This window comes from Arachis ipaensis, chromosome B10 (genome assembly GCF_059453495.1).
Source record: "Arachis ipaensis isolate K30076 ecotype BB chromosome B10, ASM5945349v1, whole genome shotgun sequence".
In the NCBI taxonomy this organism is placed as follows: domain Eukaryota; kingdom Viridiplantae; phylum Streptophyta; class Magnoliopsida; order Fabales; family Fabaceae; genus Arachis; species Arachis ipaensis.
In genome coordinates this window covers 53,688,649-53,760,737 of record NC_142435.1, presented here as the reverse complement: position 1 = coordinate 53,760,737, position 72,089 = coordinate 53,688,649, and the positions used below count along the sequence as shown (strand labels likewise).

Sequence of the window (72,089 nt, the reverse complement as noted above, 5' to 3'; positions counted from 1 at the left end):
ACTACTAGGATCACCAAAGCCAAACACCCCATCAGCTTACTAGGGGTCACGCAAAAACAAGAAGAATCCACAAGAAAATACCTCGACCGCTTCAACGACGAATGCCTAACGATCGACGGACTCACGGATTCCGTCGCAAGCCTTTGCCTGACCAATGGGCTAATGAACGAAGATTTTCGCAAACACCTCACCACCAGACCAGTATGGACCATGCATGAGATCCAGAACGTCGCCAAAGACTACATCAACGACGAAGAGGTCAGCCAAGTCGTCGTGGCCAACAAGCGGCAGCACGGCAACAACCAACGCGGCAATTCGGCTTCTCACCATAACGCAACACCCAAAGAGAATCAACGAGACCACCCAAGACCGACCAACCGGACACCGAGAATAAGTAAATTCTCCAATTACACACCCCTAACCGCACCAATTACCGAGATATACCACCAAATAGCGGACCGAGGCATCATTCCAAAAGCCCGCCAACTCAAGGAAAGGACAGGAGGCAACAAAACCCTTTACTGCGAATACCACCGAGGCTACGGTCACAAAACGCAGGATTGTTTCGACCTTAAAGACGCCCTTGAACAAGCCATACGAGATGGCAAACTCCCAGAATTTACCAAAATCATCAGAGAACCGAGGCGCGCGGAGAGAGACAGGTCACCGGAGAGAGAAGGACGTAACCCGAGAACCCAAAAGCGACCCCCAAGAGAAAGTCCAGAAGAAGACCCGACCATCATAGTAAACGTCATCACGGGAAAAGATGCACCATGCAAATCAAAATCCAAAATAAAAAAGGACCTCCAGGTAATGGCCGTCACAAACCAAGCCCCAACTCCCGTGTCCAACAAAGCAATAACCTTCCTACCCGAGGACTGCCAGCACGGCACCGCAGCCGAAGACGCACCCTTCGTGATCTCGGCGAAGATCGGAACCGGGCTAGTCCGAAGAATACTAGTAGACACCGGCGCAGATTCCAACATCCTTTTCCGAGGGGCCTTCGACAAGCTTGGGCTCCGCGACGAAAATCTCCAAACGCACCGCAACGGCGTCACGGGACTCGGAGACAACTTCCTCAAACCGGAAGGCTCCATCACACTCCCCCTCACCATAGGAACCGGTAACAAGAGGAGGACACTCATAGCCGAATTCGTGGTCCTAAAAGACTCCACTGCCTACAACGTCATCCTCGGAAGAAAGACGATCAACGACTTTTCGGCCATCATCTTTACCAAATACCTCCTTATGAAGTTCGTAGCGGAGGACGACTCCATCGGGACCATCCACGGAGATCGGGAGATCGCGGCAGAATGCGACAACACCAGCCTGGCTTTACGGAAAAAATCCCGCGACGCAGCCGGGATATTCCTGGCCGACCTAGACGCCCGACAAGACGGCCAACCTAGACCCGAACCAGAAGGCGACATGGAGAAACTACAAATAGGACAAACCAAGGACGAATACACCTTCATCAACAGGAACCTCCCTTACGACCTGAAAGAAGACCTCTCCCAATTTTTAAAACAAAACAGAGACCTGTTCGCTTTCACTCCAGCCGACATGCCGGGGATAGATCCTGACTTCATGACCCACCGACTAGCGGTGAACCCCAAAGCCAAACCCGTAGCACAAAGAAGAAGAAAAATGTCAGCAGACCGAGCGGCCGAAGTCAAAAGACAAGTACAAGCCTTGCTCAAAGCAAACTTCATCCGAGAACTTCCCTACACAACCTGGTTAGCAAACGTCGTACTTGTAAAGAAATCCAACGGAAAATGGCGAATGTGCGTCGACTATACGGACCTCAACAAAGCCTGCCCCAAAGACGCCTTCCCCCTACCAAACATCGACGGACTAGTGGACTCCGCATCCGGACATCGATACCTCAGCTTTATGGACGCGTACTCCGGCTACAATCAGATACCCATGCACCGACCCGACGAAGAAAAAACGGCGTTCATTACCCCCGACGGCACGTACTGCTACACAGTCATGCCCTTCGGTTTGAAAAATGCCGGAGCAACATATCAACGGCTCGTCAACAAAATATTCCAGAACCTATCCGGAACCAAACTAGAAGTCTACATAGACGACATGCTCGCCAAAACTGACTCCGACGAACAACTCATCAGCGACCTCAAGGCCGTAACGGACACCCTAAGGAAACACCAAATGCGACTTAACCCAACAAAGTGCGCCTTCGGAATGGAAGCAGGAAAGTTCCTCGGCTTCATGATCACACAACGCGGAGTTGAAGCCAACCCGGAGAAATGTCGCGCTGTTCTCGAGATGACGAGCCCAAAAAACCTACACGACGTTCAGAAACTCACCGGCCGACTGACAGCCCTATCTCGCTTTCTCGGAGCATCAGCCCAAAAAGCAATCCCCTTCTTCAAACTAATGAAGAAAGGAGCCCCCTTCGTATGGAAAGAAGAGTGCGAAGTGGCATTCCAACACTTCAAGAAAACCCTGGCAGAACCACCAATCCTCGCCAAACCCCAAACAGGGGAAACCCTATACTTATACCTCTCCATAACGGAAGAAACGCTCGCGGCAGCACTCATCCGAGAAAACAAGAAAAAGGAGCAAAAACCTATATACTTCACAAGCAAAGTCCTACAAAACGCAGAAACCCGCTACTCGCGCCTAGAAAAACTAGCCTTTGCCCTCCTCACGGCGTCCCGACGCCTGCGGCAATATTTTCAAGCCCACCCCGTAACGGTTCGAACCGACCAAGCAGTCAAACAGGTACTATAGAAGCCCGACCTAGCGGGTAGAATGCTAGCATGGTCCGTCGAACTATCCCAATTCGACATCAAGTTTGAACCCCGATACGCAATCAAAGCGCAGGCCATGGCCGACTTCATCGCAGAAATGACCCCAGGAGACACCCCTCCCGAGGCATGGAAACTACACGTCGACGGCTCCTCGAATGTCACTTCCGGAGGCGCCGGAGTCATTCTGGAAAGCCAAAACGGCGTCGTGATCGAACAATCAGTCAGATACGACTTCCCGGTCTCAAACAACCAAGCAGAATACGAGGCCCTCCTGGCAGGCCTAACCCTAGCCAGCGAAGTCGGGGCAAAAATTCTGGAGATCAACACGGATTCGCAAGTAGTCAGTTCCCAAATCAACGGAGACTACCAAACACGAGATCCCCTACTACAACAATACCTCGCCAAGGTCAACAAACTAAAAGGAGAATTCGACCAGATAATCATACAGCACGTCCCAAGGGAAAGAAACGCCAGAGCCGACCTCCTCTCCAAACTTGCCAGCACCAAACCAGGACACGGCAACAAATCGCTAATTCAGGAAGTCGTCAAAACGCCGTCCGTATCCTTAACAGCCGACACCCACCTAACACACTCCCACTACAAGTCATGGACCCACCCCATCCTACAATACCTCCTCAACAGGGAACTGCCCGAAGACCCTAAAGAGGGAAAACGAATAAAAAGGGAGGCCGCCGGTTATACGGTCGTCGCAGGACAACTATACAAACGCGGATTCTCGCAACCCCTGCTCAAATGCGTCGAGACCGGGAGCACGGAATACATACTACGCGAAATCCACGAAGGCTGTTGCGGCCACCATGTCGGAGGTAAAACCCTTGCCCAAAAAGTCATCCGCGCCGGCTACTTCTGGCCCACGATCATCCGGGACTCCATGCAACTAGTGAAAAACTGCGATAAATGTCAACGACACGCTAACATCCACCAAGCCGCCCCACATCAGCTCAGCATCATATCGGCAGAACGGCCATTCGGCACCTGGGGGATCGACCTTGTCGGACCTTTTCCCACGGCACCAGGCCAACTCCGATATCTCATCGTCGCCATAGACTATTTCACCAAATGGATCGAGGCCGAGCCGCTAGCCTCTATCACGGCGACCCAATGTCGAAAATTCCTTTGGCGACAAATCATCACCCGATTCGGGATCCCCGAGATCATCATCTCGGACAACGGAACCCAGTTCGCCGACACCAAATTCAAGGAATTCCTAAACGGGCTACGCATATCCCACCGCTTTAGCTCGGTAGAACACCCCCAAACAAACGGACAAGTGGAATCAGCAAACAAAATAATAGTCAAAGGCCTCAAGAAACGACTCGACGAAGCCAAAGGACTATGGGCAGACGAACTCGGATCGGTCTTATGGTCGTACCGCACGACCCCACAGACAGCTACCGGGGAAACCCCCTTCCGATTAACCTACGGCACAGAAGCTATCATCCCAGTCGAAATCGGTGACCCAAGCCCGCGAAGAACAATCGGAGGCAACGACGAAGAAGCAGAACGAGACCTCACTGGCGAAATAAGAAGCATAGCCCACCTCAGAGAGCTAGCCCTAAAACAAAGAATCAGCCTAAGATACAACCACGGAGTCATTCGGCGAGAGTTCACAACTGACGACCTCGTCCTACGACGAAACGACATCGGTCCCCCAACCCCGGGAGAAGGAAAACTCGCCCCCAACTGGGAGGGGCCATATAGAATCAAAGCTGCAATCGGGAAAGGAGCCTACAAACTCGAACGGCTTAACGGTAACGAAGTCCCGAGAACGTGGAACGCCGCCAACTTACGGCGATACTACTCCTAAAACCAACCCAAGTCTCCATCCCCCCCCCATTTCCTTGTACGCTTTCGTTTCACTTATTTGCAAACTACATTTACATTTTACAAACTACGCCTATGTATCAAACTCGGGTACTCTTTCCCGCCAACAACGGAGGGTTTTAACGAGGCCCACCCATCAATAAAATCGCATTACAAAGCTATCCCTAAATTCTTTATTTTTACTCACACAATGTCCCAAACACGGAACAAAAACACGGCCACGACTGGAGGACCGATCACCCTCCAGGCCCAACCCGCGGATATCCATATAAACCCGACCACACGACGGTCCACTCATCCCAAACACGGGAAAAAGATTAATTAAACGGAATAGCTTTTTACGAAAAGAGCCCGAACGGCTCGAAAAATTGTTAAAAACGAAAAACCGAAGTTACGGAGTCACGGTTACACGGCCCACGGCCAAACCAAATGTATCCAAAAAACAAAGTCTAAAAAAGCGGGAGAACAAAAGATTACAAAGATAAAGCTACTCGAGGTCGACTATCTGACCATCACGAACGGTCTTGAATGCGCCCATCACGGACACGTCCACTCCCGGAGCAAGCACCAAGGCCTGCGCCTTCATCGTCTCCTCAGTAGCAGCAATTGCATCCTTAGCATCGGCCAACAGTTCAGTTTTCTCCCTCTTCAATGTAGCAACCTCGGCAGTCAGAGCCTCCATCTCACCAAGAAGTACGGCAGCCCGGGAACCCGCATCAGAAGCCTTACGCCGCTCCTCGCCCAGCTGAGAAAGAAGTGAAGTCTCAACCTCGGAAAGCCGGAGAATCTCCGCCCCAGCTTCCTCAGAAGACTTCACCGCCTTCCCCCTCGCAATCTCGGCAGCATCGAGCTCCTCTGTCAACTTAGCCACCTCAGCCTGAGATTGGCGAAGCTTCTTATCCAACAAACCAACCTGAGCCATCACAGGCTCAGCCTTCCGAACAACAACAGCAGAGCGAAGGAGAGCACGGTACACCGACTTGGCCTGGAACGAGACATCACAGCCATCAAAATAAGGCTCCGTACCAGGCATCAAATGCTGATCAATAAACCCCGGAGCATCAAAACGACGATCCATCACACTTGGCACCAAACCTTCCTCAAAAGTCTCGCTGCTCGGGTCCTCGGGCCTCTTTCTCTTCCGAGAAGCCTCAGCAGCCGACACTACCACAACCTCAGGAGAGTTCACATGACCAGGGGAAACTGGAACCTCTGCCCGAGCAGCCGAAGAAATCACCTCCTGGGAAACCGGTTGAGATTCCACGGCAGGATTGGAGACAGGGGTCGAAGGAGACGAGGATCCCTCCTCCCGACCCATCGCCGCCTTCAACCTAGCCAGAGAAGTCAGCCCACCAGCCATCTCAACTGAAAGAAATAAAAAATAAAAAGATTACAAAAAGCAAGAATATAACATACGAAATCGGAAAAAGAAGGCAAAGCACACACCGATATACGCCCGACAAGCCTCGGGATCCCCCATAACGTCCCGAGGATTCAACGGACGCTCACCAAATAAATGCCACAAAATATTGGCAACGTCCTTATCCTCCTGGGACAAGCCATTATAGGTGAACTTAGTTAAAATCGACGGACCAGCCTGGAAATTCCAATATGTCGGAAACCGACGAACACCCTCCGGTGACAGCCAGAATGGATGGTGCCCCTGGACGGGACGCACCTTAAAATACTCCCATTTAAAGCCATGAAAAGAATCCTCAAATAAGCCAAAAATACGGCGATGAGGCTGAGCCCGGAAGGACATATACCCCTTCTTATGCTTCCCCTCCTTAGTCGGAAGAGTGCATAAGAAAAGAAAAAGAAAAACAGGAACGGAAGCCGGAAGGTCGAGATACCGGCATACCAACTCAAACGACCGCACAGCAGCCCAGCTGTTCGGGTGAAGTTGAGACGGCGCCACGGAACACCGACTCAACAGATCCTGAACAAACGGCGAGAAGGGAAGTCGCACGCCAAGCCGAGTAAACATCGACTCGTAAACCCACATCCAATCCGGAACGGTGGGAGAATGCAGATTCAAGTAGCAAACGCGCTCGTCGGCATCCGGGAGGACGAGCTCATACCGCCCCTCCTCATCGCCGCCACCACAGATGGCCCCCTGATCACGGAGCCGTTGAAGGTCGCCCTCCGTCATCCGCGACGGTACACCCCATACATCACTAGTCACCCAACCATAACGATTGGGAACGCCCCTGGAAGGGGCTACTGGAGCCCTCACACCCTCATTTCTCCGCCGTTGCATACCTAAAACAGGGAGGAGCACCACCATCAGCCTGCTAACCCTAGACAGAAGCAAGACAGAAACCTACACACCACTACCAAACCAACGCGGCGGTACACCGCCATCACCGAACGGATACGGCGGTGCTCGACCCCTCCAAAAACTCAAACAAACCCCCCCCCAACCAAGAGAGACTAGCTCAACGCAAAACTAAAAACAGGCAGAACAATGCATGGCAAAAAACAGAGCAGCATTCACAAAATAACAGGAAAAGAATAGACGAAACGCGCTAACCTGGAAATGCAGGAAGAACACTTGAAGAAGCTTGAAAAGCAGGAGCAGCAAGCAAAAACCAAAAACTAAAAAAGGAAGGGACCTTCTGTTTAGAGAGAGATTCTTCAGAAGAGAATGGAAAAAGGAAAAGAAAAGGGAAGTGAGCGAGGGAACTGAAATAAAAATCCAAAACGGTTTCAAAGAAAGAGGTAAAACTGACACAATTACCCTTAGGCATAGTTAAAACTAGTAGGGGCAGAAAAGGGAAAACGTCCCTTCACATTTAATGACCCTCCCTCGAAAAAAGAAACTGATAAAGCATCGAAGAACGCAACAGACACGGCAGAAGCGGAGGAGTCTCGTCAAACCAAAAAACGGTCAGACGAGCCCCCCAGCAAAACCGGAACCAAGGCACCGACCTCCCCCCAGAAAACAGACGAACTCCCGAAACGAACCGAAGCTCACGGACAGACATCGCGCCTCTCAAGCGACGGACCGACCTTGTTCGCTCCCCCGCTGCGGGGGCAACTGTTACGGATCCAGCCCAACATCCCGGATCCAAGACCGAACCCAACACCGGTTCCCCGGGTCCGACCCGTTCCTCACTTCTAGAAGGCCCGAAAACGGCATTCTCAGACTCCTAACCGACTTTCGAATTCAAATGCCCCCCTTATCTTAACCAAATAAGATAAGATAAGATATCCTCCATCACCTATAAATAGAGGGCTCAGGCCCCTCCAGGTATTCATTCATTCCACACACTTTCTACCTCTTAGATCCATTCTGACTTGAGCATCGGAGTGTCTTTGCAGGTACCACCCCCCATTGCTCTGGTCAAGCGACCCGGCTCCAGCACTGTCCGCGGGTTCCCGATCCACCCTTCAAACCGTACCAGAGACATCTCGTACATAAATTAATAATGATAATATAACCTCGAGGAATTTAATAATAATAATAATAATAATAATAATAATAATAATAATAATAATAATAATAATAATAATAATAATAATAATAATAATAATAATAATAATAATAATAATAATAATAACTGTAAGAGCTTATGGGGAGTTTCCGCCAATAAAAAAAAGTTTGTTATTAAGTTACAGATAACAATGATCAACTTTGCAGCTGATTTAAGTCGTTAAAATTTTGACAATTTCGAAAATTCACACACACAATCAAATACATATTGAATATACATATCATATAAATAGCAACAAATTATATCGATTTTATTCTATTTTTAAATTAATTCAAATTAAACTATACTACAAATATGTTTTTATCTCATTAATCGTATAAACGAGATATTAATACAAATTTTATTATCACTCCCAATAAGATATAATTAAGATACAAAGCTATTTTATTTTTGCCAAGAAATATAATTTTTTAATTGCTCTGTTAAAGCTTTTGCTGTGCCCAAGAGTTTTTCTTTTTTTTTCTTTCTTTTCAACTTTAATTCTTTAATTCTTCTTTCTATTCTTTCAAATCCATTTTTTTATTTGAACCTATTCCTTACAACTTTCTCTCATTCTTCTATTCTTTTTATTCTTCTTATCTTTTTCTCATTCTATCATCATCACACCCTCATTCGTATCATAAACTCAAAAGAGGAGAAAAATCACATCTGAATCCAAGGAGTATGGAAGAAGAGGAGAAATTGGTGTTTGTGACAGAGGAAGACTTTTCTAAGGGACTGGAGGCATGTACTAAGAGTCTATTTGGTCGTGTGTTTGCTGATAAGATCTTTTCAATAGAAACTGTTCATACCCTGGCCCAACAGATAAAAGCCAGGCCCAATAACAAAAAAAGGTCCACTAGTAAAGGTGGACTTCACTATAAACCCGACCTCCTTATGGAGGTCGGACACCAACATAGAGGTCCAGCTCTACTTGACTTAACAAGTAACTGCCTCCTTAAATCTCTCCTACTATCTCTACCTCATCTAGAAGGTAGATTCCAACAAACTCCCAAGATAAAGGGAACGTTTATCCATAAAAAAAGATGGAACTGCTCCAACAAAGGTGGTCATCAACTCTTATAAATACATTGGAACCCCCAGGTATAACACAGGTTTCAATCTACTAAAAACCTGGCTAAAACCCTTGCTAACTTAAGTATCGGAGTCTCTTGCAGGTACCACCCCCCACCTCCTCACGAGGAACTCGGATAGGCAGCACCTTGGAATAAACAAGTCGGTCGCTACCCTTCAAAGGGATCTGGACCTCACGTTCAGGTCCAAATCACCGTTTCAAGTAACCCTTGGAACATTGGCGCCTACCGGGGACCTGGAATTCTCCCTCTGACAAATAGCGGACCACGAGCACGAAAATGGCCACACGACATCTGAATCTGAGCAAGAAGCTCAGCCAGAAAACCAAGCCCTCTTGCTTCCTCCTCTACCACTACACCAAGGCCCTCATGGGGAAGGAACCTCTGGAAATCCTCAACCAAGGAGGATCCATTCCGAGGTCTACCATCCCGAGGATGAAGACCGCCCTCATACAACCGAGATCCTGAACCTGGTTCATGGTTAGGGGGATCGACTGCAACAGCTCAAACACAAGGCTGAATGACAACGGGAAGCAGAACGAAAATTACGAAGAGAACTAAGACGATAAAAGGAGCTAGAAGATAAGCTCCGAAAACTGGAAGCTAATCAACAAAGAAGGAATAATCGGGCAGAGCGTGACGCATGAGCATCTTATACCCATTTTTTGCTTATTTTCTAGTTGAATTTAATTAGAATTTAGTAAACAAGGAACATGATTGGAGAATAATTAGTTCACTTTTTCAAGAAAGAAACCTTAGACAAAACTTTAAGACAAATCATGGTGAAACAAGATACATAGCTGAGCAACCCCGAGACGTAACTTCTAACATTTCCATAACCCACGATTTGCGTTAGCTATTACTTCTATTTCGTCCATAACAACCCATTAGTGTTCCTATATACATAACTCATTAGTATTAAGTTGGCCAGACTTAATACCATGAGGAATGCAATGGTAAGATAACAGTATTAATCAACAGTCAGTCACACATATAAAATCTAAACTTTTGTCATTAAGACAAGTCCTATCACATGAGAGACACTCAGAGTGCAGTGAAGTATAGTCAGTCCATTCCCAAGGCTCTAACAGCAAAGACTGCTCTGATACCATAATGTAATACCCTAACTTTTAGCACCTCATGATCATACTAAAAGTCTGAGCGCTACTTACCTCTATTCCTTTAATTTCATACTATATTTATTTAATATTGAGCCTTCACGAATACCAACCGAAGTTTTATTTCAGAAAACAATGAGTTTGTACTTTAAACTATTTAATCAAAAAAATATATATATTCACATAGCAATAAATACATAGACTTATTTCAAGATTCTCAAAAACAAATCCTACCCCTCTAAAAACTAAAAACAATAAATGATGAGGAAAAAGTAAATTCTAACAACTCAACTCGTGAACATAATCTTCTATGCTCCTGTAGCTCCGCACTAAACCTTCACACCTGTAGCTGAAAGGGGTGAAAATAGGGGGTAAGAACTGGAGAGTTCTTAATAGGGTCAGGGTGTATAGTTATACTCATTTATTACCATAGCCAACAACAACGGACAATCAAATACATTGAGACTTCACAATCAAAGGTCACAGAAATCAAGCAATCATATAGAACAGCCACAATCACAAGAAAAACACTCACAAACAAATATGCACAAACAGGTGTGATGCATGTCTATCCCTAGTGCAGGTAATGTCATTTGTCAGTTTCGACCCGCACCCGACACAATCCAACTTGCAAGGCATTCCAGTGACATAACCTCTGCAAGTTTCTACTTCTTGCAGGCGCTGATTCTCCAGCTGAAGTATGTCGAGCATGACTTCTGCAAGTACTTGCAGGTGCTGATTCTCTAGCTGAAGCATGTGACCCATGTTCCTGGAAGCCATTCCATATTTACAGGCATCCCTGTACAGTCATTCACATACAAAGCCCACGACATAACATTTTCATATTGGAACCATGACTATACTTTCCATCACCCTCTCGTGACCTTTTAATCATTCTCATATCCTGTGGTAGACAGTCTTTTTAAGATTTTTCTTTATCTTTGCCCTCTGCTCTCTTATGGCAGAGATCCCTTTAGTTAATACATTCTTTTCTTTTGTGTTCTGCTCTCCTGTGGTAGGGATTCTTTTAGTTTTTTCATTCTTTTAATTCTTTTATCCTCTGTTATTTATTGAATTTCACGCTGAAACATACAAGGAAAAAGAAGAAAGGTTCTTAAACCCTTGTTTTCCATTCAAATCCCCATATCTTCCAACTCCGAGCTTTGATCACTGCACCGTTTATGGCCACGTGACTACAACGTCGAGCTCTACAAAGCCCGGTGCATAATTTGGTAAGGAACCTTCATTTTTATTCTCAGCCTCACCTTCTCCTAATTTTCAAAAACTGAATGAATTGAGTGTTGAGATTTTGGTTCTTTGATGTTATAGGATCCGATTAGCTTAGGAAAAATGTTTAATCTTGTTCCATTGGTGCTTAGATAAGGTGAGAATCCTTGAACCTAGTGGATTTCTTTGTTTATTGTGTTTGGGTATTAAATTAGTATACTAGAATGTGGCAATGTGAATTAGGTAGTGGTTTGGTGATTGATGTTTGTGATGAAAATGGAATGCTAAATGATGATTTTAATGATAATATATAAGGTGATGTGAATGAATATGTATGAGGTGGTATGTTGATGCACATGTTTGGATAGTTGAGGAATTCTTATATGAGATTGTTTAAAATTGAGGTATGAATGGTTGTGGTAGGATGTGGGGCTGTGTTGCTGTAATATGGCATGTTATGGTGCTGATTATAAGCATAGAAAGTTGGTTTTGAGTTATATTTTGTGAAAATAGGGGTTTGGAAGATTTTGTAAAAATCTTATTTTTGGCCGAACTTCGGTGAGTCATAACTTGGCTTCCAAACTCCCAATCTTTTTCAAACTTGTCTCATATCAAATTGGGTCCATGAAATTTACGCCGTTCAAAAAACGAATGAAATTCTGCAACACTTAGCATTTTTCCACTCTACAGAATTCACGTACACGACCACCTGCACGCGACGCGACCAACCCTTTCGGGTTTGGTATCTCGCGTACGCGAGCAAGGTGCATGCATAACGAGCAGTGAATTTGAGAGGTTGCGTACGCGAGCACTTGCACACGACGCGGCCATTCCTTTCGGGTTTAGTTCCTCGCATATGTGAGCAAGGGGTTTGCGTATGCGAGTAAGTAAAAACACGCCCCGTGTCGCGAGATTGTCCACACGTATGCGATGCCCCTGTTTCCAGCAAAGCAAATTTTATGTTTTAAAACCTAGTTTTAAACCTTTAAACCTATATTTTTACTCTTTTAGCCCATAGACCTTAGTGGTATGCCTAGTGATGAGATGAAGCTATGAAGGGATGGTACCTTGGGGGTGGAGTAATCTTGAAAAATGATGAATCATGAATGAAAAGTGTGAAGGTATGATGTATATGTGATGCCATAGCTATAATGAATGATTATGCAATGATTATGAATGAATATGAATGCTTATGTGGCTTATGCTCTATAGTTGTGAACTGCAGTGGGTGCAAATGCGAGGGTGTTGTACTATTGGTGGCAAATGTGTCGGGTGAGGAACGAAGCTTAGAGCAAATTTCGGTTATATGTAAATTTTCTGAAGTATTTCCGGATGACATTCCTAAATTCCCTCCTGCTCAAGAAAGCAAGTTTGCAATTGAGTTGGTGTCGGGAGCCGGGCCAATCTCGATTGCTCCTTATCGAATGTTACCACTGGAATTGACTGAACTCAAATCTCAGCTGGAAGAACTAATGAGTAAAAGTTTCATCCGGCTGAGTGTTTCTCCATGGGAAGCTCCAGTACTACTGGTAAGGAAGAATGATGGGAGTATGTGTCTGTGTGTATATTACCGTCAGCTGAACAAAGTCATCATAAAGAATAAATATCCGTTAAGGATCGACGATCTAATGGACCAGCTACAGGGAGCCGGAGTATTTTCCAAGATTGACATGTGATCCGGTTATCACCAGATAAGGGTAAGGGACGAAGACATCCCTATGGCTACCTTCAAAACTTGTTATGGTCATTACGAGTACACTGTAATGTCTTTTGGGCTAACGAACGCTCCTGCAGTGTTCATGGACTACATGAACAAAATTTTTCGTCCATTTCTGGATACGTTTGTTGTCATCTTCATTGATGACATTCTCATTTACTACAAGACTGATGAAGAACAACCGGATCAGTGATACGCACAAAACTTGTCTCTCAACAAATTTTCTTCGGCAAGTGTACCGAATTTGTCGTCAAGTAAAAACTCACAATAGAGTGAGGTCGAATCCCACAGAGATTGATTGATCAAGCAACTTTAATTAGAGGGATGTTCTAGTTGAGCGAACCAGAATTTTATTTGAGATTTGCAGAAAATTAAATGGCGGGAAAGTAAATAGCAGAAACAGTAAATGCTAGAAATAAAGAGTTGAATGTAAATGGCGGAAAGTAAATTGCAGAATCTTAAACGGGAATGGGGTAATTGCTCATAAAAGTAAATGGTAGAAATTAAAGAGAATGGGTAAGATCAGAAATGGGAGTTCATTGGGCTCAAGAGATGTTGCATTCTCCGGATCAAGTTCATTTTCATCTCTTCCTCAATCAATGCATTCATTAATCTCCTTGGCAATCTTAAGTGATCGAATTCCAATTTCTTGGTAATTCAATCTCTCAAATCTTGATCAATAGTCAATTCCTTGGTCAATTGCTCATGAGAAGAGATGAAGTATGGTCACTGATTATACCACATGCATTTTCTAAATCAGGTGTTGGTGGGATTACAGTCACATATCCATCCATATCCAATTTGGTCCAGCATGAGAAAGCATTTCTAGCATGATCTCTTCATTCCTCTTTCAAGGTTCAGAAGAGATCCAAGTATGAATAGCTTCTTTTCCAAGATAACTATCCAATTGGATGAAGATCAAAAGATTTCAAGTAAAATCAAGAGAAAAGATAGAAGAAGGAGAATGAAAACTAATATTGATCCATCAAATTACAACAGAGCTTCCTAACCCAATGAAAGGGGTTTAGTTGTTCATAGCTCTGGAAGATGAAACTAAAGATGGAGAATACATGATGAAAGTAAACCTAGAAGTGCAGAGAAAGTAAAATACAGAGAGTAGTTCTATGTCAAAGGCCCCCTAAAGTTTCCAAATCCCCAAACTAATTCAAAGCAACTCCTATATATACTACTCTTCTGATCTTCTAGTTGGCTCTTCAAGTCCTGGGTATGGGCCTCTGGATCTTGAGTTTGAAGTAGTTATCCTTTTCCTTGGTCTTAGCTTTGCTTGCAGAGAGAAAAGGTGAAGTGGGCAGAGACTTTGGCTTAGGACGTTAGTGGTATCAACGTTAAGTGAAAGTGTGGGTTCAAGAACGTTAGTGACAATCACCTTTTTCACTAACGTTCCTAACCAAAATATGATCCCGTTGACTTCAACGTTAGTGGTACTAACGTGACCACTAACGTTACCTCTTGGTCCTTCGCACACGTTATTGGGACTTACCTTTCCCAATAACGTGGACAGTCCTCCCTTGTCCCTACGTTAGCATCCACATTAACTCGGTTAATGTGGCTTCTAATGTAGTAATGCCAATCCTTCGAGAACGTTAGTGACACTTACCTTTGTCACTAACGTTCCAATGTGCCCCTATTTCCCACGTTAGAGTCCACGTTAACTAAGTTAACGTGGCTTCTAACGTAGTTATGCTAGCCATCTCCAACGTTAGTGACAAAGGTGAGTGTCACTAACGTTGGCTCATCATCTCTTTATCCACGTTAGCTTCCACGTTAACTAAGTTAACGTGGGAGTTAACGTTGCTCATGGTGGCTCTTGGTGGTTCACCCCAATGTTAGTGACAAAGGTTAGTGTCACTAATGTTGGCTATCAATTGCTCTCTCCACGTTAGCTTCCACGTTAACTAAGTTAACGTGGGAGTTAACGTGGCTTATGGAGGCTTGGCCAACGTTAGTGACAAAGGTGAATGTCACTAACGTTGGCTTCTCTTTTGCTTCTTAACGTTAGAGTCCACGTTAACTAAGTTAGCGTGGCTCTTAACGTGGCCACTTATGAGCTTGGTCCAACGTTAGTGACAAAGGTAAGTGTCACTAACGTTGGCTCCATTTTCTTTCTTCCACGTTAGAGTTCACGTTAACTTAGTTAACGTGACTCTTAACGTGGGTTATGATGGCTTCGAGGGCATTATTGGCGATTACTTTTCTCATTAACGTTGCAAGATAGCTCCCATTCCACGTTAGTGGTCACGTTAGTTAGACTAACGTGGCTGCTAACGTGGTTCTTCCTTGCTTCCTTTGTCCTGAAATCAAACAATAAAGTGCATCAAAGTTCTAATCTAAATCATGAGACATGCATCCTCTAATTTGTCATATAATTCATGCAAAATTCTCATGAAATCATGTAAAGTGCACAATGTATGCTTGAATCAAGATGTAAGTGAATATTTACCCAAAACTAGCTTATTTTCTAAGAAAATGCATGAAACTACCTTAAAAACAGTAAAGAAAAGGTCAGTGAAACTGGCCAAAATGCCCTGGCATCACAACACCAAACTTAAAGCTTGCTTGTCCCTAAGCAAGTATTGGAACAAGAGAATGATGAATGGAATGCCAAGAGAAAATGAGTCATTCTTGTGGAAGTCATGTCACTGGTTTTATGGTGGTTTCATGCATAGCAACTTAGGTTCATTCATTCACTGTCTTTCAGACCTTTATCATGTCCTAGAATACTCACTTTGCTTGCATCCCATGAGACTTTTATTTATTGATCCTTTTGTTGTCATTTCAGGGCTTATTTGTGTTCTTAGGCTAAGTGCTCTGTAAGGGGGCAACTCTTTAAAATAAGCTTTCAGCCAACACTCCCGAACCAGTTGGTTCAAGGTGCTAGGTGTTGAAGCATCCCTAAGGACTTACTTTCTCTAGTCTCTCCCCCATACATACACACCACAGGCACATGGTTTGTTTATTTTCTTTCCTTGAGGTCTTGGTGTCCAGCACCTCTTTGGGCTACTAAATGTTCTGTAGCAAAGATTGCTCTTGATAGTGGACTTTCAGCTGATAATCCTGGGTTAGTTAACCTAAGTTACCAGGTGATAAAGCACCCCTGAGAGCTTAGTAATCCAAGCAGATCCTTGGTACAAGAACACCACAGACACATCCCTCAAATCTCAAACCCTTGGTGCCCAGCCTCTTTTCTTGCTATTTTTCTCTTATTCTTCACTTTAATTGTTTCTTTCCTTTTTTCTTATTAGGATCTTGTTATTTAGCTAGTCTCATGGGGTGTGTTCAAAGTATATGATTTAGGACAGATAGTTGTCTTCCCACCTTCTTGGTGAACCAACTTAGCTAACTTATGACTACACCACAAACTTAGGAACTTACTCCATAGTATGAACTCCCCTCTGGTCTTTGATAACACACATTCCCTTTTCATTTGATTCAAAAGGACAAGCACACAAGTAAGCAAGAAAATGATGCAGTAATGACATTCAGACTAGCAATCCTAGACCTACGCAACAAAAAGTTTAAAAGATAGAATTGAAAAGGGTTCAAACTAACATGTAACTATTAATCAAAAGTGCATTCGGGCTTCCAACTTTCAACATTCTAAGTACATGGAATTAAGTAACAATACAACCTTCGGGTGATGGTTTCTAGTTGCCCTCTTTTTGTCATCATCCTAGTCTTTGCTACCTCACTTCCTTGGGTGAAGGTGCACCATTTCCTCATAAGATTCCTGCAAAGTTATTGGAAGTTGCTTGTTCCCAAAGCACTTGAGAAATAGTTAGCTTGCATGTATGCTTGTGACTTCTGAACTTAATTTGGTGTGTGAACACCAAATTTAGTTCTTTGCCCAGTACAAAACCTTGCATATATGCAGAGAACCTCATATCTTGTTATTAACAAAACAATTATTAACTAAAGTCTAACTACATCTATGTGGTTTTTCTTGATTGGTTGAAGCTAGCAATGTGCTTTGGGAGTCGGGTGTGATTCTAACTAATATCCTTTGGTGGAACACCAAACTTAGAATTACACTTTTACTCTTGGATTGTTTTGGTGTGGAACACCAAACTTAGCTCCTCGCAATACAGGGGAAACAACTTGTGACCTTTATTGAAATAAAGATGAAAAGGAAACTACCTGAGGTTGGGTTGCCTCCCAACAGAGCGCTCTTTTATCGTCGCTAGCTCGACGATTCCTCAATTACTTGAGATGATACTTTACTCTGGGGTTTTGTATGAAATAAGCACAAGGATCCTCATCTTTATGAGGGAGATTGGTTCGGTCTTCAAGGGTCTCGTTCCTTCAATGTTGCATGGCAACATTTTCCAATGCATCCCCCCTTGGGGCACGTGTGTTGTACCCTCCTTTTGTGGTGTCCGAACCTTCCTCATTTAATTGTCCAATCAATCCCCTTCAATGCTCCTTTCCCTTTTCCTATAAAATAAAATAAGAAAAATTAATATCATTGAGAAATTTTATGGCTAGAATAATAAAGAAAAAGAACTAGATTGTTTATTCATGAACACCAACTAACTAACTAACTGTGTATCCTTATATGCACATTGGTGGCACCTTGGGTGACACCAAACTTAGTTTGTAGCACTGTGATGAAAAAGTTTTGTTCAAGGCTCCAAGACTAGCATGCTCTGAATTGCATTCATGTTTTCTTGGCAAGTCTTGAACACCAAACTTATTCTTCACTATATACTGCCTAATAAGGATTTCACCAAGTGTTTGTCAAGTTTGGGTTGGAATTTATGAATATTGACTTATTCACTATTTTCTAAAAGCATATAAAATATGGGTTGCCTCCCATGAAGCGCTTCTTTAGCGTCACTAGCTTGACGTTTCTCCTTCATCAGGGAGGTTGATAATGCTTCAAGTCCTCCCCTCTTCCTGTGGACCTATATCCATTGGTTGTATCAATGATCTCTACATGTTCCAAGGAGAGAACTCTGTTGATAGTGAAGACCTTAGGTAACTGAGATGGTACAGTGGGGAGATCAGGGGGGATATCTGGGAAGTAAGCTGAGATCACTTTATCCCCTGGAGAGAGGTCCTCGGTAGGGATCTTCTTGTTCCTCCACCTCCTTGGTACCTTCTTCTTTGTTCCTTGTGATATTGTCTTACTCTTTGTGACCTCTTCCTCTAAGGAAATGTGGTTACTGGTCTCATATGATTCTGGTGGTTTGGGTTCCTTCTGATTTTCTTTGAGCTGTGGCAATTGCTGTTTGCCTTGTTCATCAATCAAGGGAGTTCCCAGATGTGCTGGTTGTGCTTCAGTGCTTGTTTCTTCCTTCAGTATCTCACTGTGATTGTTCCTTGGTTCCTTGTTCTCTTGATCTGTTTCTTGTGAGAGTTTGAAGACATTAAAACTGAGTTGTTCATCATGGATCCTCAAAATTAGCTCCCCTCGCTCTACATCTATGAGTGCTCTGGCTGTAGCTAGGAATGGTCTTCCCAATATAATTGGGTGAGTGTGGCTCTCTTCCATGTCCAATATGACAAAGTCTGTTGGGAGAAAGTATTTCCCAACCTTTACCAACACATTTTCCACCATTCCTATTGCTTATTTTTGAGTTTTATCAGCCAGCCTGATGTCTACATCTGTGGGCATTATCTCATTGATCTGCAGCCTCTTCATAAGGGATAAGGGCATTAAGTTGATGCTTGCTCCCAAATCGCAAAGTCCCTTATCAAACATAGTTTCTCCGATGGCACAAGGAATGTAGAAACTCCTTGGGTCCTTTCTTTTTGTAGGAAACTCTGGTTGAATGAGGGCGTTGCACTCCTTGTTCATCACTATAGTTTGGCCTCCCTTGAGTGAGCTTTTCCTGGGAAGCAGTTTCTTCATATACTTGATGTATGCAGGCATTTGTTGGATGGCCTTGATGAATGGTATGTTTACATGCAGAGATGCAAACAAGTCAAGAAATCTTGAGTATATTCTCTTCTCCACAGCACCATTGAGTAGTTGGGGAAAGGGTGCATAGAGTCTCAGCAGCTCCTGTTGTGAGATTTTTAGTTCTTGGTGATCTTTTTCCTTCTTCTCTGCTGAGGTATCTCCAGGTTGTTCTGGCGGCTTGTTTGGCTTGTCCTCAGTCTCCTTATCACTTGTAGTGACCATCTTGCAATCTTCCCATCTTACTTTCTTTGTTTCACCTCTTGGATTTTTCTCTGTGTCACTTGGGAATCCATCTGTAGGTTTGGGAATCTACTCAGAGAGATACCCGACTTGAGATTCCAACCTCTTGATGGTGTCTCCCTGGTTCTTAAAATTTGCTCGCACTTCCTCCTTGAACACCTTGTTGTCTTGAATCTCTTTGCATATGCCTTCAAGCAGGTTCTCAATCCTTGAGAGTCTGTCATCAGATGATGGTAGGTTGGGATTGGAGGTAGAAGGATGAGGAGTGTTATTTTGGTTTTGATATGGATGTGGAGAGGTGTTGTTATGGTGGTGTTGATATGTTCTCTGTGTGAATTGTTGGTGAGCTGCATTGTTGTTGGGGTTGTGACGTCTCTGATCTTGTCCTTGATCTTGTTGATTGCCCCACCCAAAGTTTGGGTGATTCCTCCAACCAGGGTTGTAGGTCTTGGAGTATGGGTCATGATTTTGTCTAGGTGAATTCCCAATGTAGTTGGCTTGCTCCTGCTCATTCTCTGCCTCTGCATTCACTCCCTCTTGGGTAGTTGATGAGGTGGTGATTGCTGCTACTTGGTTCCTCTCCATCTTCTTGGTGAGGTCAGCTAATTGCTTGGTAATGAGCTTGTTTTGGGCCAGCAGAGCATCTACATTGTTTAGCTCCATCACTCCTCTAGTGTTCCCTCTTTCGGAGGCATAGAAGTAGTCATTCTCTGCTACAGTTTCAATGACATCTATGGCCTCCTCAATGGTTTTCTTCTTGTTCAGAGATCCCCCGGATGAGTGGTCTACTACTTTCTTTGATTCATAAGAAAGGCCTTCATAGAAAATGTGCAGCTGCACCCATTCATTGAACATATCTGGTTGACACCTCCTTGTTAGGTCCTTAAACCTCTCCCATGCTTCATATAGAGTCTCACCATCCTGCTGCCTGAATGTTTGCACCTCAGCTCTCAGCCTGTTAATTCGTTGAGGAGGATAGAATCTTGCCAAGAATTTGTTCACCACATCTTCCCAGGTTGCCAAACTTTCTTTTGAGAAGGACTCCAGCCATTTAGATGCTTTGTCCTTGAGTGAAAAAGGGAACAAAAGTAGTCTATAGGTGTCAGAATGAACACCATTAGACTTCACAGTGTCACATATCCTCAGGAAGGTGGTTAGATGTTGATTGGGATCTTCTTGGACACTCCCTCCGAATGAACAGTTGTTCTGAACAAGGGTGATGAGCTGTGGTTTTAGTTCAAAGTTGTTGGCATGTATGGTTGGCCTTTGGATGCTACTCCCACAGTTTCCTGGGTTTGGGTTGATGTAAGAACCCAGAACTCTTCTCTCTTGCCCAGCATGATTTGCTAGACCTTCTCTGTCATGGTTGTGAGCTTCTTCTTCATGATGGTTTTTCATATTCTCTTCCATGTTTGGTTCAAAGTATTCCTCCTCTTCCTCAGCACCAACTACTCTTTTTCCTCTTGCTTCCCTCCTTAATCTAAGAAAGGTCCTCTCTGGTTCAGAATCAAAGGAAGTTGAAGCCCCGCTTCTCCTTCCTGTCATACAACCAACAAGGTGCAAGCAAGGAAATAGATCCAGAAACTATTCTAAAAAAAAATGCTGTTAGTGTGAGTGATGCAATATATCAAACAGTTAGTGGATGAGTGAAACAGAGTGTAAACAACTGGAATAAAGGGGTTAAAGGGATGGGAATAAAAACAACTAAAACCGAAAGTAAATTGCTCAAACAGAAATTTAAATCAACAGAATAAAAAATGTTCAATCTAGTGATCCTCCAACTTAATAATTGTTGATACAAAATCAATCCCCGGCAACGGCGCCATAAACTTTAATTATCTAATCCAATCACATTTAACCCTACCTGACTGAGATTTGCAAGGTGACCATAGCTTGCTTCATACTAACAATCTTCGTGGGATTCGACCCTTACTCACGTAAGGTATTACTTGGACGACCCAGTGCACTTGCTGGTTAGTTGTGCGAAGTTGTGAACCATGGTATTGGCATCATGTTTTTGGTGCCATTACCAGGGAAAGAAAGAGCAATGAATTTCACATAATCAAAGTGTAATCACAATTTCTGTGCACCAGTCGTCAAGTAAAAACTCACAATAGAGTGAGGTCGAATCCCACAGGGATTGATTGGTCAAGAAACTTTAATCAGAGGAATGTTCTAGTTGAGCTAAGCAGAAATTGAGTTGAGATTTGCAGAAAAGTGAATGGCGGAGAAGTAAATAACAGAAAATGTAATTGCTGGAAGTTAATGGCAGAATGTAAATGACGAAAAGTAAATTGCAGAATCTTAAACAGGAATGGGGTAATTGCTCATAAAAGTAAATGGCAGAAATTAAAGAGAATAGGTAAAGTCAGAAATGGGAGTTCATTGGGCTCAGGAGATGTTGCATTCTCCGGATCAAGTACATTTTCATCTCTTCCTCAATCAATGCATTCATTGATCTCCTTGGCAATCTTAAGTGATCGAATTCCAATTTCTTGGTAATTCAATATCTCAAATCTTGATCAATAGCCAATTCCTTGGTCAATTGCTCATGAGAAGAGATGAAGTATGGTCACTGATTATACCACATGCATTTCCCAAATCAGGTGTTGGTGGGATTACAGTCACATATCCATCCATACCCAATTTGGTCCAGCATGAGAAAGCATTTCTAGCATGATCTCTTCATTCCTCTTTCAAGGTTCAGAAGAGATCCAAGTATGAATAGCTTCTTCTCCAAGATAACTATCCAATTGGATGAAGATCAAAAGCTTTCAAGTAAAATCAAGAGAAAAGATAGAAGAAGGAGAATGAAAACTAATATTGATCCATCAAATTACAACAAAGCTTCCTAACCCAATGAAAGGGATTTAATGTTCATAGCTCTGGAATATGAAAACAAAGATGAAGAATACATGATGAAAGTAAAACTAGAAGTGTAGAGAAAGTAAAATATAGAGAGTAGTTCTATGCCAAAGGCCCCCTAAAGTTTCCAACTCCCCAAACTAATTCAAAGTTACTCCTATATATACTACTCTTCTGATCTTCTAGTTGGCTCTTCAAGTCCTGGGTATGGGCCTCTGGATCTTGAGTTTGAAGCAGTTATCCTTTTCCTTGGGCTTAGCTTTGCTTGCTGAGAGAAAAGCTAAAGTGGGCAGAGACTTTGGCTTAGGACGTTAGTGGTGTCAACGTTAAGTGAAAGTGTGGGTTCGAGAACGTTAGTGACAATTACCTTTTTCACTAACGTTCCTAACCAAAATATGATCACGTTGACTTCAACGTTAGTGGCACTAACGTGACCACTAACGTTGCCTCTTGGTCCTTCGCACACGTTATTGGGACTTACCTTTCCCAATAACCTGGACAGTCCTCCCTTGTCCCTACGTTAGCATCCACGTTAACTCGGTTAACGTGGCTTCTAACGTAGTAATGCCAATCCTTCGAGAACGTTAGTGACACTTACCTTTGTCACTAACGTTCCAATGTGCCCCTATTTCCCACGTTAGAGTCCATGTTAACTAAGTTAACGTGGCTTCTAACGTAGTCATGCTAGCCATCTCCAACGTTAGTGACAAAGGTGAGTGTCACTAACATTGGCTCATCATCTCTTTATCCACGTTAGCTTCCACATTAACTAAGTTAACGTGGGAGTTAATGTTGCTCATGGTGGCTCTTGGTGGTTCACCCCAACGTTAGTGACAAAGGTAAGTGTCACTAACGTTGGCTATCAATTGCTCTCTCCACGTTAGCTTCCACGTTAACTAAGTTAACGTGGGAGTTAACGTGGCTTATGGAGGCTTGGCCAACATTAGTGACAAAGGTGAATGTTACTAACATTGGCTTCTCTTTTGCTTCTTAACGTTAGAGTCCACGTTAACTAAGTTAACGTGGCTCTTAACGTGGCCACTTATGAGCTTGGTCCAACGTTAGTGACAAAGGTAAGTGTCACTAATGTTGGCTCCATTTTCTTTCTTCCACGTTAGAGTTCATGTTAACTTAGTTAACGTGACTCTTAACGTGGGTTATGATGGCTTCAAGGGCGTTATTGGCGATTACTTTTCTCATTAACGTTGCAAGATAGCTCCCATTCCACGTTAGTGGTCACGTTAGTTAGACTAACGTGGCTGCTAACGTGGTTCTTCCTTTCTTTCTTTGTCCTGAAATCAAACAATAAAGTGCATCAAAGTTCTAATCTAAATCATGAGACATGCATCCTCTAATTTGTCATATAATTCATGCAAAATTCTCATGAAATCATGTAAAGTGCACAATGTATGCTTGAATCAAGATGTAAGTGAATATCTACCAAAAACTAGCTTATTTTCTAAGAAAATGCATGAAACTACCTTAAAAACAGTAAAGAAAAGGTCAGTGAAACTGGCCAAAATGCCCTGGCATCAATCACTTGCGGAATGTGTTACAAATCTTGAAGGAGAGAAAATTGTATGCCAAGTTATCTAAATGCAAATTTTGGAAAATTGAGGAGAAGTTTCTTGGTCATGTGGTAAGTCAACAAAGGATTGCTGTGGATCCTGCTAAAGTTGAGGTGGTAATGGATTGGGGGCGACCAACTTCTGTGACCGAGATTAGGAGTTTTCTTGGTTTGACGGGTTATTACCGAAGGTTCATCAAAATATTTTCGCAACTCGCTTTGCCTTTGACTAAGCTGACTAGAAAAGATGCACTATTTGTTTGGACTTCTGAATGTGAGGAAAGTTTTCAAGCATTGAAGCAGAAGTTGACCATTGCACATGTATTGGTGTTGCCTGAGCCAAATGAATCGTTTGATGTGTACTGTGACGCATCATTGAAGTGTTTGGGATGCGTGCTGATGCAGCACCGTAATGTCGTGGCATACGCCTCACGGCAGTTAAGGCCGCACGAGATAAATTACCCGACTCATGATTTAGAGCTTGCTACCATTGTGTTTGCCCTAAAGGTTTGGAGAAATTATCTCTATGGTGTCAAGTTTCAAGTTTTCTCAGATCACTAAAGCTTAAAGTACTTTTTTGATCAGAAAGAACTGAATAAGTGTTAGAGGAGGTGGATGGAGCTATTAAAGGATGATGACTTCGAATTGAGCTACCACCCGGGAAAAGAAAATGTTGTGGAAGATGCCCTAAGCCGAAAATCATTGTTTGTTGCTTGGATGATGCTTTGAGAAGAGGGATTGCTAAAGGCATTCAAGAGCCCGAACTTGGGTTTCCAAGAAGTATCCGGAACTCTGTGCCTAAGTCAATTGCAAATTTTGAGTGATTTTATGTTCGAGATCGAAAAAGCTCAGCAAGACGATAAAGAATTGCAGAAGGTGTTGCCGGCTATTGAGCAAGGAATGCAGTAGAGAGTATCATTGGACAAAGACGGATTATGGAGATTTAACGGTAGGATCATTGTACCGGATGTTGGAACCTTGTGACGGGATATCTTAAAGGAGGCGCACAAAAGCGGATTCTATATTCACCCGGAAAGTACTAAGAAGTATCACGATCTAAAAGCAATGTTCTGGTGGCCGGGAATGAAGAATGACGTAGCGTTGCATGTATGCAAGTGTTTAACTTGTCAGAAAGTTAAAATTGAACATCAGAAACCATCAAGAACCCTTCAACCCTCAGAAATTTTGCAATGGAAATGGGAGAGTATTGCAATGGACTTTGTATCGTGTTTACCAAGAACTCGAGCTGGATATGACGCTGTTTGGGTAATTGTGGATCGACTGACAATGCCGGCTCACTTTCTACCCATTCGGACGAGTTGTACATTGGAGGGGCTAGCACATTTTTATATTAAAGATGTTGTGAGATTGCATGGCGTGCCTACCATCATTATATTCGACAGAGATACTCGTTTCACCTCAAGGTTCTGGGGATCTTTCCAGTGAGAATTTGGAACTCAGTTAAGATTGAGCACTGCGTATTATCCTCAAATTGATGGTCAGTCAGAGAGGACAATCCAAACCTCGGAGGATATGCTGAGGGCTTGTATTTTGGACAAGCCGGCGAGCCAGGATCAATATATGCCACTAGTGGAGTTTGCATATAATTACAGCTACCATGTGAGCATCGAGATGGCTCCGTATGAGGCTCTATATGGGAAGAAGTGTCAATCTCCGATATGCTGGTATGAAGCTGGGGAGAAAAGCTTGTTACGGCCTGAAATGATAGCCAAGACCACTAAGTAGATAAAGAAAATCCGAAATTAAATGCTTGCCGCTCAAAGCCCTCTGATAAACCACTATTTCATGGTTTATCTTGTGCTCAATTGAGTGGTTTTTATCAACTCTTTACCCACTTATTCATACTATTTGTATGGTTTTACATTTGCCTTCCTAATTATGTGCTTTGATTGAAAACATGCTTCTTTGGCCTTAAGTTCCCTATGTTTAATCCTCTCTTATTACCATTAGATGCCTTGATATGTGTGTTAAGTGATTTTAGAGATTACAGGGCAAGAATGGCTCAGAGGATGGAAAGGAAGCATGCAAAAATGGAAGGAATACAGGAAACTGAAGGAACTGCTAAACCTGTCCAGCCTGACCTCCTGGCACTCAAATGACCATAACTTGAGCTACAGAGGTCCAAACGATGCGGTTTTAGTTGCATTTGAAAGCTAACATCCGGGGCTTCTCAACGCATATAATTTGCCATATCTGCCCCAAAGTTAGGTGATGAGCGGATAATTTATACGCTATTTGGCATTGTTTTTAGTATGTTTTTAGTAGAATCTGGTTACTTTTAGGGATGTTTTCATTAGTTTTTATGTTAAATTCACATTTCTGGACTTTACTATGAGTTTGTGTATTTTTCTGTAATTTCAGGTATTTTCTGGCTGAAATTGAGGGACTTGAGCAAAAATCAGATTCAGAGGTAGAAGAAGGACTCCTGATGCTGTTGGATTCTGACCTCCCTGCACTCAACGTGGATTTTCTGAAGCTACAGAACTCAAACTGGCGCGCTTCCAATTGATTTGGAAAGTGGACATCCAGGGCTTTCCATCAATATATAATAGTCTATACTTTGGCCGAGTTTAGATGACGCAAAAGGGCGTTGAACTCCAGTTCTACGCTGTAGTCTAGAGTTAAACGCCAGAAACACGTCACGAACCAGAGTTGAACGCCAAAAACATGTTACAACTTGGCGTTCAACTCCAGAAGAAAGCCTCTGTACGTGTAAACTTCAAGCTCAGCCCAGGCACACACCAAGTAGGTCCCGGAAGTGGATTTATGCATCAATTACTTACTTCTGTAAACCCTAGTAACTAGTTTAGTATAAATAGGACTTTTTACTATTGTATTAGACATCTTATGATTTTTAGTTCATCTTCGGATCATATTGATCACGTTGGGGGGCTGGCCATTCGGCCATTCCTGAACCTTTCACTTATGTATTTTTAACAGTAGAGTTTCTACACTCCATAGATTAAGGTGTAGAGCTCTACTGTTCCTCATGAATTAATGCAAAGTACTACTGTTTTTTATTCAATTCAACTTATTCCGCTTCTAAGATATTCATTCGTACTCCAACATGAATGTGATGAACGTGACGATCATCATCATTCCCCCACGAACGCGTGCCTGACAACCACTTCCGTTCCACCTTAGATTGAATGAATATCTCTTGGATCTCTTAATCAGAATCTTCGTGGTATAAGCTAGATTGATGGTGGCATTCATGAGAGTCCGGAAAGTCTAAACCTTGTCTGTGGTATTCCGAGTAGGATTCAGGGATTGAATGACTGTGACGAACTTCAAACTCGCAAGTGCTGGGCGTAGTGACAGACGCAAAAGGAGGGTGAATCCTATTCCAGTATGACCGAGAACCTCAGATGATTAGCCGTGCTGTCACAGAGCATTTGGACCTTTTTCACAAGAGGATGGGATGTAACCATTGACAATGATGATGCCCTTACAGAAAGCTTACCATGGAAAGGGGTAGGACTGATTGGATGAAGACAGCAGGAAAGCAAAAGTTCAGAAGAACGAAAGTATCTCTATACGCTTATCTGAAACTCCCACCAATGAATTACATAAGTGTTTCTATCTTTATTTTCTATTTATTTATTATTTATTTTCGAAAACTCCATAACTATTTGATATCTGCCTGACTGAGATTTACAAGGTGACCATAGCTTGCTTTATACCGACAATCTCCGTGGGATCGACCATTACTCACGTAAGGTTTTATTACTTGGACGACCCAGTGCACTTGCTGGTTAGTTGTGCGAAGTTGTGAAGTTATGTTTGGACCATGGTATTGTGCACCAGTTATTGGCGCCATTACCAGGGAGAGAACGAACAACAAATTTTACAACGTCAGTAACAATTTCGCATACCAAGTTTTTGGCGCCGTTGTTGGGGATTGTTCGAGTTTGGACAACTGACGGTTCATCTTGTTGCTCAGATTAGGTAATTTTCTTTTTGTTTTATTTTCAAAAATATTTCTTCAAAAATATTTCAAAAAAATTTTTCCTTTTGTTTTCGAAAATTATTCAAAATTTTTAAGAATGGATTCTAGTGTTTCATGAAGCATATAGAAGCCTGGCTGGCTGTAAAGCCATGTCTAATTCTTTTAGACTGAGGCTTCCACTTGTAAGTATATGAATTTGGATGAAGTTTCAGCTGTTGTATGCTTAATTTGTATCTTCTAAAGCTTGGCTGGCTATTAAGCCATGTCTAACCCTCAGATTGGAGCTTTAGACTAAAGAGCACAAGATTCTTGGAATTCATATTAAAAAATTTTGGAATCCTTATTTTTCTTTTTCACATTAATTTTCGAAAAATCTAAAAAAAATCATAAAATCATAAAAATCAAAAATATTTTGTGTTTCTTGTTTGAGTCTTGAGTCAATTTTTAAGTTTGGTATCAATTGCATTTTTTCTAAAATTTTTTATGCATTTTTCGAAAATTCATGCATTCATAGTGTTCTTCATGATCTTCAAGTTGTTCTTGGCTAGTCTTCTTGTTTGATCTTCATATTTTCTTGTTTTGTGTCTTTTCTTGTTTTTCATATGCATTCTTGCATTCATAGTGTCTATACATGAAAAATTTTTAAGTTTAGTGTCTTGCATGTTTTCTTTGCATATAAAAATTTTCAAAAATATGTTCTTGATGTTCATCATGATCTTCAAAGTGTTCTTGGTGTTCATCTTGACATTCATAGCATTCTTGCGTTCATCACATGTTTTGATCCAAAATTTTCATGCATTGAGTCAATTTTGTGTTTTTCTCTTTCATCATTAAAAATTCAAAAATAAAAAAAATATCTTTCCTTTTTTCTCTCATAAATTTCGAAAATTTGGATTGACTTTTTCAAAAATTTTTAAAATTCAATTGTTTCTTATGAGTCAAATCAAATTTTCAATTTAAAAATCTTATCTTTTTCAAAATCTTTTTCAAAAATTAAATCTTTTTCATTTTTCTTATTTATTTTCGAAAATTTCAAAAATATTTTTCAAAAATATTTTTCTTAATTTTACATCATATTTTCGAAAATATCATCAACAATTAATGTTTTGATTCAAAAATTTCAAGTTTGTTACTTACTTGTTAAGAAAGATTCAAACTTTAAGTTCTAGAATCATATCTTGTGATTTCTTGTGGGTCAAGTCATTAATTGTGATTTTAAAAATCAAATCTTTTTCAAAACTAATTTCAATCATATCTTTTCAAAAATATCTTCTTATCTTATCTTTTTTTTCATATCTTTTTAATCATATCTTTTTAAAACATATCTTTTTTAAAAAAATTGATTTTAAAATATCTTTTCTAACTTCTTATCTTCTTATCTTTTAAAAATTGATTTTCAAAATTTGTTTCAACTAACTAATTAACTTTTTGTTTGTTTCTTATCTCTTTCAAAACTACCTAACTAAGTAACCCTCTCTAATTTTCGAAAATACCTCCCTCTTTTTCAAAAATTCTTTTTAATTAATTAATTGTTTTCAATTTTTAATTTTAATTTTATTTCATTCCTAATTTTCGAAAATTACTAATCTTTTTCAAAAACTATTTTCAAAATTTAACTTTAAATTTTAATTTTTAATTTTCGAAACTCCTTCTCTCTCATCTCCTTCTATTTATTTATTCATATACTAACACTTCATATCACCCAAATTCGAACCCCCTCTGCCATCTGTGTTTGAATTTTCTCTTCTTCCCTTCTTTACATTACATTCTTTTCTTCTTCTACTCACACAGGGGAACCTCTATACCTGGGTAAAAAGGATCCCTATTATTATTATTTTTCTGTTCCCTCTTTTTCATATGAGCAGGAGCAAGGACAAGAACATTCTTGTTGAAGCAGACCCTGAACCTAAAAGGTCTCTGAAGAGGAAACTAAGAGAAGCTAAAATACAACAATCCAGAGATAACCTTACAGAAATTTTCGAACAGGAAGAGGAGATGGCAGCCGAAAATAATAATAATGCAAGGAGGATGCTTGGTGACTTTACTGCACCTAATTCCAATTTACATGGAAGAAGCATCTCCATCCCCACCATTGGAGCAAACAATTTTGAGCTGAAACCTCAATTAGTTTCTCTGATGCAACCAAACTGCAAGTTTCATGGACTTCCATCTGAAGATCCTTTTCAGTTCTTAACTGAATTCTTGCAGATCTCTGATACTGTTAAGACTAATAGAGTAGATCCTGAAGTCTACAGGCTCATGCTTTTCCCATTTGCTGTAAGAGACAGAGCTAGAGTGTGGTTGGACTCTCAACCCAAAGATAGCCTGAACTCTTGGGATAAGCTGGTCACGGCTTTCTTAGCCAAGTTCTTTCCTCCTCAAAAGCTGAGTAAGCTTAGAGTGGATGTTCAAACCTTCAGACAGAAGGAAGGTGAACCCCTCTATGAAGCTTGGGAGAGATACAAGCAACAGACCAAAAAGTGTCCTTCTGACATGCTTTCAGAATGGACCATCCTGGATATATTCTATGATGGTCTGTCTGAATTAGCTAAGATGTCATTGGATACTTCTGCAGGTGGATCCATTCACCTAAAGAAAACGCCTGCAGAAGCTCAAGAACTCATTGACATGGTTGCTAATAACTAGTTCATGTACACTTCTAAGAGGAATTCTGTGAGTAATGGGACGCCTCAGAAGAAGGGAGTTCTTGAAATTGATACTCTGAATGCCATATTGGCCCAGAATAAAATATTGACTCAGCAAGTCAATATGATTTCTCAGAGTCTGAATGGAATGCAAGCTGCATCCAACAGTACTCAAGAGGCATCTTCTGAAGAAGAAGCTTATGATCCTGTAAACCCTGCAATAGCAGAGGTGAATTATATGGGTGAACCATATGGAAACACCTATAATCCCTCATGGAGAAATCACCCAAATCTCTCATGGAAGGATCAACAGAAGCCTCAACAAGGCTTTAATAATGGTGGAAGAAACAGGTTTATCAATATCAAGCCTTTTCCATCAGCCACTCTGCAACAGACAGAGAACTCTGAACAAAATACCTCTAATTTAGCAAACTTAGTCTCTGATCTATCTAAGGCCACTGTGAGTTTCATGAATGAAATAAGGTCCTCCATTAGAAATTTGGAGGCACAAGTGGGCCAGCTGAGTAAAAGAATCACTGAAACCCCTCCTAGTACTCTCCCAAGCAATACAGAAGAGAATCCAAAAGGAGAGTGCAAGGCCATTGAATTGACCATCATGGCCGAACCTACGAGAGAGGAGAAGGACGTGAATCCCAAGGAGGAAGACCTCCTGGGACGTCCAGTGATCAATAAGGAGTTTCCCTCTGAGGAACCAAAGGACTCTGAGTCTCATCTAGAGACCATAGAGATTCCATTGAACCTCCTTACGCCCTTCATGAGCTCTGATTAGTATTCTTCTTCTGAAGAGAATAAGGATGTTATTGAAGAGCAAGTTGCCAAGTTCCTTGGTGCAATCATGAAGTTGAATGCCAATTTATTTGGTAATGAGACTTGGGGAGATGAACCTCCCCTGTTCACCAATGAACTAAATGCATTGGATCAACTGAGATTGCCTCAGAAGAAATAGGATCCTGGAAAGTTCCTAATACCTTGTACCATCGGCACCATGACCTTTGAGAAGGCTCTATGTGATCTTGTGTCAGGAATAAACCTCATGCCACTCTCTGTATTGGAGAAACTGGGAATCTTTGAGGTACAAGCTACTAAAATCTCATTAGAGATGGCAGACAATTCCAGAAAACAGGCTTATGGACAAGTAGAGGACATATTAGTAAAGGTTGAAGGCCTTTACATCCCTGCTGATTTCATAATCCTAGATACTGGGAAGGATGAGGATGAATCCATCATCCTTGGAAGACCCGTCCTAGCCACAACAAGAGCTGTGATTGATGTTAACAGAGGTGAACTAGTCCTTCAATTGAATGAGGACTCCCTTGAGTTTAAAACTCAAGGACATCCTTCTGTAAACATGGAAAAGAGGCACAGTAAGCTTCTCTCAAAATAGAGTCAACCAGAGCCCCCACAGTCAAACTCTAAGTTTGGTGTTGGGAGGCCACAACCAAACTCTAAGTTTGGTGTTGAACTCCCATATCCAAACTCTAAGTTTGGTGTTGGGAAGTCTCAATAATGCTCTGAACATCTGTGAGGCTCCATGAGAGCCCACTGTCAAGCTATTGACATTAAAGAAGCGCTTGTTGGGAGGCAACCCAATTTTTATTTAATTATATTTTTTATTAGTTATATGTCTTCATAGGTTCATGATCATGTGGAGTCACAAAAATAACTGAAAAAATTGAAGAAAAAAAAAGAACAGCATAAAAAAATAGCACACCCTGGAGGAGGAGCTTACTGGCGTTTAAACGCCAATAAGAAGCATCTGGCTGGCGTTCAACGCCAGAACAGAGCATGGATCTGGTGTTGAACGCCCAAAACAAGCAGCATCCTGGCGTTCAGACGCCAGGAATGCACACTGAGGAAAGCTGGCGCTGAACGCCAGAAACAAGCATAAAACTGGCGTTCAACGCCAGAAACATGCTGCATCTGGGCGCTGAACGCCCAGAACAAGCATCAATTCGGCGTTTAAATGCCAGAATTGCATGCAAAGGCATTTTACATGCCTAATTGGTGCAGGGATGCAAATCCTTGACACCTCAGGATCTGTAGACCCCACAGGATCAACTCAGCATCTGTGGACCCCACGGGATCCCTACCTACCACCACTCACTCTCTTCCCTCTTCTCAATGTTCATTCTCTCTTCCCAATAAACACTCTTTCCCAAAACTCTTCACCAATCACCTCAATCTCTCACCGTTATCCCCACTTCGCCACTCACATCCATCCACTCTTCCCCATAAACCTACCTCATAAACTTCACCTACCTTCAAAATTCAAAATCAATTTCCCACCCAAACCCACCCTATATGGCTGAAACTAAACCCCCCTCCCCTCCCTATATAAAGCCCTCCATTCTTCCTCATTTTCACACAACACAACCCTCTTTTCCCCTTCTTGGCCGAATACACCTCTCCCTCCTCTCCTCCATATTTTCTTCTTCTTCTTCATCTATTCTTTCTTCTCTTGCTCGAGGGCGAGCAATATTCTTAGTTTGATGTGGTAAAAGCATAAGCTTTTTGTTTTTCCATTACCATTGATGGCACCCAAGACCGGAGAATCCTCTAGAAAAGGGAAAGGGAAGACAAAAGCTTCCACCTCCGAGTCATGGGAGATGGAAAGATTCATCTCCAAAGCTCATCAAGACCACTTCTATAATGTTGTGGCCAAGAAGAAGGTGATCCTCGACGTCCCTTTCAAGCTCAAGAGAAATGAGTATCCGGAGATCCGACAAGAAATCCAAAGAAGAGGTTGGAAAGTTCTAACAAACCCATCCAACAAGTCGGCATCCTAATGGTTCAAGAGTTCTATGCCAATGCATGGATCACTAAGAACCATGATCAAAGTAAGAACCCAAACCCAAAGAATTATCTCACCATGGTTCGGGGAAAATACTTAGATTTTAGTCCGGAAAATGTGAGGTTGGCGTTTGACTTGCCTATGATGCAAGGAGATGCACGCCCCTACATTAGAAGGGTCAATTTTGATCAAAGGTTAGACCAAGTCCTCACGGACATATGTGTGGAAGGAGCTCAATGGAAGATTGACTCAAAAGGTAAACCGGTTCAACTTAGAAGACTGGACCTCAAGCCTGTGGCTAGAGGATGGTTGGAGTTCATCCAACGCTCCATCATCCCCACTAGGAACCGATCTGAAGTTACTGTGGATCGGGCCATCATGATTCATAGCATCATGATTGGTGAGGAAGTAGAAGTTCATGAAGTCATCTCCCTTGAACTCTACAAAATAGCCGAAAAGCCCTCCCCCTTGGCAAGGCTAGCTTTCCCTCATCTTATTTGCCATATATGTTACTTAGCTGGAGCTTTCATAGAAGGAGACATTCCCATTGAGGAAGAGAAGCCCATCACTAAGAAAAGGATGGAGCAAACAAGAGCACTTTCCTAGGAGAAACGCATGAGGAAGCTCACCATCAAGAAATCCCTGAGATACCTCAAGGGATGCACTTTCCTCCACGGAATTTTTGGGAGCAAATCAACACCTCCCTAGGAGAATTAAGTTCCAACATGGGACAATTAAGGGTGGAATTTCAAGAGCACTCCATCATCCTTCATGAAATTAGAGAAGATCAAAAAGCAATGAGGGAGGAACAACAAAGACAAGGAAGAGACATAGAAGAGCTCAAGGACATCATTGGTTCCTCAAGGAGAAAACGCCACCATCACTAAGGTGGACTCATTCCTTGTTCTTAAATTTTCTATTTTTCGTTTTCTTATGTTAAATGCTTATCCATGTTTGTGTCTTATTACATGATCATTAGTATTTAGTAACTTTGTCTTAAAGTAGTGAATATGAATCCATCACCTCTCTTAAATGAAAAATGTTTTTAATTCAAAAGAACAAGAAGTACATGAGTTTCGAATTTATCCTTGAACTTAGTTTAATTATATTGATGTGGTGACAATACTTTTTGTTTTCTGAATGAATGCTTGAACAGTGCATATGTCTTTTGAAGTTGTTGTTTAAGAATGTTAAATATGCTGGCTCTTGAAAGAATGATGACAAGGAGACATGTTATTTGATAATCTGAAAAATCATAAAAATGATTCTTGAAGCAAGAAAAAGCAGTGAATACAAAGCTTGCAGAAAAAAATGGCAAAAAAAAAAAGAAAAAGAAAAAGCAAGCAGAAAAAGCCAAAAGTTCTTAAAACCAAAAGGCAAGAGCAAAACGCCAATAACCCTTAAAACCAAAAGGCAAGGGTAAATAAAAAGGATCCCAAGGCTTTGAGCATCAGTGGATAGGAGGGCCTAAAGGAATAAAATCATGGCCTAAGCGGCTAAACCAAGCTGTCCCTAACCATGTGCTTGTGGCTGAAGGTGTCAGGTGAAAACTTGAGACTGAGCGGTTAAAGTCAAGGTCCAAAGCAAAAGAAGAGTGTGCTTAAGAACCCTGGACACCTCTAATTGGGGACTTTAGCAAAGCTGAGTCACAATTTGAAAAGGTTCACCCAATTATGTGTCTGTGGCATTTATGTATCCGGTGGTAATACTGGAAAACAAAGTGCTTAGGGCCACGGCCAAGACTCATAAAGTAGCTGTGTTCAAGAATCAACATACTGAACTAGGAGAATCAATAACACTATCTGAACTCTGATTTCCTATAGATGCCAATCATTCTGAACCTCAATGGATAAAGTGAGATGCTAAAACTATTCAAGAGGCAAAAAGCTACAAGTCCCGCTCATCTGATTGGAGCTATGTTTCATTGATATTTTGGAATTTATAGTATATTCTCTTCTTTTTATCCTATTTGATTTTCAGTTGCTTGGGGACAAGCAACAATTTAAGTTTGGTGTTGTGATGAGCGGATAATTTATACGCTTTTTGACATTATTTTTAGTATGTTTTTAGTAGAATCTAGTTACTTTTAGGGATGTTTTCATTAGTTTTTATGTTAAATTCACATTTCTGGACTTTACTATGAGTTTGTGTGTTTTTCTGTGATTTCAGGTATTTTCTGGCTGAAATTGAGGGACTTGAGCAAAAATCAGATTCAGAGGTTGAAGAAGGACTGCTGATGCTGTTGGATTCTGACCTCCCTGCACTCAAAGTGGATTTTCTGGAGCTACGGAACTCAAAATGGCGCGCTTTCAATTGCGTTGGAAATTAGACATCCAGGGCTTTCCAGCAATATATAATAGTCCATAGTTTGGCCGAGTTTAGACGAAGAAAAAGGGCGTGGAATACCAGTTCTACGCTACAGTCTGGAGTTAAACGCCAGAAACACGTCACGAACCAGAGTTGAACACCAAAAACACGTTACAACTTGGCGTTCAACTCCAGAAGAAGCCTCTGTACGTGTAAACTTCAAGCTCATCCCAAGCACACATGAACTGGGCCCCAGAAGTGGATTTATGCATCAATTACTTACTTCTGTAAACCCTAGTAACTAGTTTAGTATAAATAGGACTTTTTACTATTGTATTAGACATCTTATGATTTTTAGTTCATCGTCGGATCATATTGATCACGTTGGGGGGTTGGCCATTCGGCCATGCCTGAATATTTTACTTATGTATTTTTAACGGTAGGGTTTGTACACTCTATAGATTAAGGTATAGAGCTCTGCTATTCCTCGTGAATTAATGCAAAGTACTTCTGTTTTTTATTCAATTCAACTTATTCCGCATCTAAGATATTCATTCGTACTCCAACATGAATGTGATGAACGTGACAATCATCATCATTCCCCCACGAACGCGTGCCTGACAACCACTTCCGTTCCACCTTAGATTGAATGAATATCTCTTGGATCTCTTAATCAGAATCTTCGTGGTATAAGCTAGATTGATGGCGGCATTCATGAGAGTCCGGAAAGTCTAAACCTTTTCTGTGGTATTCCGAGTAGGATTCAGGGATTGAATGACTGTGACGAACTTCAAACTCGCGAGTGCTGGGCGTAGTGACAGACACAAAAGGAGGGTGAATCCTATTCCAGTATGACCGAGAACCTCAGATGATTAGCCGTGCTGTGACAGAGCATTTGGACCTTTTTCACAAGAGGATGGGATGTAACCATTGACAACGGTGATGCCCTTACAGAAAGCTTGCCATGGAAAAGAGTAGGACTGATTGGATGAAGACAGCAGGAAAGCAAAAGTTCAGAAGAACGAAAGTATCTCTATACGCTTATCTGAAACTCCCACCAATGAATTACATAAGTGTTTCTATCTTTATTTTCTATTTATTTATTATTTTTTTCAAAAACTCCATAACTATTTGATATATGCCTGACTGAGATTTACAAGGTGACCATAGCTTGCTTCATACCGACAATCTCCATGGGATCGACCCTTACTCACGTAAGGTTTTATTACTTGGACGACCCAGTGCACTTGCTGGTTAGTTGTGCGAAGTTGTGAAGTTATGTTTGGACCATGGTATTGTGCACCAGTTATTGGCGCCATTGCCAGGGAGAGAACGAACAACAAATTTTACAACCTCAGTAACAATTTCGCATACCATTAGGTGACGCGAACGTGTGAATGACGCGCCCGCGTTGCATCTGCGAACTTCAATCCACGCTAACGCGTGGACGACGCCTTCGTGTCACTTTGCCGCAACCTGAACGTACCAGAAATCGCTGGGAGCGATTTCTGGGCTGTTTTTGACCCAGTTTTCAGCCCAGAACACACAGATTAGAGGCTATAAAGTGGGGGAATGCATCCATTCATAACAAGCTTTCACATTCACAATTTTAGGAGTAGAAGTAGTTCTTAGAGAGAGAGGTTCTCTCCTCTCTCTTAGGATTTAGAATTAGGATTCTTTTTAGTTTATGATTATTTCTTCTTTTGCGATCACAGGTTCAATGTTCCTTTTATTTATTTTTCTAATTTAATTTATGAACTTCCATGTTAGATTTGATTTCTTTTATTAATGCAATTTGAGGTATTTCAGATTTATTATTTTTGTTTAGCTTTTTATATTCTTGGTTTTAATTGATGAATTGATAAATTGGAGACACTTGAGTTATCAAACTCCTTGTTGATTGAAAATTGGAATTCTTCAAAAATTAATTCGAGATCCAATAACTCTAGCCTTTCCCCAAGGAAAGACTAGGACTTGAGGATTCAAAAATTAATTCATCCGCTTAACTTACCTTCATAGTTAGAGGTTAACAAAGTGGGAGAAAAATCCAATTCTCATCACAATTGATAAGGATAACTAGGATAGGACTTCCAATCCACATAACTTGCCAATAGTTTATTTTATAGTTATTTATTTATTTTATTCTTCTTATCATTTAACATACTGCTCCCTTACTTTCAAAACCCCCAATTTACAAGACTCATAACCAATAATAAGAACATACCTCCCTGCAATTCCTTGAGAAGATGACCCGAGGTTTAAATACTCAGTTATCAATTTTAAAGGGGTTTGTTACTTGTGACAACCAAAACATTTGTAAGAAAGGTTGATTGCTTGGTTTAGTAACTATACTTGCAACGAGAGTTTACTATAACTTCTAAACCATCAATCTTCAGTTCTTCAAAATGGCGCCGTTGCCGGGGATCGAACCCAGGTCACCCGCGTGACAGGCGGGAATACTGACCACTATAGAAAAGCTATGCCAATCAAAGGTGGAAGCCTTTAGAATTTGAGGAAGGAGAGCATGTGTTTCTGAAGGTTACTCCAATAACCGGAGTAGGTAGAGCAATCAAAACGAAGAAACTGAATCCCCGTTACATCGGTCCATTTGAAATTTTGAAGAGGATTGGACCGGTAGCCTATAGGATTGCCTTGCCACCGCATCTTTCTAACCAGCACGACGTGTGTCATGTATCACAGCTTTAGAAGTATAATCCCGATGTGAGTCATGTTCTAGAACCTGAATCGGTTCAAGTAAGAGAAGATTTGACGCTTCAAGTGGCTCTGATCAGAATCGATGACACTAGCATTAAGCGCTTGCGTGAAAAGGAAGTATCATTGGTTAAAGTAGCTTAGACTTGGGCTGGTATCAAAGAACGTACTTGGGAACTCGAATTAGATATGCGGAAAGACTACCCACATCTCTTTTCAGGTAACGGAATCTGAATTTTGGGGGCAAAATTCTGAATTAGGTGGGTAGGATGTAAACCCCGTAAAATTAATGAATAATTAGTCAATAAATTAAATCTTAATAAAAGAAATTATAAATATGAATTTTATAGTTTAATGAGATAGAGCTAATTAAAATAAGAATTTTGACACTAATTTTAAAGAATTTGGCTTAGGATTGGGCTAAATGGGCTGAGCTGGGCGAACCGATCCTGTATTGGGCCCAAGCCCAACCCAACTTCACTTAATCATATGATCTTAGCTCATTATTCCACCTGAATTGATGTTTCACTCTGAAACATATGATGAGCGAATATTTTATACGCTTTTTTATGTTAATTTCTTAATGTTTTTAGTATGTTTTGTTAAGTTTTACTTTGTTTTGGTAGGTTTTAATGCAAAATTCACTTTTTGGATACTAATTTGAGCTTTTGTGTTTTTCTTATGATTTTAGGAAAATTTTGTGTGAATTTGGCAAGTTTTGGCAAAGTCTGATTCAGAGACAAGGAAAGCGTAGCAGATATTGTCAGATTCTGACCTCCGTGCATTCAAACAAGCATTTTTGGAGCTACCAAGATCCAAATAACACGTTCTCAACAACGTTGGAAAGATAACTTCCAGATCTTTCCAACAATATATAATGGTTTATATTTTTTTTCGGATTGAACTGCCCAAAATGGGAGTTGAATGCCCAAACTACGCCCAAGTGGGCGTCCAACACCCCAAGAGGATCAAGGCTGGCATTGAATGCCCAAACCTGGCGTTCAATGCCACAAAGGGGGCAAGGTAGTGAATTTCTACCCCCTAGTGGGCATCCAATGCCCACCCACTCAAGTTGGACGCCAAGCTCAACCCAAACACTCACCAAGTGGGCCCGGAAGTGGATTTTCGCACCTTTAGCTTAGTTTCTTTCATTATTGTAATTTCTAATTATTACTAATTTATTTTTTTAGTCTAGTCATTAGTATAAATAAGGGGAGATCACCATTGTTTTAGGATCTTCTCCACCACATTTAAACTATACACTTTATTTTCTGTACAGTATAAGCAACTAAACCTCCTAGGTTAAGGTTAGGAGCTCTGCTGATTGCTATGGATTAATGCAATTACTTTTCTACTTCAATCTATGCTTGATTCTATGCTATGATGCATTTTCATTCTTCATCCTTATGAATCTCGATTCTACATAAGTTCCTTACGAGTCCTGACCTGGATAGTATTGAGCTATAGCTTGAGGATGCATCACGGGTTCTAATAGAATTATTTGGGCTAATCGGGGTATGTGACATAAAACCTCGTTAGTCAGTGGTAATTAAGGTTCCTGTGGCTCTAAGGGCTAGAACCATAAGAGCATCAGTCTTTGATACGGAAGATCCGACCTTGTCTGTGGCGTTTTGAGTAGGATTATCAAAGAGATTGAATTGTGTACGCTTCACCCTCTCCCAGATTGATTTAGTCCGTTCGGATGTTTGGTTTGGACCTGCGGAGATTAATGACCACGACCAATTGCTTAATCACTTACAGCCTTACCATTGAAAGAATCATTCATCATTGAAGTAGTGAGCATGACGTGTTAATCCAGAAGAGGAAGCATCTCCAAAGCCTTAACTAACTGCTAATTACTGTCTCTATCTTAATTATTTATCGCTTTTGCTTTTATTTGTTTATGCGCCTACAGTACAAAAAATCATCTTGCTATTCACCTGACTAAGATCTGCAGACTAACCACAGCTTGCTCAATCCGGCAATCCTCATGGGATTCGACCCTCACTCACCTGAGGTATTACTTGGATGACCCGGTGTACTTGTCGGTTTAGTTGTGCGAGTTTAATTTTCGTGTACCAAATTTTTGCTGCCGTTGCCGGGGATTGTTTGTGATTGACAAACTAACGGTTGTCTTGCTCCTTAGATCAGGTACCTTTTACTGTTTTTCTTTTTGTGTTTCTTAATTTCTTTTTTAAAAAAAATTTTTTCTATCTTTAATCATCATTTTCTTTTGTTTGAGTCTTGTGTCAAGTCTTAAGTTTGGTGTCCCTTTGGTTTTTGTTCTTTTCTTGAGTCTATCTAAAAATTGTTCTTATTTTTCCTTCTTGATATTCAAATTGTTCTTGCTATTTTTCTTGTTTGGTTTCAAAATTTTCAAGTTTGGTGTCTTTTGGTATTTTTCCTTCAAGCTTTTCGAAAATCTGTGTCTTTGATCTTTAAAATCTTTAAGTTGGGTGTCCTTTAGTATTTGTCCCTTTTAATTTTCGAAAACTTAGTGCCTTTAATTTCAAAATTTTTAAACTTGGTATCTTTTAGTATTTTTCCTTTTCACTTTTTTGAAAATTTCTTTTATTTAAATTTAAAATTTTAAGTTTGGTGTCTTGGTTGGTAGTCTTGTTCTTCTTTCTTATCTTTTCCTTAAATCTTTATCTTATCTTTTCTTTCTTTGATTTTTAAAATTTTGCTATCTTATCTTTCTTTTAAATTCAATTTTCAAAATTTAGTATCATGTTAGTTTTTCGCTCTTTTGAATTTTAATTTTTAAAATCTTCAAAATTTTAAAATCTCATTTTATCTTTTCTCTCTCTTTTGACTTTTTTTAATCTTTGAATTTTAATATTTTTTATTTGACTTTCTCTTTTTGAATTTTAAAATCAAATCTTTTCTCTCTTAAATTTTAAAATATTATCTTATCTTGCTTGACTTCTTCTTTTCAAATTTAATTTTCAAATATTTAATTAACTCTTTCTCATTAAATTTTAAAAATTTTCAAAATCAAATCTTTTATTTTAATTTCAAATCTTTTTAATTATTTATCTGTTTTATTTTAATTTTAAAATATTGGTAGCTTTTTAATTCTTAATTCTCTTTCCTCTTTTTCAAAATCTTCTAACCTCTCTCCCTCTTCTATTTTCAAAAATTCTTAACCTCTTTCTCTCTCATCTTTTTCGAAAATATCTTGTTTCTTTCTCTTTCTTTAATTTCAAAAATCTTCTTTTCTTCCCTCTCTATTTTCAAAAACTTATTTTTAAATAAAAGACATCTTCTTTTCTTTTCTTCATCGATCTTTCTAACAAAGGACCTCTATACTCTCGCATAGAGAATCCTTTCTTCTTCTCTTCTTGATTTCTTTCTTCTTGTTTATGAATAGGAGTAGGGATAAAGAACCTCTCCTTGATCTATTTCCTGAACCTGAAAGGACTCTGAGAAGGCATCTGCAACAAGCTTAGGCTAGTAGATCCGTAAGGAATCTAATAGGAGTCCTAGAATAAGAAGTTGAAGAAACAATAATGGCAGCTAATCCAGACAATGGGGGTGGCGTAAGAAAGGTCCTAGGATCTTACACTGCACCCAATTCTGATTTCTATGGGCGCAGCATCTCCATTCCTGCCATTTGGGCAAACAACTTTGAGTTGAAGCTTCAACTAGTCACTCTGGTGCAAAAGAACTATCAGTTTCATGGACTTGATAAAACTCTTTTTTGGGGTTTATCTTGTATGGATTTTGAGGACTTTATCAATGTTCTTTCACACATATTCGTATAAAAATGCATGATTTTGTGTTCCTTTCCCAACTTTGCTTCATGGATGAAAACATGCCTCTTTCACATTAAATTAGATATATTTGAATCCTCCTCTATTACCATTTGATGCCGTGATCCATTTGTTAAGTGATTCCAGAGTTCTTAGGGCAAGGATGGCTTAGAAGAGAAGAAGGAAGCATGCATAAAGGGAAGGAGCATGGAAAATGAAGTTTTGGAGCTTGAGCAGCGACGTGCACGCGTACCTTGTGCGTACGCGTGGATGCGCGCCACTGGATCGGTGCGGGAAAGCCAACGCTAGAAGCCGGTGCATTCGCGTGGCTCAGCCAAAATCTCATGGACGCATACGCACACTTGACCCTTGCACGTGGATTGTGAAAATCTTAGGGACGCGTACGCGTGCTTTGCACGTACGCGTCGATGCCGCACGTGACTTTTAAAGAGAAAATGTGACTAGCGATTTCAGGGCAGTTACAGACCCTGTTTGGAGCAGAATTCTGGCAGAAAAAGGCATAAGAAAACCAAGGATTGACAGGATCCATATCTATTGACTCATTTTTAGATATTTTTAGTTAGAAGTTACACTTTTATAGAGAGAAAACTCCAACTTCTCTCTAGCTTCTCTCTAGGGTTTAGCTTCTCAAATTTGGAATTCTCTTGTTGAATTTGGTGAGATCTATTGTCAATTCACTTCTACTTTGCTTCCCATTGTAGATCTAGATTCATATACTCTCAAATTAGTTCTTGTTGTTCAAGTTACTTGTGGATCTTAGCTTTTGGATTTTGTTACTTCTATTTCCATTGATACATTGAGGTAATTCAAGTTCTTAGCCTTCACTTGTTTGATTGTTGTTAATCTCTTGTAGCGGATACTTTTGATTTCAAGTCTATTCTCAATTTTACAATGTCTCTCATGAATGCTCTCCAAGTGTTTGAGAAAATGCCAACTTTAACTATGGAGTAAACTTTTCTTGCTTGGCTTATAAGTTGAGACATTGGAGACACTTGAATTATTAATGTCTTTTGTTGATCATCAACTGGAAATTGCTAATTGATTTGCATGTCACTAAAGCTAGACTTCCCTAGGGTTAGACTAGGACTTGTGAATCCAAATTGATTACTTTCACTTGACTTCCCTTTATACTATATGTTAACTAAGTGAAGCAATAACTAATTGTGATTACAATTGATAGAAATAATGATGATAGGAAGTCCAATTCTCACTTCTAGCCAAGGCTTTTATATCATTTGATTTTCATTCACACTACTAGCTTGTTCTTTTCTTAGATGAAACTCCAAACACCAATACACCTTCTAACCAACAATGTGCATCTTGGAGCAATCCTCGGGAGAACGACTCGGAACTCATACTCTCGGTTATTGATTTTAGATTGTTTGATGTGGAATTGGGTGTCAGTTTAGACTATACTACAATTGGATTTATTGATAAATTCTATACCGGCATAAAATCACTCATCAGGACTTCCACCGGAAGATCCAAACAAGTTCCTATCTGACTTTCTGTAGATATGTGACACTGTCAAGAGTAATAGAGTAAATCCAGAAGTCTACAAGCTCATTCTCTTTCCCTTTGCAGTAAGAGACAGAGCAAGGCTATGGCTAGATTCTCAGCCTAAGGAAAAGCCTAGATAGTTGGGAGAAGGTGGTCAATGGATTGTTGATCAAGTTCTTCCCACCTTAAAAGTTGAGCAAGTTTAGGGTGGAAGTATAAACCTTCAGGCAGAAAGAGGGTGAATCCCTCTATGAAGCTTAGGAAAGATACAAGCAACTAATCAGGAAATGTCCTCCTGACATGATCTCAGATTGGACCATGTTAGACATTTTCTATGATAGTCTATCTAAGATGTCTAAGATGGAATTGGACCACTTTGCAGATGGATCCCTCTACCTGAAGAAAATGCCTGAAGAGGCACAAGAGCTTATTGACATGGTTGCTAACAACCAGTATATGTACACTTCTGAAAGGAACCCTATGAACAATGGGACTACTTAGAAGAGAGGCGTCCTTGAAGTAGGCACCTTAGACGCCATCTTGGCTCAAAGAAAGGTCATGTCCTAGCACATCAACATGATCACTCAGCACTTAAGCGGGACGTAGTATTTAGAGGCCTACTGCTTAGAGACGGCCTATGAGGTGGACACTGGTGATAATGCCTGGATGACCATGGAGGAGGTTAACTACATGGGAAACCCCTCCAGAAACTCCAACAGCAATCCCTATTTGAATACTTTCAATCAGGGATAGAGGAACCACCCTAAATTTGGGTGGAAAGATCAACAGAAGCCTCAACAAGGTTTTAGTAACAATTAGGGTGGAATGAACCAAAACATGTTCAATAACAAACCATTCGAAACTTCTTAGCAATAATTAGAGACACCCAGACAGAGTCTCTCTGACTTGGCTGCTATAGTTTCCAACCTCTCCAAGACCATTCATAGTTTCATGGCTGAAACTAGGTCTTCCATTCGGAACTTGGAAATACAGGTTGGTTAGCTGAGCAAGAAGATCCCAAAAATCCCTTCCAACACTCTTCCAAGCAATACAGAGGTAGATTCAAAGGAAGAGTGCAAGGCCCTCATTTTGGAGGTTATGACCAAACCCCAGGAAGAGTCTGCTACTGAGAAGCTCAAGGAAATCAGGGCTCATGAGGAGACTGATAATGTCACCTTGAATGCCCCTATGCTGAGAGAGGAACCTGAAGAATACTCTTCTTCTGAAGAGGATGAGGAGTCCAAAGAAGAGCAAATTGCTCGGTACTTGGCCATCCTTAAGAAACTAAAGGCCAACTCCTCTCATACAGAGGCGTTAGAGGAGGAAGATGAGCCGGTGATACTGGCCAAAGAGTGCAGTGCCTTGGTCTAGAAGAAGCTCCCTCAGAAGCTACCGGATCCCGAATGCTTCCTAATTCCATGTACTATAGAGACCATCACCTTTAAGAAGGCACTATGTAACCTTGGCTCAAGCATCAATCTGATGCCTCTGTCTGTAATGAAGAGGCTAGGAATTCTAGAGGTGCAGTGTGCCACAATCTCATTGGAGATGGCAAACAAAACCCTAAAAAGGGCGTATGGTATGGTGGAGGATGTCCTAGTAAAGGTTGAGGACCTTTACATCCCTGTAGAGTTTGTGATTCTAGACACTGAGGAGGACAGAAATGAATCCATCATCTTTGGAAGGCCTTTTCTAGCCACTACTAAGGCCATAATTGATGTGGAAAGAGGAAAGCTAGTCTTGAGACTACATGAGGATTGCATCTTGTTCAAGATCCCCAACCCTCAATCTCCCTCTGACAGAGGTGGTACTATTGTGCAACACATTGTATTTTAGCCTTCCCTTTCAGTGCAGAGCTTTATAGAGCCCATAGACACCAACTCTAAGTTTGGTGTTGGGAAACCATCATCAAGCACTGGGAAGAAAGGTACTAAAAAGAAGGTAGGCAGGTAGGTGGTAGGCAGCCTGAGTTCTGCAACCTTCTCAGCTAAGTGGCACCCACAGAATCTCCACCTACCCCACCTTCTTTTCTCTCCTACTTTCTAAACCTAGAAACACACACCCAAATTTCCCTCTTCCATATACACCTCACCAACCACATCCACATCACCTTTTCCTATTCCCAACACCCATCATAATCTCCATCATTCAATTTCCACCAACCCCACCCACTTCAAATTCAAACTATTCCCACCCATTCTTCCCTCCCTCATAACCGAACCCTATCCCTCGCACCCCTATAAATACCCCTTCATTCATCTCATTATCCTCACACCCCAACACTCTCTTCATCTCACCTTATACACTCCACACCCTACTTTCCCTTTCTCACTCACCACTTGGCCGAAGGCTTCTGTCCCTTTCCTCTCTATATTTCTTCTTCGTTCTACTCCCTTCTTCTCTTTTTATTACTATTTGCTCGAGGACGAGCAAAGTTCTTAAGTTTGGTGTTGCAAAAGATTTGCTTTTTGACTTCTACCACTTCTAAGTATGGCACCAAAGACAAGTGAAGCCTCAAGGAAGAGAAAGGAAAAGGCTCCCACTTCTTCTTCCGAACAATGAGAATCATGGAGATTCCTCACTAGAGCCCACCAAGATCACTTTTATGCTGTGGTGAGGCATAAAAGGGTGTTTCCTGGGTCCCCTCTAAGCTCAAGGAGGATGAGTATCCAGAAATCCTTGAAAAAATCTGGATAAGGGACTGGGAAATTCTAGCCCATCCAATCTCAGTTGTTGGCACACTAATGGTGCAAGAATTCTATGCCAACGCTTGGGTCACAATGGGGCATGACATGAGCGTGAACCCACAACCCAAGAACTACCGCACCATGGTTCGAGAGCAACTCTTGGACTTCAGCCCGAAAAGTGTGAGTTTTGCATTGCAATTGCGTTAATTGTAAGGTGACCTACACTCCTACACAAAAAGGTCAACTCTGATAAGAGGTTGGAGCAAGTGCTCATAGACATCTGTGTGGAGGGAGCCCAACGGAGGCTAGATGCACATGGCAAGCCCTACCATCTAAGTAGGCTTGACCTCAAGCCAGTGGCGAGAGGATGGTTGGAGCTTGTTGATAAACTCCAATTTTGTGGTTTATCTTATGTTAAATTTAGAGGATTTTATCAACTTATCTCACATTTATTCAATGAAATAGCATGGTTTTGTGAATTTATCCTAATTTATGCTTAAGAGTGAAAACATGCTTTTTAGGATTTAAAATTGCTCAATTTAATTCACTTTAATTCCATTCGATGCCTTGATATATTTGTTAAGTGATTTCAGGTTTAAAAGGCAAAGATTGGGTTGAAAAAATGAAGAAAAAGCATGCAAAAATGGAGAATTCATGAAGAAATGAGATTTTGGTAATCTGCCAGTGACGCATGTACGTGGCCCATGCGTGCGCGTGGGAAGGAAATCTGCCAATGACGTGTGTACATGGCCCACGAGTACGCGTGGTAAAGAAAGTTGCCAGTGATGCGTACGCATGACCCATGCGTACGCGTGACAAGCGGCACGTGAATTCATTAAAGGCAATACGCTGGGGCGATTTTTGAGCTCAAGGAGGCCCAAATCCAACTCATTTCTGATGCTTTTGAACCTAAGAATTGGAAGGGAATGGGGGGAGGGGTAGTCATAGTTTAGTTTTCATCATGTTTTAGGTTAGAATTCTAGAGAGAGAAGCTCTCCCTTCTCTCTAGAATTTAGGGTAGTTTAGGTCAAATTTTCTTAGATCCAACTTTTAATTCTTGTTTTTAGTTCAACTCTCTATATATTTTATTGTTCTATTGTCTCAATCTTCTTAGCTTTCCTTGTTAATTTCCTTATTTTGCCATTTTTACTTTCATGAAATCTTGTAGATTTTGATTCTCTTTTAATTCAATTTTATGTTTCCATGTCTTTTTTATGTTTATCTTAGTTGCTATTGTTGATTTCTTGTTTGTATTTGTTATAGTTTTTATTAATTCTTGTATTTTATGATGTTTACCTTTATTTCACTCTAGGTGTTTAATGAAATGTTTTCACTAGTTATAGAGTAGTTTTCTATACTCTTAGCCTAGGCTAAGGGAATTGGGTGACCTTGAGTCATTAGGTCTGATTGAATTGGTGATTTGAGAACCCTTAGTGGTTAATTTCATACCCATTAACACTAGCCTACTACTAAGTGAATTAGTAGCTAGGTTGGGACTTATGGGTTAATGTTGATCAAGCCTGTTTAACTTACTTCAAGCATAGAAGTAGACTTGATGGGTTGGTCCCTCATAATTATCAATATGTGGTTGTTAGACAAGGATGGTGATCTCAATTTCTATGCCTTAGCCAAGAGTTCTTTTTCTTTCCTTTAATAGTTAATTGTCATTTACTTTCTTGTTATTTACTTTTCTTGTCAATCATCAAATCAAAACCCCCTTGTTCCTTCATAGCCAATAATTGATCACTTCGTTGCAATTCCTTGTGAGACGACCCCAGGTTTAAATAGTTCGGTTTTTATTGGGGTTTGTACTTGTGACAAACAAATTAAAAGTTTGATGGAGAGTTATTAGTTGGTTTGGAACTATGCTTACAATGAAGTAATTATTTTCTATAAGAGAAATTCTAGACCGACAATAATTCTAGACATCAAGTTTTTGACGCTGTTGCCGGGGAATTGCAATGGTGTTATATTATTGGTTATAGTGAATACGTGAATATTGTGCATATGTTTAGAACTTTGTTTAGGTTTAGAACTTTGTTGTTTATTTTTGCATGTTTGTTAGTTTTTGTTAGGTTTAGAACTTTGTTGTTTATTTTTGTTAGCTTTTGTTTTTATTTGCCACTATGAATTCTCACACTTCTGGTTATGAGTGTGGTTACAACTATGTTGTAGAGATTGGGAATTACAATGACAACATGCATCAAGGATGGAACAATCGAAGATGGGAGGAGCCTTGATGCACCATTATTTCGTGATACATTTTATGTTGAATTGAGTGGATTTTATCAACTTTTCTCACATTTATTCAATGAAATGGCATGGTTTCATGAGTTTCTCCTAATTTGTGCTTAAGAGTGAAAACATGCTTTTTAGGCCTTTAATTTGCTAGTTTTAATTCACCTTTGATTCCACTAGATGCCTTGATGTGTTTGTTAGTGAATTCAGGTTGAAAAGGCTAGGAATGGTGATGCACCACTATTTCGTGGTATATTTTGTACTTAATTGAGTGGATTTTATCCACTAAACTCACACTTATTCATATAATTCGCATGTTTTACATTTTCCTTCCTAATTTTGTGCTATGATTGAAAACATGCTTTTTTGGCCTTAAATTAATAATTATTATAATTCGTTGCCTTGATATGTGCGTTAAGTGTTTTCAGGCCTTATGGGGGCAGGAATGGCTTAGAGGATGGAAACGAAGCTTGCAAAAATGGAAGGAACACAAGAAATAAAGAAGACAACTAGCGAGGATCGATGCGTGTGCGTACCTGACGCGTACGCATGAATTGGAGTTTGCACGACGATGCGTGTGCGTACCTAATGCATACGTGGTGCACGGAATTGTGATTCACACTTTTCACAACTCTGCACAACTAACCAGCAAGTGCACTGGGTCGTCCAAGTAATACCTTACGTGAGTAAGGGTCGATCCCACGGAGATTATCGGCTTGAAGCAAGCTATGGTTATTTTGTAATTCTTAGTCAGGAAATCAATGATAAGAGTGATTATATTTATGAAGAGTAAAAAGCATAAATTAAATAATACTTGTTATGCAGCAATGGAGAATATGTTGGAGTTTTGGAGATGCTTTGTCTTCTGAATCTCTGCTTTCCTACTGTCATCTTCTTCACGCACGCAAGGCTCCTTCCATGGCAAGCTGTATGTTGGTGGATTACCGTTGTCAATGGCTACCATCCGTCCTCTCAGTGAAAAAGGTCCATGTACATGGCTAATCATCTGTCGGTTCTCACTTGTCATGGAATAGGATCCATTGATCCTTTTGCCTCTGTCACTACGCCCAGCACTCGCGAGTTTGAAGCTCGTTACAGTCATCCCTTCCCGGATCCTACTCAGAATACCACAGACAAGGTTTAGACTTTCCAGATCTCAAGAATGCTGCCAATGGATTCTAGCTTATACCACGAAGACTCTAGTCTCACGGATCTGAAAGTTCTATTATCAGGAGAGGCAATCAAACTCATGAGCCAGGAACCCAAGAGATATTCATTCAATCTAAGGTAGAACGGAGGTGGTTGTCAGGCACGCGTTCATAGGTTGAGAATGGTAATGAGTGTCACGGATCATCACATTCATCATATTGAAGTGCGAATGAATATCTTAGATAGAAACAAGCGTGTTTGAATAGAAAACAGAAATAGTTGCATTAATTCATTGAGACACAGCAGAGCTCTTCACCCCCAACAATGGAGTTTAGAAACTCATACCATCTAAGATACAAAGTTCAGATCTAAAAATGTCATGAGATACAAAATAAATCTCTAAAAGTTGTTTAAATACTAAACTAGTAACCTAGGTTTACAGAAAATGAGTAAACTACGATAGATAGTGTAGAAATCCACTTCCGGGACCCACTTGGTGTGTGCTGGGGTTGAGACTTGAGTTTTACACGTGCATAAACTGTTTCTGGAGTTAAACGCCAGGTTGTAGCCTGTTTTGTGCGTTTAACTCCAACTTGTAACCTGTTTCTGGCGTTTAACGCCAGAATGGAACATGGAACTGGCGTTGAATGCCAGGTTACGTCATTTATCTTTGAGCAAAGTATGGACTATTATATATTGCTGGAAAGCCCTGGATGTCTACTTTTGAACACAATTGAGAGAGCGCCATTTGGGTTTTTATAGCTCCAGAAAATCCACTTTGAGTGCAGGGAGGTCAGAATCCAACAGCATCTGTAGTCCTTTTTCAGCCTCAGAATCAGATTTTTGCTCAGGTCCCTCAATTTCAGCTAGAAATGACCTGAAATCATAGAAAAACACACAAACTCATAGTAAAGTCCAGAAATGTGATTTTTATTTAAAAACTAATAAAAATATATTAAAAACTAACTAAATCATACTAAAAACTACATAAAAACAATGCCAAAAAGCGTACAAATTATCCGCTCATCACAACACCAAACTTAAATTGTTGCTTGTCCCCAAGCAACTGAAAATCAAATATGATAAAAAGAAGAGAATATACTATAAATCCCAAAATATCAATGAAACTTAGCTCCAATCAGATGAGCGGGACTAGTAGCTTTTTGCCTCTGAACAATTTTGGCATCTCACTTTATCCTTTGAAGTTCAGAATGATTGGCATCTATAGGAACTCAGAATTCAGATAGTGTTATTGATTCTCCTAGTTCAGTAAGTTGATTCTTGAACACAGCTAATTTATGAGTGTTGGCCGTGGCCCTAAGCACTTTGTTTTCCAGTATTACCACTGGATACATAAATGCCACAGACACATAATTGGGTGAACATTTTCAGATTGTGACTCAGCTTTGCTAAAGTCCCCAATTAGAGGTGTCCAGGGTTCTTAAGCACACTCTGTTTTTGCTTTGGACCTCGACTTTAACTGCTCAGTCTTAAGCTTTTGACTTGAGACCTTCACGCCACAAACACATGGTTAGGGACAGCTTGGTTTAGCCGCTTAGGCCAGGATTTTATTCCTTTGGGCCCTCCTATCCACTGATGCTCAAAGCCTTGGATCCCTTTTACCCTTGCCTTTTGGTTTTAAGGGCTATTGGCTTTTTCTGCTTGCTTTTTTTTCGCAAGCTTTTCTCTATTCACTGGTTTTTCTTGCTTCAAGAATCATTTTTATGATTTTTCAGATCATCAAATAACATTTCTCCTTTTTCATCATTCTTTCAAGAGCCAACAATTTTAACATTCATAAACAACGAATTCAAAAGACATATGCACTGTTTAAGCATTCATTCAGAAAACAAAAAGTATTGTCACCACATCAAAATAATTAAACTAGTTTCAAGGATGAATTCGAAATCATGTACTTCTTGTTCTTTTGTGATTAAAAACATTTTTCATTTAAGAAAGGTGATGGATTCATAGGGCATTCATAACTTTAAGGCATGGACTCTAATCTTTATTCATTATTTAATAGAAATAATATAAAATAGGCATAAAAGCAGACAATCAGTAATAAAAGAGAGGAAATTAAAGACATAAAGACAAATGACTCTAATTCTAATACTCATGTACTCTTAAAAATGGATAAAATTTTATCACAGACTTAGGACTCAACAACCTTTATTTTGGGAGGTAGATGCCTCTTTGGTCTGTGGGGTGCTTGGCCCTTCCAGAGATAGCTTCTGGCATTTTAGTTCCTTCAGTTCACGCCCTTGCTCTTCTTGTTCCTTAAGCAGTTTGCAGAGCATGTTGTTTTGATTTTGCTGTTCTTCCTTCAGTTGATCCACAGCTTCTTGCAACTTGGTGATGGATACTTCTAGGCTCCCTGATGAGCGGATAATTTATACACTTTTTGGCATTGTTTTTAGTATGTTTTTAGTAGAATCTAGTTACTTTTAGGGATGTTTTCATTAGTTTTTATGTTAAATTCACATTTCTGAAATTTACTAGGAGTTTGTGTGTTTTTCTATAATTTCAGGTATTTTCTGGCTGAAATTGAGGGACTTGAGCAAAAATCAGATTCAGAGGTTGAGGAAGGACTGCTGATGCTGTTGGATTCTGACCTCCCTGTACTCAAAATGGATTTTCTGGAGCTACAGAACTCAAAATGGTGCGCTTCCAATTGCGTTGGAAAGTAGACATCCAGGGCTTTCCAGGAATATATAATAAACCATACTTTGCCCAGGTTTAGACGACGAAAACTGGCATTCAATGCTAGCTCTCTGCCCAATTCTGGCGTCCAGCACCAGAAACAAGTTGCAAAGTGGAGTTGAACGCCCAAAATGGCACAAAAGCTGGCGTTCAACTCCAAGAATGACCTCTCCATGTATAGAGTTTCTACACTCCATAGATTAAGGTGTGGAGCTCTGCTGTTCCTCAAAGATTAATGCAAAGTACTACTGTTTTCTATTCAATTCAACTTATTTCGCTTCTAAGATATTCATTCGCACTTCAACCTGAATGTGATGAACGTGACAATCATCATCATTCCCTATGAACGCGTGCCAGACAACCACTTCCGTTCTACATTAGATTAAATGAGTATCTCTTAGATCTCTTAATCAGAATCTTCGTGGTATAAGCTAGATTGATGGCGGCATTCATGAGAGTCCGGAAAGTCTAAACCTTGTCCGTGGTATTCCGAGTAGGACTCTGGGATTGAATGATTATGACAAACTTCAAACTCGCAAGTGCTGGGCATAGTGACAGACGCAAAAGGATAGTAAATTCTATTCCAGTATGATCGATAACCTCAAAGATGATTAGCCATGCAGTGACAGCGCATCGGACCATTTTCACAGAGAGGAATAGGATGCAACCATCGACAAGGGTGATGCCTCCAGACGATTAGCCGTGCTGTGACAGAGCATTTGGACCATTTTACCAAGAGGATTGAAAGTAGCCATTGGCACCGGTGACATCCTTACAAAAAGCCAGCCATAGAAAGGAGTAAGACTGATTGGATCAAGACAGCAGGAAAGCAGAGGTTCAGAGGAACGAAAGCATCTCTATGCGCTTATCTGAAATTCTCACCAATGATTTACATAAGTATTTCTATCCTTATTTTATTATATTATCCTTTTTCGAGAACTCCATAATTATTTTATATCTGCCTGACTGAGATTTACAAGGTGACCATTTCTTGCTTCATACCAACAATCTCCGTGGGATCGACCCTTACTCACGTAAGGTTTATTACTTGGACGACTCAGTGCACTTGCTGGTTAGTTGTATCGAAGTTGTGACAAATTATGAATTGAGATTAGAGCACCAAGTTTTTGGAGCCATTACTAGAGATCACAATTTCGTGCACCAAGTTTTTGGCGCCGTTGCCGGGGATTGTTCGAGTTTTCGACAAGCTTTTGGTCCGGTAACATCAGTGCCAAATTTTGATCCGGCAACAACACCAAGTTTTTGGCGCCGTTGCCGGGGATTGTTCGAGTTTGGACAACTGACGGTTCATCTTGTTGCTCAGATTAGGTAATTTTCTTTTTGTTTTATTTTCAAAAATTTTTTCAAAAATCTTTCAAAATTTTCTCCTTTGTTTTCAAAAAAATTTTAAAATAAAAATGTTTTCAAAAATATATTTTTTTCAGAATTTTTAAGAATGAATTCTAGTGTTTCGTGAAGCATGTTGAAGCCTGGCTGGCTGTAGGGCATGTTAGGCGTGTCATGTCTGAGTTACATACTAAAGCTTGGCTGGCTATTAAGCCATGCCTGACCCTTTGATTGGAGCTTTAGACTAAAGAGCATAAGATTCCTGGAATTCATATTAAAAATTTTGAAATCCTTATTTTTCTTTTTCAAATAATTTTCGAAAAATCCAAAAAAAAAATTAGAAAATCATAAAAATAAAAAATATTTCATGTTTCTTGTTTGAGTCTTGAGTCAAGTTGAAAGTTTGGTGTCAATTGCATATTCATCTTGCATTTTTCGAAAATTGCATTCATGCATTGCATTCATAGTGTTCTTCATGATCTTCAAGTTGTTCTTGATAAATCTTCTTATTTGATCTTGATGTTTTCTTGTTTTGCATCTTTTCTTGTTTTACATGTGCATTTTTGCATCCATAGAGTCTAAACATCAAAGATTTCTAAGTTTGGTGTCTTGCATGCTTTTTTTGTATATAAAATTTTCAAAAATATGTTCTTGATGTTCATCATGATCTTCATAGTTTTCTTGGTGTTCATCTTGACATTCATAGCATTCTTGCATGCATTCATTGTTTGGATCCAAAATTTTCATGCATTGCATCATTTTCATGTTTTTCTCTCTCATCATTAAAAATTCAAAAAAATAAAAAAAATATCTTCCTCTTTTTCTCTCATAAATTTTCGAAAATTAGATTTGACTTTTTCAAAAATTTTTAAAATCTAGTTGCTTCTTATGAGTCAAATCAAATTTTCAATTTAAAAATCTTATCTTTTTCAAAATCTTTTTCAAAAATCAAATCTTTTTCATTTTTCTTAGTTATTTTCGAAAATTAAAAAAATATTTTTCAAAAATCTTTTCTTAATTTTATCTCATAATTTTCGAAAATAACATCATCAATTAATGTTTTGATTCAAAAATTTCAAGTTTGTTACTTGCTTGTTAAGAAAGATTCAAACTTTGAGTTATAGAATCATATCTTGTGATTTCTTGTGAATCAAGTCATTAATTGTGATTTTAAAAATCAAATCTTTTTCAAAACTAATTTCAATCATATCTTTTCAAAAATATCTTCTTATCTTATCTTTTTCAAAATTTGATTTTAAAATATCTTTTCTAACTTCCTAACTTCTTATCTTTTCAAAATTTGTTTCAACTAACTAACTAACTTTTTGTTTGTTTCTTATATTTTTCAAAATTACCTAACTAACTCTCTCTCTCTAATTTTCGAAAATATCTTCCCTCTTTTTCAAAAATTTCTTTTTAATTAACTAATTATTTTAATTTTTGATTTTTATTTTCGAAAATTACTAACCTTTTTCAAAAACTATTTTCGAAAATCACTAACTCTTTTTCAAAAATTATTTTTGAAATTTTCCCTCTCCCATCTTATTCTATTTATTTATTCATCCACTAACATCTCTTCCTCACCAAAAATCCGAACTCCCTCTCTCTTTCTGAGTTCAGATTTTCTTCTTCTTTTCTTCTACTCACAAGGGACCTCTATACTGTGGTATAAAGGATCCCTATTATTATTATTATTATTATTTCTGTGCCCGCTTCTTTGTCATATGAACAGGAGCAAGGACAAGAATATTCTTGTTGAAGCAGATCCAGAACCTGAAAGGACTCTGAAGAAGAAATTAAGAGAAGCTAAAATACAACAATCCAGAGATAACCTTACAGAAATTTTCGAATAGGAGGAGGAGATGGCAGCCGAAAATAATAATAATGCAAGGACAATGCTCGGTGACTTTACTGCACCTAATTCCAATTTACATGGAAGAAGCATCTCCATTCCTGCCATTGGAGCAAACAATTTTGAGCTGAAACCTCAGCTAGTTTCTCTGATGCAGCAGAACTGCAAGTTTCATGGACTTCCATCTAAAGATCCTTTTCAGTTCTTAACTGAATTCTTGCAGATCTGTGATACTGTTAAGACTAATGGAGTAGATCCTGAAGTCTACAGGCTCATGCTTTTCCCTTTTGTTGTAAGAGACAGAGCTAGAGTGTGGTTGCACTCTCAACCCAGAGATAGCCTGAACTCTTGGGATAAGCTGGTCACGGCTTTCTTAGCCAAGTTCTTTCCTCCTCAAAAGCTGAGCAAGCTTAGAGTGGATGTTCAGACCTTCAGATAGAAGGAAGGTGAATCCCTCTATGAAGCTTGGGAGAGATACAAGCAACTGACCAAAAAGTGTCCTTCTGACACGCTTTCAGAATGGACCATCCTAGATATATTCTATGATGGTTTATCTGAGCTATCAAAGATGTCATTGGATACTTCTGCAGGTGGATCCATTCACCTAAAGAAAACGCCTGCAGAAGCTCAAGAACTCATTGACATGGTTGCTAATAACCAGTTCATGTACACTTCTGAGAGGAATCCTGTGAATAATGGGACGCCTATGAAGAAGGGAGTTCTTGAAATTGATACTCTGAATGCCATATTGGCTCAGAACAAAATATTGACTCAGCAAGTCAATATGATTTCTCAGAGTCTGAATGGAATGCAAGCTGCATCCAACACTACTCAAGAGGCATCTTCTGAAGAAGAAGCTTATGATCCTGAAAACCCTACAATAGCAGAGGTGAATTACTTAGGTGAAACTTATGGAAACACCTATAATCCATCATAGAAAAATCATCGAAATCTCTCATGGAAGGATCAACAAAAGCCTCAACAAGGCTTTAATAATGGTGGAAGATACAGGTTTAACAATAGTAAACCTTCTCCATCATCCACTCAGCAACTGACAGAGAACTCTAAACAAAATACTTCTAATCTAGCAAACTTAGTCTCTGATCTGTCCAAGGCCACTATAAGTTTCATGAATGAAACAAGGTCTTCCATTAGAAATTTGGAAGCACAAGTGGGCCAGCTGAGTAAAAGGATCACTGAAATCCCTCCTAGTACTCTCCCAAGCAATACAGGAGAAAATCCAAAAGGAGAGTGCAAGGCCATTGACATAACCACCATGGCCGAACCTGTAAGGGAAGGAGAGGACGTGAATACCAAGGAGGAAGACCTCCTGGGACGTCCAGTGATCAATAAGGAGTTTCCCTCTGAGGAACCAAAGGAATCTGAGACTCACCTAGAGACCATAGAGATTCCATTGAACCTCCTTATGCCATTCATGAGCTCTAATGAGTATTCCTCTTCTGAAGAGAATGAGGATGTTACTGAAGAGTAAGCTGCCAAGTTCCTTGGTGCAATCATGAAGCTGAATGCCAAATTATTTGGCATTGATACTTGGGAAAATGAACCTTCCTTGTTCACCAATGAACTAAGTGATCTGGATCAACTGACATTGCCTCAGAAGAAACAGGATCCTGGAAAGTTCTTAATACCTTGTACCATAGGCACCATGATCTTTAAGGCTCTGTGTGACCTTGGTTCAGGGATAAACCTCATGCCTCTCTCTGTAATAGAGAAACTGGGAATCTATGGGGTGCAAGCTGCTAAAATCTCATTAGAGATGGCAGACAACTCAAGAAAATAGGCTTATGGACAAGTAGAGGATGTGTTAGTAAAGGTGGAAGGCCTTTACATCCCTGCTGATTTCATAGTCCTAGATAATAGAAAGAAAGAGGATGAATCCATCATCCTAGGAAGACCTTTCCTAGCCACAGCAAGAGCTGTGATTGATGTGGACAGAGGAGAATTGATCCTTCAATTGAATGAGGACAACCTTGTGTTTACAACTCAAGGATCTCTCTCTGCATCCATGGAGAGGAAGCATAAAAAGCTTCTCTCAAAGCAGAGTCAACCAAAGCCCCCACAGTCAAACTCTAAGTTTGGTGTTAGGAGGCCACAACCAAACTCTAAGTTTGGTGTCAAACCCCCATATCCAAACTCTAAGTTTGGTGTTGGGAGGTCTCAGCAAAGCTCTGCACATCTGTGAGGCTCCATGAGAGCCCACTGTCAAGCTATTGACATTAATGAAGCGCTTGTTGGGAGGCAACCCAATGTCTATTTATCTAATTTTCATTGTCTTTCATGTTTTATTAGGTTCATGATCATGTGGAGTCACAAAATAAATATAAAAATTGAAAACGGAATCAAAAACAGCAGAAGAAAAATCACACCCTGGAGGAAGACCTTACTGGCGTTTAAACGCCAGTAAGAAGCATGTTTTGGGCGTTCAACGCCAGAACAGAGCATGGTTCTGGCGTTGAACACCAGAAATGGGCAGCATCTGGGCGTTTGAAAGCCAGAAATGCACCCTGGAGAAGAGCTGGCGCTGAACGCCCAGAACAAGCATGGTTCTGGCGTTCAACGCCAGAAATGGGCAACAAATGGGCGTTCAACACCCAGAACAAGCACCAATCTGGCGCTGAACGCCCAGAGTTGTGTGCAAGGGCATTTTTCATGCCTAATTTGGTGCAAGGTTGTAAATCCTTGAACACCTCAGGATCTGTGGACCCCACAGGATCCCCACCTACCTCCACTCACTTTTTTTCACCCCTCTTTCACACAATCCCATAAACACTCTTCCCCAAAACCCTTCACCAATCACCTCAATCTCTCTTCTCCATCACCTCTTCACCACTCATATCCATCCACTCTTCCCCATAAACCTACCTTATAAACCCCACCTACCTTCAAAATTCAAAATCAATTTCCCATCCAAACCCACCTTAAATGGCCGAACTTACCCCCCTCCCTTCCCTATATATAACCCTCCATTCTTCCTCATTTTCACACAACACAACCCTCTTTTCTCTTCTTGGCCGAAACACACCCCCCTCCTCTCCATATTTTCTTCTTCTTCTTCATCTATTCTTTCCTCTCTTGCTCAAGGGCGAGCAAAATTCTAAGTTTGGTGTGGTAAAAGCATAAGCTTTTTGTTTTTCCATTACCATTGATGGCACCTAAGACCGGAGAATCCTCTAGAAAAGGAAAAGGGAAGACAAAAGCTTCCACCTCCGAGTCATGGGAGATGGAAAGATTCATCTCCAAAGCTCATCAAGACCACTTCTATGATGTTGTGGCCAAGAAGGTGATCCCTGAGGTCCCTTTCAAACTCAAGAGAAATTAGTATCTGGAGATCCGACATGAAATCCAAAGAAGAGGTTGGGAAGTTCTAACAAACTCCATCCAACAAGTCGGCATCCTAATGGTTCAAGAGTTCTATGCCAATGCATGGATCACTAGGAACCATGATCAAAGTAAGAACCCGAATCCAAAGAATTATGTTACAATGGTTCGGGGGAAATACTTAGATTTTAGCCCGGAGAATGTGAGGTTGGCGTTTAACTTGCCTATGATGCAAGGAGATGAACGCCCCTACACTAGAAGGGTTAACTTTAATCAAAGGTTGGACCAAGTCCTCATGGACATATGTATGGAAGGAGCTCAATGGAAGATTGACTCCAAAGGCAAGCCGGTTCAACTGAGAAGACTGGACCTCAAGCCTGTGGCTAGAGGATGGTTGGAGTTCATCCAACGCTCCATCATCCCCACCAGCAACCGATCTGAAGTTACTGTGGATCGGGCCATCATGATCCATAGCATCATGATTGGAGAGGAAGTAGAAGTTCATGAAGTCGTCTCCCTTGAACTCTACAAAATAGCCAAAAAGCCCTCCCCTGGGGCAAGGCTAGCTTTCCTTCATCTTATCTGCCATCTATGTTACTCAGCTGGAGCTTTCATAGAAGGAGACATTCACATTGAGGAAGAGAAGCCCATCACTAAGAAAAAGATGGAGCAAGCAAGAGAGCCCATTCATGGAACTCAAGAGGCGCAGGAAGCTCATCACCATGAGATCCCAGAGATGCCTCAAATGAATTTTCCTCCACAAAACTATTGGGAGCAAATCAACACCTCCCTAGGAGAATTAAGTTCCAACATGGGACAACTAAGGGTGGAACATCAAGAGCACTCCATCATCCTTCATAAAATAAGAGAAGATCAAAAAGCAATGAGGGAGGAGCAACAAAGACAAGGAAGAGACATAGAAGAGCTCAAGGACATCATTGGTTCCTCAAGAAGGAAACATCACCATCACTAAGGTGGACTCATTCCTTGTTCTTACATTCCCTGTTTTTCGTTTTCTCTATGTTAAGTGCTTATCTATGTTTGTGTCTTATTACATGATCATTAGTAGTAGTAACTATGTCTTAAAGTTATGAATGTCCTATGAATCCATCACCTCTCTTAAATGAAAAATGTTTTAATTCAAAAGAACAAGAAGTACATGAGTTTCGAATTTATCCTTGAACTTAGTTTAATTATATTGATGTGGTGACAATGCTTCTTGTTTTCTGAGTGAATGCTTGAATAGTGCATATGTCTTTTGAAGTTGTTGTTTAAGAATGTTAAATATGTTGGCTCTTGAAAGAATGATGACAAGGAGACATGTTATTTGATAATCTGAAAAATCATAAAAATGATTCTTGAAGTAAGAAAAAGCAAAAAAGAACAAAGCTTGCAGAAAAAAAAAAGAAAAAAAAATAGCAAAAAAAAAAATAGAAAGAAAAAAGAAAAAGCAAGCAGAAAAAGCCAAAAGCTCTTAAAACCAAGAGGCAAGAGCAAAAAGCCAATAACCCTTAAAACCAAAAGGCAAGGGTAATAAAAAGGATCCCAAGGCTTTGAGCATCAGTGGATAGGAGGGCCTAAAGGAATAAAATTCTGGCCTAAGCGGGTAAACCAAGCTGTCTCTAACCATGTGCTTGTGGCGTGAAGGTGTCAAGTGAAAACTTGAGACTGAGCGGTTAAAGTCAAGGTCCAAAGCAAAAAAAGAGTGTGCTTAAGAACCCTGGACACCTCTAATTGGGGACTTTAGCAAAGCTGAGTCACAATCTGAAAAGGTTCACCCAATTATATGTCTGTGGCATTTATGTATCCGGTGGTAATACTGGAAAACAAAGTGCTTAGGGCCACGGCCAAGACTCATAAAATAGCTGTGTTCAAGAATCATCATACTGAACTAGGACAATCAATAACACTATTTGAACTCTGAATTCCTATAGATGCCAATCATTCTGAACCTCAATGGATAAAGTGAGATGCCAAAACTATTCAAGAGGCAAAAAGCTACAAGTCCCGCTCATCTGATTGAAGCTATGTTTCATTGATAGTTTGGAATTTATAATATATTCTCTTCTTTTTATCCTATTTGATTTTTAGTTGCTTGGGGACAAGCAACAATTTATGTTTGGTGTTGTGATGAGCGGATAATTTATACGCTTTTTGGCATTATTTTTAGTATGTTTTTAGTAGAATCTAGTTACTTTTAGGGATGTTTTCATTAGTTTTTATGTTAAATTCACATTTCTGGACTTTACTATGAGTTTGTGTGTTTTTCTATAATTTCAGGTATTTTTTGGCTGAAATTGAGGGACTTGAGCAAAAATCAGATTCAGAGGTTGAAGAAGGACTGCTGATGCTGTTGGATTCTGACCTCCCTGCACGCAAAATGGATTTTCTGGAGCTACAAAACTCAAAATGGTGCGGTTCCAATTGCGTTGAAAAGTAGACATCCAGGGATTTCCAGCAATATATAATTGTCTATACTTTGCCTAAGTTTAGATGATGCAAACTGGCGTTCAACGCCAGCTCTCTGCCCAATTCTGTTGTCCAGCGCCAAAAACAAGTTGCAAAGTGGAGTTCAACGCCCAAAATGGCACAAAAGCTGGCGTTCAACTCCAAGAATGACCTCTCCACGTGTAGACTTCAAGCTCAGCCCAAGCACACACCAAGTGGGCCCCGGAAGTGGATTTATGCATCAATTACTTACTTTTGTAAACCCTAGTAGCTAGTTTATTATAAATAGAACTTTTTACTATTGTATTAGACATATTTTGATCATTTTTAGATCTCTAGACCTCCATGGGAGGCTGGCCACTCGGCCATGCTTACCCTCTATTATGACTTATGTATTTTCATACGGTAGGGTTTCTGCACTCCATAGATTAAGGTGTGGAGCTCTGCTGTTCCTCAAAGATTAATGCAAAGTACTACTGTTTTCTATTCAATTCATCTTATTTCGCTTCTAAGATATTCATTTGCACTTCAACCTGAATGTGATGAACGTGACAATCATCATCATTCCCTATGAACGCGTGCCTGACAACCACTTCCGTTTTACATTAGATTGAATGAGTATCTCTTAGATCACTTAATCAGAATCTTCGAGGTATAAGCTAGATTGATGGCGGCATTCATGAGAGTCTGGAAAGTCTAAACCTTGTCCGTGGTATTCCGAGTAGGACTCTGGGATTGAATGACTGTGACGAACTTCAAACTCGCAAGTGCTGGGCATAGTGACAGACGCAAAAGGATAGTAAATTCTATTCCAGTATGATCGAGAGCCTCAAAGATGATTAGCCATGCAGTGACAGTGCATCGGACCATTTTCACAGAGAGGAATAGGATGCAACCATCGACAAGGGTGATGCCTCCAGACAATTAGCCGTGCTGTGACAGAGCATTTGGACCATTTTCTCGAGAGGATTGAAAGTAGCCATTGGCACCGGTGACATCCTTACAAAAAGCCAGCCATAGAAATGAGTAAGACTGATTGGATGAAGACAGCAGGAAAGCAGAGGTTCAGAGGAACGAAAGCATCTCTATGCGCTTATCTGAAATTCTCACCAATGATTTACATAAGTATTTCTATCCTTATTTTATTATATTATCCTTTTTCGAAAACTCCATAATTATTTTATATCCGCCTAACAGAGATTTACAAGGTGACCATAGCTTGCTTCATACCAACAATCTCCGTGGGATCGACCCTTACTCACGTAAGGTTTATTACTTGGACGACCCAGTGCACTTGCTGGTTAGTTGTATCGAAGTTGTGACAAATTATGAATTGAGATTAGAGCACCAAGTTTTTGGAGCCATTATCAGAGATCACAATTTCGTGCACCACTCCCCCAGTATTCAATTTGAGGGATTTCTGGGAGGAACTCCTGTGCTCTCCTCTTGATGGGGTCGTCCTGCACTTGTTGTCCTTCCATTGACTTTTTGGTGATTGGTTGCTCAACTGAGATATACTCATCTACTCCCATCTTTACCGCAGCATCTTTACATATCAGAGAGATTAAGCTTGGATAAGCCAATCTGGCATCTTTGGAGTTCTTGTTTGCAATTGTGTAAAGCTCACAAGAAATCAGCTGATGAACTTCCACTTCTTTTCCCAACATAATGCAATGAATCATCAATGCTCTTTTGATGGTGACTTCAGAGCGTTTGCTGGTGGGCAGTATAGAGTGCCCAATGAAGTCCAGCCAGCCTCTGGCGACTGGTTTGAGATCTCCTCTCTTGAGTTAGTTTGGGACACCCTTTGTGTTGGTTGTCCATTGGGCTCCAGGGAGGCATATGTCCTCTAGAATTTTGTCCAAGCTCTTATTTGGTCTCATCATTCTCCTATTAAAGGAGTCTGGGTCATCTTGCAGTTGAGGCAGCTTGAAGATCTCTCTTATTTTGTCAGGGTGGAGGTGAACAATCTTCCCTCTGACTAGAGTTCGATAGTCATAGAATGCGGTTTCAGCTATTCTCTGCCTGTCTCTCTGCCACAGATTAGAGTAGAATTCCTGAACCATGTTTCTTCCCACCTTTGTCTCAGGATTAGCTAGGATTTCCCAGCTCCTGTTTCGAATTTGCTCTTGGATCTCCGGATATTCGTCTTCTTTCAGATCGAATTTAACTTCCGGGATCACTGACCTTAGACCCATTATTTTGTAGTAATAGTCTGAATGTTCTTTGGTTAAGAACTTCCCTTGATTCCAAAGTGGTTTCGGAATATTCTCTTTCTTGCCTCTTAAGGTGGTTTGTTTTCCCTTAGGAGCCATGATCTTGGTGGGTGTTGGCTTAGTGATCACGGATAAACACACCAAACTTAGAGGTTTGCTTGTCCTCAAACAAAAGAAAGGAAAGGAGAGGGATATAGAGAGAGCCAAGTTCGAATTATGGAGGAGAGGAGGGAGGCCGAACGAGGATTTAAAGGGAAGGGGGTGGGTTTTTTTTTCGAAAATTTTTGAAAAAGATATGATAGAAAATGTGATTTGTAAAAGATAAGTATGATAGGAAAAAAAGATATAATTTAAGATTGAAAAGATATGAAAGATATTTGAAAAAGATAGATTTGTTTTTTAAAAAAGATATTGTGAATATTTGAAAAAGATATTGATGAGTTGAAAAGATTTGAAAAAGAAAGATTTGTTTTGAAAAAGATTTGAAAAGAAGTTGAAGAAGAATTGAGGAAGATTTAATTTTAGGATTAAGATATTTTTAATATTTTTGGGAAAGAGTTTGAAAAATGAAAGTATGGGAACATGTTTATGCAAGAAAGTATGGATGGAAATATGAAAATTTGAAAAAAATCAAGTTGGGAACAAAAACTTCCTCCCCTCCATAATCCTGGCGTTAAACGCCCAACTGCTGCTTGTTTTGGGCGTTTAACGCCCATCTGTAGCCTCTTTTGGGCGTTTAACACCCAGCTGTTGAAATCTTTCATCACTGGGCATTTTTCTGAACGCCCAGGATGCTGTAAGTGTGGCGTTAAACGCCCAGAATGGCTCCTATTCTGGCGTTTAATGCTCAGAAAGGTATCATTACTGGCGTTAAACACCCAGTAGATGCTTCTTTGGGGCGTTTAATGCTCAAATATACCTCTTACTGGCACTTTCTTGCCAGTGAGCTCCTTCTTCCTGTTTTGTACTCTGAATCCTTCTGTAACCCTGTGAACTTATGCAATTGATTCTTTACCTTGAAGATTATTTATATTAAACTTGTTTAATTATTATTTAAATAAATAAAATAAAAAAATAGGCTTTGCTAATGGCTGGGTTGCCTCCCAGCAAGAGCTTCTTTATTGTCTTTAGCTGGACCTTGCTGAGCTTTTAATCTAGCCTCAGCTTTGAGCACTCTTGCTCAACATTGCCTTCAAGTTAATGCTTGATTCTCTGTCCATTAACAATGAACTTCTTATTAGAATCAATGTCTTGAAGCTCCACATAGCCATATGGTGACACACTTGTAATCACATATGGTCCCTTCCATCGGGATTTCAGTTTCCCGGGGAATAGCCTGAGCCTAGAGTTAAACAGCAGAACCTTCTGTCCTGGTTCAAAGACTCTAGATGATAGCTTTCTGTCATGCCACCTTTTTGCTTTCTCTTTGTAAAGCTTGGCATTTTTGAAAGCAGTGAGTCTGAATTCCTCTAGCTCATTCAGCTGGAGCAATCTTTTTTCTCCAGCTAATTTAGCATCAAAGTTTAGGAATCTGGTTGCCCAGTAGGCCTTGTGCTCCAGTTCCACGGACAGATAACATGCCTTACCATACACAAGCTAGTATGGAGAGGTCCCTATAGGAGTCTTGAATGCTGTTCTGTATGCCCACAGAGCCTCATCCAAGCTTCTTGCCCAATCCCTTCTACGGGTAATTACAGTCCGTTCCAGGATTCTTTTTAGTTCTCTATTAGAGACTTCAGCCTGCCAATTTGTCTGTGGATGATATGGAGTTGCTACTTTGTGGCTAATTCCATATCGGAACATAGTAGAGTAGAGCTGTTTATTGAAGAAGTGAGTGCCCCCATCACTGATTAGTACTCTAGGCACACCAAACCTGCTGAAGATATGTTTCTGGAGGAATTTCAGCACTGTCTTAGTATCATTAGTGGGTGTTGCAATTGCCTCTACCCATTTAGATACATAGTCTACTGCCACCAGAATATATGTGTTTGAGTATGATGGTGGGAAAGGCCCCATGAAGTCAATACCCCATACATCAAACAACTCAATCTCCAAGATTCCTTGTTGAGGTATGGCGTAACCATGAGGCAGATTATCAGCCCTCTGGCAACTGTCACAGTTACGTACAAACTCTCGGGAATCTCTATAGAGGGTAGGCCAGTAGAAGCCACATTGGAGGACCTTGGTGGCTGTTCACTCACCTCCGAAATGGCCTCCATATTTTGACCCATGGCAATGCCATAAGATCTTCTGTGCTTCTTCTCTAGGCATACACCTACAGATTATTCCGTCTGCACATCTCTTAAAGAGATAGGGTTCATCCCACAAGTAGTACTTTGCATCAGTAATTAATTTTTTCTTTTGTTGCCTGCTGTACTCCTTGGGTATGAATCTTGCAGCTTTATAGTTTGCAATGTCTGCAAACCATGGTATTTCCTGAATGGCAAACAGTTGCCCATCCGGAAAGTTTTCAGAGATCTCAATAGAGGGAAAGGACGTCCCTTCTACTGGCTCTATCCGGGACAGATGATCAGCCACTTGGTTCTCTGTCCCTTTTCTGTCTTTTATTTCTATATCAAACTATTGCAGAAACAACACCCATCTTATGAGCCTGGGTTTTGAATCCTGCTTTATGAGTAGATATTTAAGAGAAGCATGGTCAGTGTACACAATCACTTTTGATCCTACTAAGTATGATCTAAACTTGTCAATGGCATAAACCATTGCAAGCAATTCTTTTTCTGTGGTTGTGTAATTTTTCTGGGCATCATTTAAAACACGGCTAGCATAATAAATGACATGCGGAAGCTTGTTATGCCTCTGTCCTAGTACTACACCAATGGCATGGTCACTGACATCACACATTAGTTCAAATGGTAATGTCCAGTCTGGTGCATAAATAACTGGTGTTGTGACCAGCTTAGCTTTCAGAGTTTCAAACGCCTGCAGACACTCTGTGTCAAACACAAATGGTGTGTCAGCAGCTAGCAGATTGCTCAGAGGTTTTGTAATTTTTGAAAAATCCTTTGTAAACCTCCTATAGAATCCTGCATGCCCCAGAAAGCTTCTGATTGCCTTAACATTGGCAGGTGTGGTAATTTTTCAATTACTTCCACTTTAGCTTGATCCACCTCTATTCTCTTGTTTGAAATTTTATGCCCAAGGACAATTCCTTCAGTCACCATAAAGTGACATTTTTCCCAGTTTAAAACTAGGTTAGTTTCTTGGCATCTTTTCAGAACAAGTGCTAAATGGTCAAGGCAAGAGCTGAATGAGTCTTCAAATACCGAAAAGTCATCCATGAAGACTTCCAAGAATTTCTCTACCATATCAGAGAAGATAGAGAGTATGCACCTCTGAAAGGTTGCAAGTGCACTGCACAGACCAAAAGGCATTCTTCTGTAGGCAAACACTCCAGAAGGACATGTGAATGCTATTTTCTCTTGGTCTTGAGGATCTACTGCAATTTGGTTGTAGCCTGAATAGCCATCCAAAAAGCAGTAATATTCATGACCTTCTAGTCTCTCTAGCATCTGGTCTATAAATGGTAAAGGAAAGTGATCCTTCCTGGTGGCTGTGTTGAGCCTTCTGTAGTCAATACACATATGCCACCCTGTAACTGTTCTTGTAGGAACCAGTTCATTTTTTTATTATGAACCACTGTCATGCCTCCCTTCTTGGGAACAACTTGGACAGGGCTTACCCAGGGGCTATCAGAAATAGGATAAATAATCCTAGTCTCCAGTAACTTGGTGACCTCTTTCTGCACCACTTCCTTCATGGCTGGATTTAGCCGCCTCTGTGGTTGAACCACTGGCTTAGCATTGTCCTCCAATAGGATCTTGTGCTTGCATCTTGCTGGGCTGATGCCCTTAAGATCACTTATGGACCACCCAAGAGCTGTCTTGTGTGTCCTTAGCACTTGAAGTAGTGCTTCCTCTTCCTGTGGATTTAAAGCAGAGTTTATGATCACCAGAAAAGTGTCACCTTCTCCCAGAAATGCATATTTCAGGGATGGTGGTAATGGTTTGAGCTCGGGTTTAGGAGGTTTTTCTTCTTCCTGAGGAATTTTCAGAGGCTCTTTTATTTCCTCTGAATCCTCTAGATCAGGCTGGGCATCTTTAAAGATGTTTTCTAGCTCTGATTTGAGACTCTCAGCCATGTTGATCCCCTCTACCAAAGAGTCAATAAGATCAACTTTCATGCAGTCTTTTGGTGTGTCTGGATGCTGCATGGCTTTGACAGCATTTAACTTAAACTCATCCTCATTGACTCTCAGGGTTACTTCCCCCTTTTTGACATCAATGAGAGTTCGTCCAGTTGTTAGGAAAGGTCTTCCTAGAATGAGAGTAGCACTTTTGTGCTCCTCCATTTCCAGCACTACAAAGTCAGTGGGAAAGGCGAATGGCCCAACCCTGACAATCATGTCTTCAATCACGCCTGATGGGTATTTAACGGAGCCATCAGCAAGTTGGAGACATGTCCGGGTTGGTTTGACTTCTTCAGTTAAACCAAGCTTTTTGATAGTGGATGCAGGTATTAGGTTGATACTTGCCCCAAGATCACATAAAGCTGTCTTGGTGCAATTACCCTCTAATATGCATGGTATCATAAAGCTCCTGGGATCTTTAAGCTTTTCTGGGAAGCTTTTCAGAATGACTACACTGTATTCTTCAGTGAGAAGAACTCTTTTAGTTTCTCTCCAATCCTTCTTATGACTCAAGATCTCTTTCATGAACTTGGCATAAGAGGGTATTTGCTCAAGTGCCTCTGCAAACGGAATCTTTGTTTCAAGAGTCCTGAGATAGTCTGCAAAGCGGGCAAATTGCTTATCCTGCTCTTCTTGGCAGAGTTTTTGAGGATAAGGCATCTTGGTTCTGTATTCCTCAACCTTAGTTGCTGCAGGTTTATTTCCTACAGAGGTGGTTGGAGAAGCCTTTTTAGAGGGGTTGCTATCAGCACTTGTGTGTGTTTGATCCCTCACTGGCATTTGAATGCCAGGGTTGGAAGCTGGATTGGCGTTGGACGCCAACTTCTTACCTGTTTCTGGCGTTTGAACGCCAGAACTGAGCTTCCATTGGGCGTTTGACGCCAGCTCCTTGCCTGTTTCTGGCGTTTGAACGCCAGAGTTGTTCCTTTCTGGGCTCTTACTGTCCTCAGAGGGATTTTGGATAATATTTTGCTCATCCTCTGTCAGTTGTTCTTTTCTTGGCTTTCTGCTGCTCTGAAGTGAGGTATTTAATGTTTTCCCACTTCTTAATTAAACTGTCTGGCACTCTTCTGTTATCTACTTTGATAATTGCTGTTTTGTCTGATTCAATTGTGCTTCCATATTTTTATTAGCATTTTTAGTGTCTTGTAGCATCTCCTTGAATTCTGCTAGCTGTTTTGTTAGAAAACACAATTGTTGATTGAATTCAGCAACTTGTTCTGGAGGACCAAGTTCAGGAGATACTGCTTCGGCTTTTTCTTTTATGAAGGACCCACTACTTATATACAGATGCTGATTTTTAGCAACTATATCAATAAGCTCTTGAGCCTCTTCAATAGTTTTTCATCATTTATAGAAAAGAATTACTTCGTTGTAAGCATAGCTCCAAACCAACAAACAATTCCCACATAAAAAACTTGAGTTGTCACATGTACAAACCCCAAATAAGAATTAACCGAAGTATTTAGACTCCGGGTAGTCTCACAAGGAATTGCAATGAAGTGAATGACTATTGGCTATGAAGGGGTAAAGGGGGGTTTGGTTGATAAATGGGCAAGAAAATAAACGGCAAGAAAAGTAATTTAAACAAGTAACTAAGGAAAGCAAGTAATAAAGAGAGACATTCATGGCAAGTGTTGAGATCATAGGCTTTCTATCCTAGTCATGCAACGATTAATTCATCTTATTTAGTCAACTCCAACAAATAAGGAGAAAGTCAAACAAGACTAATCAATCATACCACAATAATAACAAGAATTTATCTTATTACGTCATCTCCAACATTGGAAGAAGGTATCATATTATCCTCCATGAGAGAAAGTCTAATAAGACTAGCTAATCTCAATCCAAAAGACCTAATCAACTTACTAATTAAATTAGCAAAAGATTAGCGTCAATGGAAATAATATTAGCTAACAACTCTAGATCACCAATATAAGTTGGGTTTTCATGACTCAAGATTGCCCAATTACTCTTTCCAAGCCAAGAATGCTCAAAATCAACTCTAAAGCCCAACCAAGAATTTGTCAAACACTTGGTGGGTACAAAGGGAAAGCATGGTAAATGTGCAAGAATAATAAAATCTACCAACTACCAATTGCAAGAAAAGTAAATCAACAACTCAAATCATTAATAAAAGAACATCAAACATTAAATTTCATTAAAGAAAAGATCCAAATCCAACAAAGGGCTCATGAACATAAAAAGAAACAAAAAAGTAAAATTGACAAGAGAACTAAGAAGAATAGAGTAGTAGCAACAAGAAATTAAAAGGAGAAACTAAATTAAAACAAGAATTAAAAGTTGGATTTAAGAAAATTAAACCTAAACTACCCTAAAATCTAGAGAGAGGAGAGAGCCTCTCTCTCTAGAATTCTACCCTAAAACATGATGAAAACTAAACTATGACTCCTTGGTTCATTCCCTCCTAAATCCTTGGGTTCAATAGCATCAGAAATGGGTTGGATTGGGCCCAAAATGCTTCAGAAATCGCTGGGGGCGATTTCACTAAAGTGGACCCACGTGCTGCATCGGCGCGCGCGCATATATGGCGCGTGAGCGCCCTTATCTGTCACGAAAAATATGGCAAATTTTATACCATTTCGAACTCCCAGATGTTAACATTCCAACACAACTAGAATCGTCTCATTTGGACCTCTGTAGCTCAAGTTATGGTCGATTGAGTGCCAGGAGGTCGGGCTTGACAGCTTTACGGTTCCTTCATTTCTTCATGAGTTCTCCCACTTTGCATGATTTTTCTTCATTCCTTCCATCCAATACTTGCCTTATAAATCTGAAATCACTCAACTAACACATCAAGGCATCGAATGGAATTAAAGTGAATTAAAATCACAAATTTAGGGCCTAAAAAGCATGTTTTCACATTTCAGCACAAATCAAGGGAGAATTGCAAAATCATGCCAATTCTTTGAATAAATGTGAGAAAATTTGATAAAATCCCCCAAAATAAGCACAAGATACACCACAAAATTGGGGTTTATCAAATCTCCCCACACTTAAACCAAGCATGTCCTCATGCTAAGAATAAAGAAGGACAAGAAAAGGGTATGAACATTTATTCAATGCAAATAAACTATATGCACCTATCTACATGCATGCAACTAAATGCAATATGATTCTACCTACTTGGTTAAAAGCAAATCAATCTCCAAGAACATATATAAGCAAGTAGGGCAAATGTCATATGACGACTCACAAACTCTACCAATTAAAATATCAAAATGAAGTTCAAATAGACTTGCAAGAAGAAAAGCTCATGAAAGCCGGGAACAAGGAATTGAGCATCGAACCCTCACCAGAAGTGTATCCACTCTAGTCGGTCTAGTGTATAGGGTCGATCACTCAATTCTCTTCTAATCATGCTTTCTATGATTTGTACAAACCCCAAATAAGAATTAATCGAAGTATTTAGACTCTGGGTCGTCTCACAAGGAATTGCAATGAAGTGAATGACTAATGGCTATGAAGGGGTAAAGAGGGGTTGGTTGATAATTGGGTAAGAAAATAAACGGCAAGAAAAGTAATTTAAACAAGTAACTAAAGAAAGCAAGTAATAAAGAGAGACATTCATGGCAAGTGTTGAGATCATAGGCTTTCTATCCTAGTCATGCAATGATTAATTCATTTTATTTAGTCAACTCCAACAAATAAGGAGAAAGTCAAACAAGACTAATCAATCATACCACATTAATAACAAGAATTTATCTTATTACGTCATCTCCAACATTGGAAGAATGTATCATATTATCCTCCATGAGAGAAAGTCTAATAAGACTAGCTAATCTCAATCCAAAAGTCCTATCAACTTACTAATTAAGTTAGCAAAAGATTAGCGTCAACGGAAACAATATTAGCTAACAACTCTAGATCACCAACATATGTTGGGTTTTCATGACACAAGATTGCCCAATTACTCTTTCCAAGCCAAGAATGCTCAAAATCTACTCTAAAGTCCAACCAAGCATTTTGTCAAACACTTGGTGGGTACAAAGGGAAAGCATGGTAAATGTGCAAGAATAATAAAATCTACCAACTACCAATTGCACGAAAAGTAAATCAACAACTCAAATCATTAAAAAAAGAACATGAAACATTAAATTTCATTAAAGAAAAGATCCAAATCCAACAAAGGGCTCATGAACATAAAAAGAGACATAAAAGTAAAATTGACAAGAGAACTAAGAAGAATAGAGTAGTAGGAACAAGAAATTAAAAGGAGAAACTAAATTAAAACAAGAATTAAAAGTTGGATTTAAGAAAATTAAACCTAAACTACCCTAAAATCTAGAGAGAGGAGAGAGCCTCTCT

At 40.2% G+C, this 72,089-nt stretch overlaps 3 non-coding genes across 3 annotated transcripts; all 3 read right to left on the bottom strand.

Moving 5' to 3' along the window:
• Positions 1–30,210: 30,210 nt before the first annotated feature.
• LOC148580070 (small nucleolar RNA R71) lies at positions 30,211–30,318 on the bottom strand. The gene has a single exon (XR_015895636.1). It is a non-coding gene; the product is annotated as a small nucleolar RNA R71 (small nucleolar RNA).
• Positions 30,319–43,769: 13,451 nt separating this feature from the next.
• On the bottom strand, positions 43,770–43,873 carry LOC148580069 (small nucleolar RNA R71). Its single transcript, XR_015899172.1, has one exon. It is a non-coding gene; the product is annotated as a small nucleolar RNA R71 (small nucleolar RNA).
• Positions 43,874–55,953: 12,080 nt separating this feature from the next.
• Positions 55,954–56,061, bottom strand: LOC148580068 (small nucleolar RNA R71). Its single transcript, XR_015899178.1, has one exon. It is a non-coding gene; the product is annotated as a small nucleolar RNA R71 (small nucleolar RNA).
• Positions 56,062–72,089: the final 16,028 nt, after the last annotated feature.